This window comes from Quercus robur, chromosome 3, assembly GCF_932294415.1.
Source record: "Quercus robur chromosome 3, dhQueRobu3.1, whole genome shotgun sequence".
Taxonomy (NCBI): domain Eukaryota; kingdom Viridiplantae; phylum Streptophyta; class Magnoliopsida; order Fagales; family Fagaceae; genus Quercus; species Quercus robur.
Genome location: NC_065536.1, coordinates 56,713,842 through 56,778,868, shown reverse-complemented (window position 1 = coordinate 56,778,868; position 65,027 = coordinate 56,713,842). Strand labels below are relative to the sequence as shown.

The 65,027-nt window shown below is 35.7% G+C and overlaps 2 protein-coding genes and 1 long non-coding RNA gene across 7 annotated transcripts; 1 reads left to right on the top strand and 2 right to left on the bottom strand.

The window, feature by feature from the left end:
* Positions 1-11,984: 11,984 nt before the first annotated feature.
* LOC126718502 (uncharacterized) lies at positions 11,985-13,316 on the bottom strand. The gene has a single exon (XM_050420728.1). It carries the CDS (start codon positions 13,137-13,139, stop codon positions 12,168-12,170), a length of 972 nt encoding a protein of 323 aa, XP_050276685.1. The 5' UTR covers positions 13,140-13,316; the 3' UTR covers positions 11,985-12,167.
* A 30,963-nt stretch (positions 13,317-44,279) lies between these two features.
* On the top strand, positions 44,280-61,212 carry LOC126718500 (uncharacterized). 4 transcript variants are annotated; one of them, XR_007652940.1, is made up of 5 exons: positions 44,281-47,522; positions 52,830-55,054; positions 58,518-58,689; positions 59,038-59,207; positions 59,314-61,212. It is a non-coding gene; the product is annotated as an uncharacterized LOC126718500 (long non-coding RNA). The 4 variants fall into 4 exon arrangements; XR_007652941.1 differs by having other exon boundaries at positions 59,296-61,212; XR_007652938.1 differs by having other exon boundaries at positions 44,280-47,522; positions 59,038-61,212.
* Positions 61,213-61,545: 333 nt separating this feature from the next.
* LOC126718499 (probable inactive poly [ADP-ribose] polymerase SRO2) lies at positions 61,546-64,599 on the bottom strand. Of its 2 annotated transcripts, XM_050420727.1 has the most exons (6): positions 64,429-64,599; positions 63,859-64,333; positions 63,164-63,402; positions 62,890-63,044; positions 62,680-62,790; positions 61,546-61,762 (listed from the first exon to the last, which is right to left on the bottom strand). In XM_050420727.1, the coding sequence occupies exons 2-5, from the start codon at positions 64,329-64,331 to the stop codon at positions 62,686-62,688; spliced, it is 972 nt and encodes a 323-aa protein (XP_050276684.1). In that variant the 5' UTR covers positions 64,332-64,333; positions 64,429-64,599; the 3' UTR covers positions 61,546-61,762; positions 62,680-62,685. The 2 variants fall into 2 exon arrangements, with proteins under 2 accessions (XP_050276684.1, XP_050276683.1); XM_050420726.1 differs by lacking the exon at positions 61,546-61,762 and having other exon boundaries at positions 62,373-62,790; positions 64,429-64,597.
* Positions 64,600-65,027: the final 428 nt, after the last annotated feature.

The window sequence follows — 65,027 nt, the reverse complement described above, 5'->3', positions numbered from 1 at the left end:
AGGCCCATGATTTAATTTTAGGCTTGTGTTTGGCTATTGGACCATGTACACTAACCTATCCATCTCAACAGGTTTTTTTTTTTTGAAGCTCAACTAACCCTGATATTTTCAATCAAAACCTTTGATATTCAAATCTTTTATTCACTATCCAATTAATATTTTTTTTAAAAAATTTTCAATCTTTTTTATATATGCGGATAGGTCCCAACACATGATATCATTATTAAGTTTGTCATTTAAGAAATCAGAATATTTGTAAAATCTCAGATTTCTTGTTTAAACAAATATCCAATCAAAAGGATGACTAAATTTTGCTCCTCTCCAACGACAATACCTTTTGCTAATGAGAGGTGCTACGTCCACAATATTTTCACCAACAAATTATAGGTGGTTAGTTGTTATTGGTTTTAATTTGAACCTACCACTAAAATTACTTTTCTACCCTATCAATAACAACCTATAACAATCTGTCACATAGAATTTGTTATGAAAATGTTGTGAACATAACATTTCTTTTTGCTAATAATAATATATTAATATTGTGCTAGCACACCGAATTTATTAGTTTTAAACAAGAATAATATTATTTTTGTCTATCAAAAATTATATATATATATATATATATATTAATTTTCTCATTTTTCTTCCATAATTCATCCACAATGTGTCATCTCCATCTTTTTGTTGCATCACTGTTATTAAATTAGTAATTGATTTTAAAAATCAACAACGAAAGCGAATGAATTAGGAATACAATAAAAATTACAACAAAAATAATATTATTATTTACACAAAGTCACAAATCATGTACTACATAATAATTTTTTTTTTTTTTTTTTTTTGGTAAACTGGGAAAGTAACATTAATTAGGAATAACTATTACAAGAAACAAAAGGGACCACCCTAGTCCGAGCTATCCCTAGTGAATCAGCTAACAAAAAGGGGGTTAAAACAAGGGGAGGGGAATCAAAACGATTACAAACAGAAGATAAACTAGCTCCCAACTTTGCTAAGGCATCAGCATAACAATTTGCCTCTCTATAGCGGTGAATCATCCTAGCTTGAGGCAGCTGCAGCAGAAACTCCTTGCAATCATCAACAAGAACCGAAAGATCCCCATTAGTAGTGATATTGCTAGAAATTAAGGAGATTGCTGCAGATGCATCAAGCTCCACTTCTACAACTTGAGCCTACAATTCAACACAGAGAGCTAGCCCTTCCCTAAGAGCAAACAACTCAGCAGCTAAACTGGAAAAGGCAATAGTTGGTTTGGCAAACCCCATGATCCATAGTCCGTTGCTGTCTCTTATCAACCCTCCACACCCGGCTACACCACTGTCACCCACCATAGACCCATCCGTGTTTAGTTTAAGCTACCCTACGGCTGGTTTCATCCATCTAACCTCCTTAGACATGCTACTCCTAAAAATTGTGATTGGATCAAGTGTCCATCATTATGTATGACAAGTAGTTGTACTTTTTGTACATCTAATTACTATCCTTTTATTAAAGATTTAAAAAATTACACTGTTTCCCTATAATTTAGAATAATTTTATATTAAACCGTAAATTTTAAAAGTTTTTAATTAAATCACTAGCCTTTTACATTGATTCACACATTCAATAAGTCTATTAATTAAAGTAACAAATTCACAAAAGTTGTGACTATAATATATCAAAATATAAAAACTCATTTCTTGTGATCATAAGACGTCTAGTACACCATATGGGGTGTTGTGGAATTATATAATAATTGATCATCTATATATATATATATATATATATATATAAAACCGAAGCTTTTGAAGCTCCCACAATTTTCCACGTTAGCATAATATTTAAATTAAATTTAAATTTAATTAAATTTTCCACCTCATCACTGTTTTCTTTTTCCAATGCAAATTAGATTTCTAGCCAAATAAGGACACTCTCCCACCGCCTCTACTCTCTCCTATTTAAGAATTGCTTGCATAGAAAACCTAAGCCCCAAAAACTATTCGCGGAGAAGATGATGTTTGAGGACCCTTACCACAAAGTGAATATTGAAACTGACATCTTTTTATAAAGGTTGGTCAATATCTTATATTTATATGTATGGTCGTTGGTCACCACCATTTTTTTATTATTTTTATTTTAAATTCTTTTTATTGTAGATTTTATGATTAGATCTGCTATTATCTTCTTTTGCCGCAACACAATTTTCTCCTTAAAACTTATTTTTCTTCAAGATTTTTTTTGAGGGCGGCTCATGCTTCACAATTCACATATTCCACTTATGTATTGGACTCCTCTCCTTCTTCGGTCAATGCATCAAGGTTAGGGTTATTTGATTTGTTCAATAAAAATTATAGATTTGTTGTTTTTTCTTATAAGTTTGTCAATTGTTGTTTTGTTTATTTAATTGCAGGGCCTGAATCATTTAATTAAATCTTCAAAATTTTTTTAACCTTTTAAAAGTTTTAATATTTTGAATTTTAACATTTAAAAGGTAACTCATATTTCTCGAATATTTCTATGTTGTGTAGAAATATTTTTTTTGTTTATTATATTTCTCCATTGTGTAGTCACATAATTTTTGTTTTGTTTTAATAAATTCTTGGCTCAAAATCTTCTAATTGTTTGGTTTGCATATGAATTTTTAAGTTCATTTTTTGCAATACATTTAATTGTCTGGCCAATTTCAATAGTAGAAAAGCTATAATCATGGATTCTCTTCTTCCTATTGTATTTCTCTATTGCGTATTATATATATATATATATATATATTTTTTTTTTTTTCAATACTTTTGAAGCTTTGAATCTTCTGATTTTTTTTTTTTTTTAAATTTTTTGGCCTTTTGGAAGTTTTAATATCATAACTTTTGGGTTTTATTTTTTCTATTATCAGAAATTATCTAGAAGATTTTAATGAATATCCATGGATTATTCTTTTTGAGGGCAACCCATCTTTATCTTATATTTCTGTTCCTAACTTTTTTTTCCTATATTTTTTCTTTAATTGTCCGTGTTTACGTCTCTTTTGTTTTTCTTATTTTTACTTTCATAGCGTATGTACATGTTGTGTATGTTCTTTGATTCTTTCTTTAATGATTTTTGTGTGGGTATGTGTCATCGTATCTGGGTACTTAGGCAAAATCTATAAAGACTAAAGATGTTTTTTTTTTTTTTTTTTTTTTTTTTTTTTTTTTTTTTTTTGTAATGAATCCTATGTTTTTCATGACTTTAGTGAGTCATATTCTTAATGATCAAAATGGTTTTGTTTGACGTGGATTTTGTTCATATTGGTTTCAAAGTTTATTTCTTGGCTTATATTATAGATTGTAATATATTTATTCATCAAACTGTTTAGTTGAGTTTGTTTTCGAAATTGTTTTTAGTGTTGGACATTTTCTTGAAGCATGTTGGTATCATATATTAAAATATTGTTAAGTTGATAATAATAATAATAATAATAATAATAATAATAATAATAATATAGTTTAATAAATGTCTGAAATGTATAGCTGTTAACAAATGTTTTAGCTATATGATTTTATTTTACAAATTCAATTTTGGTGTTGTAGTAAAATAAACAAATTGTACTCAATACATTTCCCATGCATCGCACGAGTTAGCGACTAGTTTACTATTATTACCAAATATTCACAATGAAATTACATGTTAAATAAATTCAAGTTGAGGTTGCACCAAGAAGTTGGTCTCGTTTTTTTATTAGTTTTTCCAATTTCCTTCTTTTATGTTTGACAAATTATAAGCATATTGCAAGAAATAGTTAATATATTTTCTTTAAGTGAAAACCTATTTGCCAAATTTTCATAAAGTCAAAAAAAAAAAAAAAAACTACAATAAAAATTATACTGATGAAAGGTTATAGAAATTTAAAAGAAGCTTCATCAATTCATTTTTTTTATATTATTTTAATATTGACCAAAATTTATTCAGTTACAAAAATTGGGATATATAAATCATACTATATAAGTCAATGTAAATATTAAAATTTGTATGACTTTTTTTTTTTAAGAATGCAAATTTGTATGACATAATTTCATCATTGACATAAAATATAACTTTAATTAAAAGTCAATTATTTAAAGTTTAGAAGAAGTCTCATTATTTATATAATCTATAATAATATTTGGGAATCGATAAAACTTAGGCCTACTTGATTTGCATATATAATAAAATTTAAAAATAATTCTTGTAGGGGTATTGGGCCCGGGAGCTCATTATCCATGTAAGTATTGGGCTTGAGGCCCAAGCCAAGGACGAGGGGTCGTTCGAGGAGGAGTAAACGTTGTTAAGGGATTCCGTGTTAGTAAATGAAGAAGTTAGTTTTGATCATAATAGCCTAGGAAGTTTGGCTGAGAATGAATGCCTCCTCGGCTAACCAAAGTCGAGGTCCATAAAGGCGGTCTGCCGTCCAGGGAAACGTTCCAGGAAGTTTTGTTGGTACAGGTAAGTATTGCAGAAACATAGGACAGGGGGGAGTCCTAAAATATCTAAGGAGAAAGCTACTACCACTGCATTAAATACTCTGCAGCTAACTCTCTAATCACATTAATGTGGAGGTGATACTTGAACAGTGGTTTTCAGTTTTACAGCTACTACTTAAAAACTTTGGAAAGATGTTGATGGGACAAGTATCAAACACCAACCATCTGGTCTGCACATGGAGGGTAAAGATGAAAGGGGAAGAGAGTATAAAAGGAGAAAGAAGCAATGAGAGAGGGGGATCGAGAAATCAAGAGAGAAACACTGTAGCAACCAAGAATCAAATTTGTAATCAAACTTGTGAGAAATATATAAGAACTAATCTCTTCGGATTGTGCCGATGACGATTTTCTTTAATTTAAATCATTCTAGCTTTCTGTTATTGTCATTTGAATCCACTTTATTTGTTGTCTAATTCATTTTAGCCCAATTTTCCAACTCACACTCTACAAATTTATTGTTTCGGGCTTTTTAGGCCTAAGTCCATCCATCTTTTGGGCTAGGGACTCAAATTTGGTCCTTACAATTCTTATTCTTTTATTATTACTATAGATTTAATTATTAAATTTAATTATACATTCTATAATAATAGTTGGTTTTAATAAAATCTTTGACCTATCTAATGTGCATTTTTCATGTAACTTAATGGGAGGAAGATAACATCTCGGGAGCCTCCAATTGATAGTTAATATAAATCATACTATATGAGTCAATGTAAATATTAAAATTTGTATGACATAATATCATCATGTGACATAAAATATTTAGAAGAAGTCTCATTATTTTATAATCTATGATAATATTTGGGTATCGATAAAACATAGGCCTATTCGATTCGCATTTATAATATAATTTAAAAATAATTCTTATTCTTTTATTTTTACTATAGATTTTATTATTAAATTTAATTATATATTCTATAATAATATTTGATTTTAATAAAAGCTTTGACTTATCTAATGTGCATTTTTCATGTAACTTAACAGGAAGGAGACTTGGAGGGCAATATTTAATTCAAAAGACTTAAAATCTATGAATTTGTCAATTTTTTTTTTCTTTTTCATAATGGCATTTTTTATGAACGGCACTAAAAAAAAAAAAAAAAAAACGCCACAAAAAAAAAAAAAAAAATGCCGCTATAAGCAGCATTTTTTTTGTAGTGTTTGGAGGCCCATCCAGGCGTAGCTTTTTGAGGAAGAAAATGACTTCAAAATGATGTCATATTTTGCAACATTTTCCTTCCATTTTCTTAATTTGGTAATAAATTCCAATCTATATATCTATAATAATAATAATAGTAAGTGAAACTGAGAGAAATTCAAATTAAAATTTAAAATTAGAGTTCTAATTGGAAATTTGAACTCTAATTTAAAATTTAAAATTAGAGTTCTAATTGTTTCCTTAAAAAAAAAAAAAATTAGAGTTCTAATTTTGCGCTATGTGTCCTAAATTATTTATCCTTAAAGAGTTTTATTTATTAATTTTAGAATCAAATATGGGAACACATCATATATATTCATCCAAATGAGTTATTAAGTACAAAAACCAAAATCTCAAAAAAAAAAAAAAAAAGTATAAAAACCAAAAGAGTCTAGAATAAATGAATCGTAAAAAAAAAAAAAAAAAGTGTTTCACAATAATTTTTTTTTTTTTTTTTTAAACATGGACAACTTACATTTTATAACTAATAATATCCTTACAAAATTTATTAAAGAGTTAACAAAATATAAAAATGACTATCAATAGTATTTAAATTATATAAAAATTATATTAGACATTTTATTGTATATCTTTAATACTAAGTGTGGGGACATAAGGCCTAGTGACGTACATCCACCTTTCGTACTGGGCTTGAGGCCTACGCCAAGACCTAGAATCGTATATGAGGAACACAGTGATAAATCATTTCGACCCAGAAAACTGTGTCGAGGACAACGCTGTCCTCGGCTAGCAAAGGCCAAAGTAGAAGAAAATTGATTTACCGACAAAGACAATCTTCCAAAGCATCCCAAGGAAAAGATAGGTACAGAAAGTAAGCACACTGGAGTATGACGGTAAAGCAATTCTAGGAAAAGCTGCTGCCTCCACATTAAATGCTCCACAACTAACACTCTGACCGCATTAATGTGGAAATGATACATGAGCAGTGGCTTTTCAGACTCATAGCTACCACCTAAGAGCTTTGGGAGGAGATTGATGTGAAAGGGCCAACAACATCAGATCCGACCTGCACATGTACGGTGAAGATGAAGAGGGAAAGTAGTATATAAAGAAGAAGAAGCTCTGAGGAAAAGGATTGGAAAATCGAACTAGAAGATACACTGTAGCGATCTGAGCCAACTTTGTAACCATTACCATTGTCACAGAAGAAATATATAAGTAAAAGCTCCTCAGACCAGTGTCGAGGACTGAATTGTTTGCTCAAGTCCACATTTGTTTTACTTGTTCATTCTTCAAATCATTCCTAACTGTTGTTACCTTCATTAAAACCCAGTTCTTCTATCAACTCTCTACAAATTTATTGTATTGGACTTGTTGGGTTTGAATTCACTTATCCCTTAGGAATAGTACTCAAACCCGATCCTACACTAGGATTACAAGCTAGTTTTTTTAATGCATTAAATCTTTGATGTACCATTACTGCGTTCTATCATGCTTCATGCGTTGGCTCCATCATGTGCTGTTATTAAATGCAGGGCGTAAAAGTTGCAAAGGACCATAAAAAAAATATTGTAAGGAGGGAAATAAATACGATTTGAATCCTTTTTTTTTGACAGTGAAATATGATTTGAATCCTAAAAGAATGAAAAAAAAAAAAAAAAAAAATTATTGTGAGGAGTGAAATAAAGATGGCCTACGGCATGCCGACATTGCATTAATGGCTAAATTAAATGTGTACAATAGATAGTAACTAGATTCTGACCGAGTGATATGAAATAAAAATAAATTGTTTTCCCAAAGAAGATTTGGAGAAAAAACCTTTGCCATGATCTCCGAATCATTACAAGCTCAAAATATGAAATTATAATGAAGATGAGGTTATAGGTTAAAACATATCATGTTTATCCAAAATAAAAATATAAAGGGGGTAATACAAAGGTTGGAAGAAATTAACACCCTCTATTTTATATTAATAATGAAATATTCTAAATTTTTATAAAAATCTCTTTATAAAAACTTAATAATGGTTAGCGAAAAAAATAATTGATAAATTTAGAATAAAAATGCAAAATTTAGCAAGCACTAAAACACTTGTAATGACAAATCTTTCCATAACCCGTTGGAAAAAAAAAAAATACTAAGCAAAATTCACACTTAATATTTTAGAATGCATCCCCCTCAAAAAAAAAAAAAAAAAAATTAAATGCACTTTAATTAAATTTTAAAACAATGAATTTTAATTATGAAATAAAATAATATTGGAAACATGCCCTTAAGGCTTAACCAAATGGCGGGTTAATACACAATATTTTTAGTATTAATTTAAGGGTAAAATACTATTTTAGTCCCTAAATTTTATCATAAGTTTGATTTTCATCTTTAAACTTTAAGAAGTTCATTTTTCATCCCTAAACTATTAAAAAGTTCATCTTTTGTTTCTATACTATTAAAAATGTTTTATTTATATCCTTAAACTTTACGAAAATTTTATTTTTCATCCTTAAACTATTGAAAAAAATTTCTTTTTTCATTCATATTTTTGTCTCTAAACTATTAAAAAAATTCTTTACAAAGTTTAGGAATGAAAAAAATAAATTTTTAATGTTTAGGGATAAAAACAAATTTTTGACAAAGTTTAAGGACCAAAATAGTATTTTATCCTTAATTTAATAAAGTTTGATCAATCAGATGTTGAGGGGGGAAAATATTTTTTCCCTTCAAATTTGAGGTGAAGGGTCATTTCCTTAAATCTCATGGAAGATGAGTATAATTACCACAAAAAATAAATAAATAAATAAAACTAATGGTAGCTTTGGACATCCAAGTGCTTCAAGGGCTAGATTTTTTATACGTGCTCATTTGGATAACTGTAACCTCAACTATTTTAAATGCTGAATTATAGGCAGTAAAAGAAGCTTTATTACTATTCTAATTCTTGAAATTGATTCTATCCAAGTGTTAAGGTTTATGAGTATACGGCAAGACTTAGGTACAGTACTTAGGTGTTGTTCTTTAGGTTCCATTCTTAAAATTTTGTCATGTGGATTTTTTCTCATAGGTTGGAAATGTATTTTTTAGTTAAGTAGCTACATGGCTGAATCTGAAGAGAAGAACTTAAAAAACAGTACTGTACGGCACTGGGATATCCAGGCCCATTTGGGCCTTGAGCCCTAACCTAATGGTATGGCCCATACTGCCTCTAGGCCCAGGCCTCGGGCCACCTTAAGTCCTATTGGGCAAATGATCTTCATCAGTACATACCACGCTACGTCACCTAGATCACGCCCGGTGAACCACTTCCCGAGCAAAAAGACAACTGCCCGAGGGTACATCTCTCGGCTGCCCGACAGTGCCTCATGGCATACCGCTACCAAGCAACTCTATTAAGGGGGGAACCAATTCCAAGGTCACTCGTACCACACCCCACTCCCACCTAAACACCCACTTAGGGTTAACGACATTGGACCTCCCTTGCCACTAACCATGAAAGTAATCATAACTCCCCACTAATTACTAGGCTATAAATAGGAGAAGCTAAAGATGATAGAGGGGGAGAGAGAAAAAAGGAGGCTCACAAGGAAACCGAGAACAGAGAGAGCAAGGAAGAATAAAGCTAGCATAGTAGTAGGATAGAGAGAGGAAAACAGTTCAAAGGGAAAGGTAGCTCTGTTGGGTCTCTGTATTGAGAACAACCCAAAGTAGGAAATCCTAAGCCCACTTCACAAATAAGTTGTGAGCCCAAGTGAGGTCCAGCATATTAGCCTCATTCTTGGCGCGCACAAGTACCAAAGGTATTGTACCTAGGTTTTGCCCATGAGTATATATGCTTCTATTTCTTGGTGTATGACTGTAAGAATATCCTCCCTAAACAATATGAGACCAATAAATGTGTTGATAAAGTAACCGTTATGCTTTGGACAGATGTGGAAGACTAAAGGCAATCATTAACAAGAAATGGTTATTAAGTTGGAGAAGTGATAACTTGTCTCACATTCCTTTAAAAGTTACCATGACATTTGAGTGGAGTTTGTGGTGTGCTTTTATGTTAAAACTCCTTTCCATCTCCTTTGTATGTGTGTGTGTATGTTTCTAAAAAAGGGTAATTGTTTCATATTACTTAAGAAATTTTGTTATGTATTGTATAACTTGCCCTATACTCCCATAAAAGTTATTATGGTTTTTGAGTGGAGTTTATGGTATACTTTTGTGTTAGAATTTCTTTCTCTCTTCCTTGTGTGAGTTTGTTTGTTTCTCCACCAAAAAAAAAATGGAGAATCGATGGAAGTAGGTTAACCTTCTTAGTGATAAGAACTATGAATAAATAATCCTAGTTTTTAGGAAGTGATTATTGATAAGACTTGTCAATAAATAATCCTATGGTTCGTTTGGATTAAGGGGGAGGGAGGGGGAGTAGAGTAGAGTAGAGTAGAGTGGATTTAGCTCAAAATTAGCATATTTTCAGCCAATTCCCCTCCACTCCCCCTCCTTCCCCTCTCCATCCAAACAGGCCCCAAGTCTTTAGGAAGTGATATGTGAAAGGATTAGATTGTTGCTTAATCAGTTTGTTACTCCTACAAATTCCCTTTTGCTTGTGGTTATGATGTTACGCAAAAGAAAATAATGAATAAAGGAAATTGAACAAAATTAAACCAACCACTTTCTTTTTATATTCATCTTAAACTCAATGAAACTATTGTCCTGTCTCATTGCTTAAAGGAAAAAGTTTTGACCCAAATATGTTTGAAACTATTTTACTTGAACGTGCTATATGACAATTGAAGGCACTATCCATGCATAGTTTTAGTTACACTACTTTTGTAATGAGTTATGTGATTTGTTTAAATAATACAATTCTATAATTTTATAATTTACCACATAATTGGTTGAAAATGATAGCTCCAAATAATTTTGGAGTCAAACTTTGTATTTTCAAAAAAGCTATTTAGGTTTCATACTAAGTTGCACGACTAATTCAAAAAATTATATGACTAAAAATACATATAAATGATCTCTTTAATCGTTACACATATTACAGATAGCTCCAAACCAATTTGAGCTAAACTTTTTTTCTAGAGAAAAGATAATGATTTTTTCAATAATTTTGGGATGCTCATCAACTATCTATGAGTAGAAATTTTTTATTTTTATTTTTTCCAGAAAAGTCTAAAAAAAATTATCAAAGTTTGGGCACTTTGGATTATGTAATTTAACCTTTAATGCATATTTATAATGCTTATTTGTGTGACAAAAAAAAACTAAAAACTAGTTTATTTTCAAAGTTGTAGGGACATAATTATTTAACGACCCAAGAATGACATTGGATTCGTAAGTAAAGGGCCCTAACAATATGATTTGTAGAGAGTGGGCTTGAAAGGCAGGACCTTGGTCACAGGTGAGCGGTTTGGTCGTGGTTTTTATGGAAGCTTTTACATGGGTGGACTTGGCTTGACTAGCTAAGTCTTCCATTGGTGCGGGTAGTAAGATTTAAGTCCTCAGGCAGCATCCGAGGAGCATAGTATTTTTCCCCTTCTCCCTTTTGTAGGATTTTTCCTTCTTTCCGGGGTTCCCTTACCCCTTCGCTCTCTCTCCCTTTTATACTAGTGTTCACTTTCATTTTTAGTGTCCATGTGTAAGTTTTACTTTTTAGGGTGCAGAACTGTCCTATCAATCCATACCTGGAATGGTTGTGGGTGGTTGGAAAAGTTAAATAGCATGATTTGGAGTATGGGCCTATCAGATGCAGGATTCTGTACTATGATGTTGGCAGCTTTCTCCCTTGTCCTGCCCCTGTACTGAGTTTGTCATTTTCTTCATGCGTTTTGTGAGGTGTTGAGCATAAGATCGTCCTCGGCCATATCCTTGGGCCTTTTTTTGGGCTTTCATTATGCGTTCTCGGCAATAACTCTCCTCGGCTTAGACCTTGGACCCTAATGTAGAGTGGGCCTGGGCCACGAGTTCTTCGGCCCCACAGAAGTTATTATTGCAAAAAAAATGAAATAGAATCAAAAAGCAATGTACTCCTATGGGCTATTACTAATATATGTAGTAGACTAGTAGTAGCAAGGGAAAAAAATTACATACTGGCAGTCTGGCATTGAATAAAATATTCAAAATCTAGAGGTAAATGAAATTGTGTTCTACTTTAACAGTTAAAACTACAAATAGTTTGAATTGTATTCATTTGGTCATTATTTGATACTGCAAAAATAATTGTACTTTCTCAATAAGACTTTGTCAATCAGAGACTTCTCAAGTGGCTGACACTGAGAAATGAGCCGACATATGAATTACATTTCTGGCATCCACAACAATGACAAAAATCTAAAATACAATTAAAAAGAACACCAAGCTATTATTATTGATGTTTATACACAAAATATTCTAAGTTAATAAGTAATAACCACACTTCTATTCTCTGCTAATAACATTTACATTAATTAATTAATAAATAAATAAATAATTAACCCAAAATAAGTAAAATCCCCAAACCCCAAAAGAAAAAAACTTAGTACTTCTTAGAAAGGATGAACATTCCTGCTTAACCCATTGACATTAGTGAAAAACCCAACCAAGTCTTGCCTATACGGCAAATAAGATTTTCTCTTATCTCCTTCTCTCTTGGCTCTACTTGACACGTAATGTTTTTCATGTGCTGACAACGACGCCGTTTTCACTTTCCCCTTTGCTTTTTCTTTTGTTTTTTCTTCCTTCACCGCCACCACCACGGGCGGCTTCTTGTCGTTTTGCTCGACTTTCTTGTCGTTTTTCTTAGCCGTTTCGTTACGCGACTTGTCGTTCGCAGCCGACGAAGAAGAAGAAGGAGAAGAATGGTTGAGAAAAACGAACGCGTCTTTGCCATCGCTGTTGCTTCGATGAACCAAATCTCTGAACCTCCATAGCTTAGAGAACCCAGTAGAGTTACTCTTCTTGCAAAGCTCCGGCGAAGCCTCCACCGCCTTTCCTCCGCCGGAGGCGGCGCCGGACCACTCACAGTACGTGTCGGCTGGGACACTTTCAAGCTCGTCGGATTCCGAAGCCGATTCCGACCCATCTCGCTCCTCCACAAACAGCTTCCTCAACGGTGGCCGGAGACTCAAAGAATCGACCTTAGACTTCAAATCTCCGTCGTAACCGCCACCGAACAAAAGATCTCGGTTAAATATCGGAAATATCGGCCGGATCTGACCGTTAACGAAAACATCGTCCGCCGATATCGGCGACCCATCAGGATTCGTACAAGAAAACGAGAACTCTTCCTCTTCTTCATTTTCTTCTTCTTCTTCTTCTACGTGTTCTTTCTCTTCTTCATCTTCAAGTTTCGGCTGCTTCTTCTCATTCTCATCCGAAATATCGGGTATGAAGCTTACTTCATTTTCCGGCACCTCAAAAACGCCGAGCTTGTTAAAATCTCCGCCACCCTTAGCGGCGGCGACATCAGAGTACAATTGAAAACTAGGAGACAACGATAAAACCGAACCCTCAACCATTTTTTTTTCTTCCTTTTGTATTTTGAAATCAATGAGGTAAAAATGAAAGACGAGGATGTTATTTATAAGAGCTGTTAAGGAATTGGTTGGGAGGGTTTTAATAAAAGAGATGGTTGGTGAAGGTTGGAAATGGAAGACAAGTACGAAGTCTTTTTATGTGTGAACTGGGGATTTTATATTATTATTGTTATTACTTTTTTTTGTTTGCTGAGGAAGTATCTGAGGAAAGTTAATAAAGCGAAGCGAAGAGAAGAGAGAGAGACGCGTTAGTTGCTTTTTTGACGAGCTTAACGAAACATCGAGGACATGCGTTACTTTTTTGACGGTCGTTTTTATTGCTGTTTGTTGTTTTGGAGCTTTTATGGCTCGGTGCCTAGGAGACACGTGTTCACACTACACACTCGCACGGTGATATTTTTTTTTTAAATGCATCGACACGTGTTAGATATTCGTTTGGATTTTAGAAAATTTAAAAATAAAATAAAATTAGAAATTTTGTTCGCAATATGATTTAGCTACGTGTGCGATGATGAGTTTGGATTTAGATTTTTTTAATAATAAAAAAATATAAATTATTTGTTTGGGGGTTACTCATTATTACTGCATTATGTATTTGGTGACGTCGAAGGGCTTAAAAGTTGGGGCTGATAGATCACTATTTGAAGGAAGAAGGGTGGGTGGGTTTGACTTGGGCTTGGGGGTCAAGTTCAATGAGGTTTTTTTTATTTTATTTTATTTTTTAATTTAATTAAGTTCAATGAATGTTTCAAGGGTCAGAAAAAGTATTTTGTTTTTCATGTTAGCCAATCGGATTTCAGATTCAAACATTGAGATGGATATAGCTCATGGGTGATGTAAGGATTTTTTGTTTGTGTCATAGAACGTGAGAATTGTCAGTGTGAGTGTGAATGTAATTTTCTTTTCCAACAAGTTTAGAAAAACAATTTTTCTTTATTATAATCTTACTTATAATTCTTGAGGATATAGATATGTTGTGATTCTTGTCAATGTGATTATACTAATAGAAACAACGTGAGTAACAAGAATCATTCTAGTACCACAAATTATTTTCACAACTTTTTGTAAAAAAATTGATATGATAGACTGTGAGTAATTGTTTATCACTTATACATAAATTCATCATTTTTTACATTCTGCTTCATCAAATTTGTGGTTAAGAAATTGTGAAATAAATTGTGATAATGTATTTTTTCGAATAACAGAGATGACCTACTTTACACTACAATTTGCCGCATCATCAATAATTATTGAAATAATTACAAAAAGTTATTGGGTCACTAAGCTAAGCTAATGGAACTCGTGAGTTGTGACTTGGATGACAAGCTTGATGACTAGTGGGGTGATGTAAGGGCTAACTATTATATGCAAGTAATGGAGTTTGTGACTTGCATGGAAAGATACATTTTGTTTTGGATTAGGAGAACATGTAGGAAGTTCATAGGAATGTCATTGTTCACTGACTCATAATCATAGACTGTTAAGAGGTAGAAGGAGATAAGGGGGGCATTTGTGTCAAAATACAATTAGAAACTACTCGGAGGTTGGTTAGGGATTAGACATAAAACGAACCAAGAGGAAAAAAAAAACATGTGCGTAAAAGCTCATTATCATCTATTGTCAATTTGTCACATGACTCACATCTACAAATATCAAATATGGAAGGCGGCCTTGCCTAATTTTTTGGTCACAATTTGGAACAGAGACCTTTTTACAAATTCAATGTTCAATCCCTCTCGATGAAGATACTATTTGGTTGATTGGTTTGAAAGATTGGATCAACACACATGATTCAAGTGAGAAAATGAGTGGTTTTAGATTTTGTGATTTGACCACTGTACAATAGTTCATGTATTGAATAATTATTTAATAGCTCAAATAAATTTTTAATGACAAAATCTTCAAAATTTTTATATAATTTTTAAATAGGCAAAACTTAGGTACAGTACTTAAGTGTTGTTATTTAGATTTTCTTCTTAAAATTCAACTATATGATTGTACTTAATTAGAAATACACTTTCATCCCATGAAAAACAAAAAATCACATGGCTGAATCTTAAGTGGAGAACTTAAGATATAGCACCTAAATACTTGTGGGTACCTAAGGCATGCTTGGCAACGTCCTAGGCATTCAAGCAACGTCCTTGGCCGTCCTTGGCATGTTTTGCAACGTTCTTGGCATGCTTTGCAACGTCCTTGGCCGACCTCGGCATGCTTTGCAACCTAGGCATCCCACATCGAAGGAAACCCCTCCTCCCCACTTTATGCCTTATAAGCTGTGAAGCAAAGGGAGTAGTGTACCACCAAGCTTCTTATGATCACAGAGATGTTTGGTGGTACACTACTCCCTTTACTTCACAGCTTATAAGGCAGAAAGTGGGGGGGGGGGGGGTTTCCTTCGATGTGGGACGTCTAGGTTGCAAAGCATGCCGAGGTCGGCCAAGGACGTTGCAAGCATGCCGAGGACAGCCAAGAACGTTGCTTGAATGCCTAGGACGTTGCCAAGCATGCCTTAGGTACCCACAGTACTGTATTTAAGTTTTTTATTTTTCAAATCATATATAATTTATTGAATTTAAAAATAAATTCAAGTATGAAAATGGTAGTGGATAATGCATAAGAAAAATATATATGCTATTGATTGATTGAATTTTTTTTTTTTCATGCTAGATTTATATATTAGTATAAAATCTCACATACTGAATTAAATTTTAATCTATTTTTTTCTCATTTAAAATTGTGCCTATATCAAACATGGAGACCTTAGATTATAGAAGTCTTAGAATCATAATGTTATAAAAGAAAGACTTATGTTAAGGGGTGCCCTAAGACTAGGGTTGTCCAGCAGTTCAATGACCCACCAAAACCGACCGGGTTCGACTGACTCGAAGCCTAGTGGTTGGACTGGGTCTTTCTCTAACAAAAACCGATTATTCAGTTCGGGTAACGGGTTAAGGTATTAAAAACCCGTATGAATCAACCTGATTGCCTAGATTTTTTTTTTTTTTTTTTTAAATCACATGGGTTCTTTTAGTTTCAGAAAATTCTCTCTCTCTCTCTCTCTCTCAAATCCCTAACCCTAACCCTAGCCTCCTTCCTGTCACCGCTGCCAAGTTGGGGGCTATTGTCGCCCGTAACCCTCCCTAACCCTAGCGTTCTTAGTCCTTACTACCAAAATCGCCTAGATGGCCCGATTGCCGCTGTTGCACCCTTCATCCTAAGTTGACTGACTTGATTCTCAAACTTCACAAGTCTTTGATCTACTTGAAATCTTTTCTTGAGACTCTGATCCTGTGCAATCTGCTGTGGGTTAGTAAAAAAGTGTTTAAAAAAAAATATTTGTACTGATCTTTTGGTGGTGGTGAGGGAGGGAGTGGTGGTGGTGGTGGTGGTGTCAATTTAGTCTTCTCTGTCCTTTTCATTTTAATCTCATAGATCTGGGTTTTTGGTTTTGTTTTGGTCTCATTTTTGGTTTCGTTTGTCTCATAGATCTGGGTTTTTTTGTTTGGGTTTTGATTTGTTTTTTGGTTTCATTTTAGTCTCTTAGATTTAGGGTTTTGGTTTGGTTATGATTTCTACATTATTGAGCTTTAGACCCAAAATCACCTGACAAGTCCAACCCGCTCAACCGATGACCTATGCCAACGAGTTCAACCCAAACATTCGATTGGCCGTGGGTCAAATTTCCATTCACCTGATTCAATTAGGTCAAGTGTGGGTCAGTCCCAAACCTGATCTGACCTAATCCGTGGACAGCCCTACTTGAGACATTTGTTAAGGAAACATTGATTATGTTTCACTTTCACCTGTATTGGAAACTAGCATAAAGATAAGAAAATTGACTAAAATCTAGATTTTTGACTGAAATTGATTCAACTACCTATAAAGACTAACTTGATTACATTGGATTTATTAGAGCATTTGTTAATCAGACTCTAAAATAAATAGCATCTCTAATTGATCATTTGTTACTATATCCCAAAACTTCCACACACATCAAAATGCACATATCTCCATGAAATCATGCCAAAAATGACTTCAACTACCACCACAATTAAGGTTGTTGGCTTGTCATCATTGAGAACAATGTCACCGTTTCAACCGATAAGTTAAACTAGGTTAAGAATCCTCTTTGTTACAAGATTTCTTCTTCATACTATCTTATAGAATAGGATCCTATGATCATGAACAAATTTTACCTTGGATCGCAACTCTCTAATTCTAATTGTTATGTTCCGAAGCAAAAATATCCACAAGGAAGTTTGTACTCATGTAATAATTCCAATTATTCATATGATTGGATCACTGGCAAAAGCGAAAATTTGTAACAAATTAGGGCATCCCATTAGTAAGAAGCAAAAATGATTACAAAAGTGGAAATTAGCCATGTTAAAATTACTTTATTGGGAGGTTTGTTTGATATCCAAAGACTGCTCAAAACAATAATTGGACTAGTGGTTAATGTTGAGGTGAACTGAAAAAGTTTGGATAGTGTCGAGCTCAAATGTTGGCTAGTTAAGCGTCTTATAGTAAGAGAAATAATTTTGAAGTGCAATAATACTTGTTATTGCGAACTACTACAATAAATGGGAATGAGATCAAGTGCAATACCTTATTCCTGATGCAATTCACCCACTTTCACTCACAAATTTTTTTACATTTTTTACTTTTTTAACTTTAACTTTTTAAATTTCTTTTAATACCCTAGGTATGGCAACTGATCTGAATCTCAGTAAATGATGCCATTGGTAATATTGAAGTACGGGTGGCAGTGGATGGAGTCGCTGGACAAATCACAGGAGCATCGCAAAATAATTGCAGAGATATATTTTTCGTGTTGACATTTTGGCAAGTTGGCACGGACGGATATGGTATTGAATATGTATCTGTAAATATGTTCCCTCTGTAGCTCGACCATCAACCAGTATTGAATAATTTGAATCCATGGTCTATTCCGACTGCTTGATAAATATAATGGGATGGTCATTCATTGTTGTCTAGATTCTAATTCTGACTCAAAATTCATATTATTTTTGAAGGAAGGTGTCTTTAGACCAATTATTCATTGACAGATTTATTATATATATATATATATATATATATTTATTTATTTATTTACACCTCATGTTTACAGATTATTTTATATCTTCCCATTTCAATTTAATTTCAAAATGCATTACAGTTTTCTAGAAGCTTGATTATCAAACTCTCTAGCCTGTTTTTTTTCAAAGAAAAAAAAAAGTAGCCGGCTCAAATGATGAGAATTTTAAATCTTGAAATTTATAGATTCTTGGAAGTTTAAATTTATAAGAATTAAACAAGTTAATAATTTTTGGCCATTATTGATAATATTTTATGTGTTTAAAAAAACCTTGGATATTGATAAAATAACCTTTATTTTCTAAACCTAATTCCAATTAATAGTTGGTCTCATGTCTTATAAAAAAATAAAAATAAAAAGAAGTGCAAAGTTGAATTTAAATTTAACATCAATTGATGATGTAGTTGGACCCCATACTTGTGGGACATTCATTTAACCTCATGTAAGAGGGTGAATACATGTAGCTAAAACATGATAGATTTCTCTTTGTGATAGTTGAGTTCAGTGCCAAGTTAACTTGTTGAGTATACTATATACCAATTAGTTAGTAATTTTTTGTTTGAGTATGATATAATTTTTTTTTTCCTTTTTTTGATGATGTGAAACCAAGGCAAGCTCTTCTTGGAGAGTAAATCATAGATATACCCCGGTTTTAAGTAATCTGGGAAAACTCTAAGTAGGAAGCAAATCTAGGAATGACCAGGTTACAACACATTCCAAGTCTCCAATCACTAGGCTACGCCTAATAACTTTTTGTTTTTTGTTTTTGATAGATAAAATAGAATTATCATTTCATATTTGATTAACTAATTATCCTAAGATTTATAACATATAACATAATCTATGTGAGAATTATAATTCCCGCTATTCATGTGAAATTTTTTAAGAATTCTTGAAAGTTATGAACAAACACTATTGTTAATTGTGCTACTCAAATCCCTTAGGACTTAAGGATGTAAAATACTTGCTGATTAAGCCAAAATAACCTAACACTTTCCAACCAAATCACCAAGCACAGAACGAGTCAATATTTTTAAGGCTAATCGTTGACAAATCTATCACTTTTTGGTGACAGAGGCAATGATTTTTTTGGAGTTTTGGTACACTTCAAATTGCTACCTTGTAGCCAAAGCCTAATTAATCCACACCGAGCCACTTAAAAAGAATTCCAGCTCACGCTTTCGTTCTACGACCAAATTCGGCTTAGCAGATCATTGACCAAGAACAACCTTCAAAACCGCATTGATGACCAGGAAGAACCTTCCAAATCTTTGGAAATGGATCAAATTCGTGCAATGGAGTCAATATCATACAAACAAATTCAAAATAATATCGTTGATTACAAATTAATGATTTTATTATCCAGTAAAATAAGATATATTTATTATTTTTTACCTCTTTCAAAAATAAAGTCAAATTATATGCAAATATCAAAAGAAAGACACACATAATCATTTTGGATTTATATGTGCAAGATGCACGCAACCAATAAAGAATCGATGCGTGTGTTCTCTTTTATGAAAACATTTAATAATTATAATATGGGAAAAGAAAAAGGATGTCTTAAGATATAAGGATATTAGTTTGGGAAATATTTTTAGAAAAATTTTATAAAAAAATAAAAAAATTAAAATTTTTTTTTTCTGACAACTTTATATATTTTCCACAAAAGATATATCAAAATATTTCTAAAATGGTTTATTATAAAATGCCTTAAGAGAACCTTGCGGATCTTATAATATTCATTAGATATCTATTACCTTAGTGTAAACAAAACTCAAAGTAAATCAATGAAAGTAAAGTCAAGGTTGGAAAAGAAGGTTCTTCTCTAAACTTGTTGCAAATGAGTTGTTCTGGTTACAAGTTGTGTTCTTCAATTATTCATGCTTGCAGATCTTATAATATTCTAGATATCTATTAATTCATTGCATTTTTCACTGAGTTAAGAGTATTAGTTTAGGAAATATTTTTAAAAACTTTTTATGAAAAAAAAAAAACTGATTTTTTTTTACAACTTTTTTTTTTTTTTCATGAAAAAGGCATCAAAATTTTTCTAAAATGGTTTATCTAAAAATTCCCTAAGAGCTATAATCATCAAAATTATTCATGCTTGTGGATCTTATAATATTCTAGATATCCATTAACTCATTGTATTTTTCAATCAGTTAAAAGTATTAGTTTAGAAAGTCAAAAAAAAAAAAAGTTTAAGAAATATGTTAAAATTTTTTTATAATAAATTAAAATTAAATTAAAAAAATTAAATTATTTGATGACTTTCTATATTTTTTATAAAAGAAATATCAAAATATTTCTAAAATGATTTATTAAAAAAGCATTTTATATTATATCTGTTACCTTAGTGTAAACTAAACTCAAATTAAGTAAATCAATGAAAGTAAAGTCAAAGTTGGAGAAGAAGGTTCTCTTCTAAACTGGCTGCAAATGAGTTGTTTTGATTACAAGTTGTGTTTTTCAATTATCAATGCTTAGTGTCGGTGAGACCGGATTGTCCTAATATCATTGTCAATGTTTGGGTTTGTATCTTAATAATTTGAGGCATTTATTAGAATTCGTGTGACTTGGACTTTTGCTTCAAGATTAATTGGTTCCTTCATTTTCATTAATTATTGTTAGTGTCGAGGTCTTTGGGATCATTAATTTGAGACTTGTTAAAATCAAGCACCGCCTCTCTCTCATTCTCTAGAAAATTCTCTTGCATTCCGGAAATTTTTCCGTGATGCTCTTTCCGGATTTCTCTATGAGATATCTCTAGAAACTTCTAGAACTTCTCACACAGTCTCTCTCTCTTTCTAGAAATTTTTCTCTAATGCCGGACATTTCTCTCTTGCTCTCTTCCGGAATTATCTCTAAAATAGTTTTCATATTTTCTTTAGAAGCTTCCCTACACTAGTGAATTTCAACCACAAATTTATAAGGTGTCTAGAAGGTTAGAGAAATGCATTAATTTAATGTCGATAAAAAGGAAAAAGCTAGAAGCTTCAAGTTGGTTTCCTAACCAACATACATCTGGTATAAATAGATGTAATGAGGTGAGTGAGAGACTTGTGAAGTTAAGTGTGTCATAAAGCACCAAATGAGAGATGTGTGAAGTTGTATGAGGTGGTGAAGTGTGTGCCATAGGTAGCAAGTGTGTAGAGTGAAATAGAGTCAAGAGCTAGTGTGTGTAGGTGTCTAGAAGTGAGGTGTGTGCAAGTGCATTTGGTGAGTAAGTGCCATGTTTGTAGTGCACTAGTGTCAGTGTATAGGAGTCAAGCATTAGTACTTGTAAAGTGTTGTAATTTAAAGAGTCAAGTTTTAAATAAAAGCTCTCTTGTTTAGTCTTTATTCAACAATTTAGTGTTAGAGTTTCTACTAACTCAACAAGATTTTAGTTTATACTAATATTTAGTTATCTACCAACTTGGGGAGCTAGGATGCCCTACCCTTATTTACTTGTTTGTTGTTTTCCAAAGTGGACGTTACTTTATCTTATCATTCAAATAAAAAATGGTTGTTATAAGAATTACTAGTGACATGTATATCTTCACCTAGTGCATTCAATCAAGGGCCCCTTGTTTATTGAAATTTGATGAGTGTTTACTACAAGCAAATTATTTTCTACAATTTGACAAACATTTTTAAAAGCAAATGAAATCGTGATTCATGACTTGAAATCATAATCCTAGTTTCTATTTGAAGTGTGTATAAAACTATGTAAAATTATTTGCGTGCAACAAATTTGGTCACTGTTTATTTTTTTATATTGGTCTAGTTAATGTTTGCCCTTAAGAAATACATTAACTATCGATTTTAGAAAAAAAATTTATATTAAGAATTGAAAAAAACTGTTAAAAAGTTAGTCACTTTTTCATTTTTTTCATAAAAGATGTTCTAAAATGATTTATTAATGTACATACATTAGTAAAACCCTTCATATATAGGTTATGAAGGGTTTTGATTTAGGTTATGACCTAAATAGGTGATGAAAAAACCTATGATCGATGTAGGTTATGACCTATCAAGTATGAACTATGGAAACGAGGATTTTGATTTTATTATTAATATATATCAGGCAGCCGGTGTAGAATATAAACAGTTGAGAGTGGATAAACTCAAATGTGTCACTCTCAGTTGAGCTGGGATCCAAATATAGACTATAAGTGCCCAGTAGGATCGCTCTAGCTATTAAGCATTTTCTTATGCCGAATATGTGCCCCAACAAATATATATTCCATCAATGGCTCGAGGCCTTTTTGTCTCACTTTAATTCTTGATTGGTTTTATTCTTGTTTCCTTTTGATTTTTGATTGGATCACTTTAAGATGATTTTCTATTGGGACGTGTTCGTGTTATTGTTGTTGCTTGCTAATAGAATACAATTGTGCTTTCTTTTTTTTTTGGTCTTTTTGAAAAAAAAAAAAAAAAAAAAAATCCTTATTTCCCCAGTTTGTTACAGTATTTTTTGTTATATATAGTAGGTGGCATGGTGTCGCCCCATCACCAACAAAAAGGTATCTTAGGCAACACTCGTCTTTGTTGGACCAAAACAAAAATTTCAAAACAGTTATATTTGCAAGTTTTTAATTCTTCTTATTTGGATCCATCATTGAAGTTGTTTTTCATATCTTTCTTAGGGTGCATTTGTTTCCAATAGTTTCGTTTGCATTTGTTTCTTTGCGTTTTTTTTTTTTTTTGGCTAGTCCATGGCACTGTTCATGGACCAGCCAAGTGTTAAAAATGGGTGAACAGTAATTTGTAGCAATAAAAAAAATTTGCTACAGTGTTTTCAGTAATAAATTTTCAGTTTTCAGCAAAATAAGTGGTATTCAAACACACATTTAGGTGTGGTTTGGATAGTTGAAACATAGAGCGTTTTGTGTCTGCGTTTCAGCCTTCTTCATTTTTTATTTTTATTTTAGCACATGAACAGTAACCCACACTGTTCATGCATGTGGATTACACTGTGCATGAGACATTGTGCACTATTCATGCATTGTTCACGGACCCACAACCACTTTATTAAAAAATATATATTAAAAATGGGTCTCATGGTACTATTTACACATTTAAAAATTATTTTGCTATAATATTTTCAATTTTTAGTTTTCAATTTTCAGCTATATTCAAATAGACCCTTAATATTTGAAGGAAGGGTTTTAAAGTTAATAGTTCCTGGGGTGACGAACACTTTTCCATGAGAACGTGATAGTTCTTACAACTTAATGTTATCTTTAATTAGGTGAGATGAAGTGAGCTAAAGATGCGTTTTTTGAGGTGTGGCAAACTAAGGTATCTCTTGTCTCATAACATTAAATGTTAATTTAATAGTTAATATATATTCTGATATTTATTATTTTATACTCTACTAATAATAGGATTTTATTGAGTTTTATCATTTTGCGTATCAAAATATTTTCACACAAAATCTAAAATCACATATCTTTAGTTTAATTTTATTCCCTACAAAAGATGAATAAATGTAAAAGAAGTCATTTAGCATTCATCAAACTTACCGAAATTGACTTATTAATTTTAATTCTAATTGTTATGTTCCGAAGCAAAAATATCCAGAAGGAAGTTTGTACTCAATGTAATAATTCCAATTATTCATATGATTGGATCACTGGCGAAAGCGAAATTTTGTAACAAATTAGGGCATCCCATTAGTAAGAAGCAAAAATGATTACAAAAGTGGAAATTAGCCATGTTAAAATTACTTTATAGGGAGGTTTGTTTGATATCCAAAGACTGCTCAAAACAATAACTGAACTAGTGGGTAATGTCGAGGTGAATCGAAAAAGTTTAGATAGTGTCGAGCTCAAATGTGGGCTAGTTAAGCGTCTTATAGTAAGAGAAATAATTTTGAAGTGTAATAATAGTTGTTACTGCAAATTACTACAGTAAATGATGCCATTGGTAACATTGAAGTAGGGGTGGCAGTGGATGGAGTCGCTGGACAAATCACAAGAGCATCGCAAAATAATTGCAGAGATATTTTTCGTGTTGACATTTTGGCAAGTTGGCACGGACGGATATGGTATTGAATATGTATCTGTAAATATGTTCCCTTTGAATCCATGGTCTATTCAGACTGCTTGATAAATATAATCATGGGATGGTCATTCATTGTTGTCTAGATTCAAATTCTGGCTCAAAATTCAAATTATTTTTGACAAGGAAGGTGTCTTTAGACCAATTGATTCGTTGACAGATTTATTATATATATTTACACCTCGTGTTTATAGATTATTTTATATCTTCCCATTCCAATCTAATTTCAAAATGCATTATAGTTTTCTAGAAGCTTGATTATCATACCCTCTACCCTGTTTTCTTTTAAAATAATATATTAAAAAAAAAACCGTTTAAACAACAGTTTTTAGTTTTATTGGAAATACGTGTAGGTGAAAAAATATGTAAAAATATGTATAATGTTGTTTAAAAACTGAAAACATATGTTTAAACACATGTACTAAATGGACTCTTAAATCTTGAAATTCATAAATTCTTGGAAGTTTAAAATTATAAGAATTAAACAAGTTAATAATTTTTGGCCATTATTGATAATATTTTATGTGTTTTAAATAGCCTTGGGTATTGATAAAATAACCTTTATTTTCTAAACCTAATTCCAATAGGCAATGGTTGGTCTCATGTCTTATAAAAAATAAAAATAAAAAGAATGCAAAATTGAATTTAAATTTAACATCAACTAATGATGTAGTTGGACCCCATACTTGTGGGACGCTCATCTAACCCCATGTGACAGGGTGGATACATGTAGCTAAAACATGAGAGATTTTCTTCTTGTGATAGTTGAGTTCAATGCCAAGTTAACTTGTTGAGTATACTATATACCATTTAGTTAGTAATTTTTTGTTCGAGTGCGATATATATATATATATATATATTTTTTTTTTTCATTATTTTGATGATGTGAAACCAAGGCAAGCTCTTCTTGGGGAGTAAATCATGGATATACCCTACTTACTATTGTTAAAACCGTGTATCATGTAATTCGAGGAAACTCTAAATAGGAATCGTATCTAGGAATGACTAGGCTACAACACATTCCAAGTTTCCAATCACTAGGCTACGCCTAATAATATATATATATATATATATATATGTTGGATTGATAAAATAGAATTATCGTTTCATTTTTAATTAACTAATTATCCTAAGATTTATAACCTATGACATAATCTATGTGAGAATTATAATTCCCGCTATTCATGTGAAATTTTTTAAGAATTCTTGAAAGTTATGGACAAACACTTGTGCTACTCAAATCCCTTAAGACTTAAGGATGTAAAATACTTGCTGATTAAGCCAAAATAACCTAACACTTTCCAACCAAATCACCAAGCACAGAACGAGTCAATATTTTTAAGGCTAATCGTTGACAAATCTATCACTTTTTGGTGATAGAAGCAATGACTCTTTTGGAGTTTTGGTACACTTCAAATTACTACCTTGTAGCCAAAGCCTAAGTAATGCACACCGAGCCACTTAAAAAGAATTCCAGCCCACGCTTTCGTTCTACGACCAAATTCGGCTTAGCAGATCATTGACCAACAACAACCTTCAAAACCTCATTGATGACCAAGAAGAACCTTCCAAATCTTTGGAAATGGATCAAACTCGTGCAATGGAGTCAATATCATACAAACAAATTCAAAATAATATCGTTGACTACAAATTAATGATTTTATTATCCAGTGAAATAATATTTATTTATTATTTTTTACCTCTTTCAAAAATAAAGTCAAATTATATGCAAATATCAAAAGAAAGACACACATAATCATTTTGGATTTATATGTGCAACACGCACGCAACCAATAAAGAATAGATGTGTGTGTTCTCTTTTATGAAAACATTTAATCTATATATATAATAATAAGTGAAGTTAAGAGAAACTCAAATTAAAATTTCAATTTAGAGTTTTAATTTTGCGCTATGTATCCTAAATTATTTATTTTGAAAGAATTTTATTTCTTAATTTCAGAATTAAATGTGAGACCACATCATAAATATTCATACAAATGAGTTATTAAGTACAAAAATCAAAGAGTTTAAAATAAATAAATCGTAAAAAAAAAAAAAAAAGGTGCTTCACAATAATGAATAAATAAATAAACATGGACAATTTACATTTTATACCTAATAATATATGTAGTTGCACGATTTTCCTAGCCCAAATCCTATTGATCAGGCCTTGGCCCAAGGCGCAACCCACAATAAGTATTTGTAGAGGATGGGTCAAAGAACTTAGCCTCAGTTAGCTTAGTCGGTCTGATGCATGGAAAATATTGTTGCAGGAATACAAAACACAAGAATGGATATCTAATAGAAGATTCTATTTTCTGAGTGCCGAATACATTTTTCGTCCCCCTCTTTGAGGGACTCCACTACAATATATAGCTCTCTCATTCTTATCTGAACCTTACACTTGTTGATCATCTAAGCCCCCACTTGAGCACCTGTCTTATCAGACACCCTTATCACTCCCTTGTGAGTTGCAGTGGCTAAGGTAGTACTGTTCAGGGGTCTTTTCCTCATTAATGCGGCCAAGAGGGTGGTTGTGACACATTTAATGTGGTGGTGGCAGCTTTCCATGAGATATTTTGGGTTTTATTCTTTTTTATATGCTTGGAGGATGAACTGCAATGGTTGGGGCGAGCTCTTCGTCCGAACTTCATAATGTCCGAGGAAGAGTTACTCCTCAGACAGGTTTCTTTTACTGCAATTGGGTTTGAATAAGGTTTTGGCTGTGACTTCTCCTCGGACAGGATGCTTCTCGAACGGGCCCGTGGTTTGACTAGCCCATTATTTTGGGCCGGGCCCCACAATAGTCCCTTAAAACTTCGGTTTTTATCTCCTTCCGAGGAGAAAAGCGGGGTTTTGATGTTAATGAGAGGATAGAGGTAAGGAGGGCTTGGGGCGCGCGTGCGGGCAGTTACTTTGGACGCGCTACAATTTACGAGGCGCGGCCATTTACTTTCGGAGGCTTTCTGTCCCCTTCATCCAACGGTGAGATGTGGATCGAACGGCCATAATTTTTTCTCGACTTTTTAGGCAGGAGCGATCTTTTCTCTCTCCTCTCGGCTATATAAGATGTCAGAGGGGTTCAGTTTTTCTTTTTATCTGCATCTCATAAACCCCAGAGGATTCCAGAGAACTCCATCGAACTCCAGAGATCTACAAATACTTGCATCCGCTAAGCCTCCATAGCCGTTTTTCGTGAAGCGTCTCCTCCAAGAGAGATTTCCAGGCATCCCATTGAGCGTTTTGTGAAGGTATCAGTAATTCTCTCCTCGGACTTTACTTTTCTCCTCGGTCTTTATTTTCATTCCTCCAGTTCAGCTCAGATGGGTAGATTCGAAAAACTAGTAAAAACTCTGGCCACTATGGAGGCCTTTAGGGCAAAATACCACATTCCCCCGGGGGTGGGGCTGCAGTACTGTCCTCTTGAAGGAGTATTGACAGATAAAGGCGAGGGAGAAGTTGTTATCCCCATGATTGCTTTCATAGAGGGAGGGATGACACTTCCCATGCGTAGGATTACAAGGGAATACCTGTTCAACCATAGGTTGACGCCGCATCAGTGTGCTCCAAACATGTTCAAGATACTAGGCTGTGTAGATGTCCTAGATGAGCGGATGAATCTAGGCCTTTCTTGGCACGATGTGGTTTATCTGTACGAGTGTCACCACATCGAGAACGGAGGGTATTATCTTAAATCCCGATCCGAGGTCGTTAGATTGATCTCTTGTCTCCCAATATCCAATAAGACCGTGAATAACGATTTCCTTATTGCTTCGGGGGAGTGGTTCGATGGTATTCATTGTCCAACTCGGGCAGGAATCCCAGGTGCGGCGTCTTTAGGGCCAATCCTTTTCGGGAAAGGGTTTAGTATTGGGGGGTTATTTTTCTCGCTTTCTTTACAATTGGAAAATTTCATGAACTAATCCCACTTTTCTTGGACGTTTGCAGATAAAGCTCATGTCGGTCCTCGGCTAAGCCTCGTGAATGTGCCGGCGTTGAACTACCTTCTAAGGTCGGAAATTTACGTTACCGAGGATGGACAGTTACGTGCGGCTCATCTGGTTCTGGGCTATCAACCTCTATGCCGCTCTTTCCAAGCTATTAGTCACGCCATAAGGGCTGGCAGTCCGAGGTTGGCTAGGATTGACGTGTCTAAGACCGGGTTCCTAGCTCGACGTGATCTTCCACTAGTCGTACTACCCGGTGTTCGAGATCCCTATCTAGCAGAGCAACTACCTCCGCCAGACGAACCTGGCGTTGCTGTCCCGGTTGAGGGGGAAACCGAATCATCTCGTCTTTCCCTTGAGGAAGAGATAGGCGAGTTTTATTTTGGGGAGGAGGTTCAGCAAGACTCCGTGGTTGAGCTTTTTGATCCTGAAAGAGAGCAGGACCGCAACTCCGTGGCTGGCGGTCCAATCATAATAACTTGCTTGGACGACTCCTCGGACGGGGAAGTAGGTGATATGGGAAAGTTTTTGCGAGAATTGATGTCCAGCCGAGGAAAGGGCCAGTCCTTAAAGGCGCCTGCCAAGGCACAAACCCAGGATCCTCCTCCAATCGCCCCTCAGATCCCTTCTGACCCTGGCCTCAAGGTTAACCCTGACCTAAAAAAGAAGAGGCAGGCTGACATTCCTGAGGAGGGTGAAGTGGCTCTTCGACCGGCCAAGCAGCAAAAGGCTACTAAGGGACAGAGGAGTAAGAGGGCAAACTCCACGGAGAGTCGGGACGAGGAAAATCGTACTGAGGTGCGCGCTACCCCGCGTACATGGAGCCCCAAGTTGGAGCTAGATGGGGTTGCCATCCCCTACAATTCGTCAATCCGAGAGTACAACCGGGGGTGAGCAGGGTACGTGGCTGATGCCTTGGAGCAACCCCTACTCCTTCCTCGGGATATGGAGGCATATAGGCGGTTCTCTCAGCCCGAGATTTTCCTATCCCTCAAAAGGGATCTCGCGATGGTAAGTAATCCTTTCACTGTTTTATTAATTTATTTTACCCTGCTAAGTTTTAAACCAATCTTGTTTCGTTCGCAGATTACTCAGCAGGTATTTGTGGCTGAGGAATTTTGTCGTGATAATCGCAGTCGGGCTGAGGCTGAAACCCAGTCTCGGACGGAGACGGAGAAAGCCTTGGGGTCCCTCAAGCACGATCACCTTGAACTCACAGAGAAGTTCAAGGAGTCAGAGAAACAGCGCAAGAGTGTAGAGGCCGGTTTGAAAAGTGCTGAGACCCAGGCGGAGGATCAGCGCAAAGAGCTGTACTCGACCCAGATCAACCTTACCACCGAGAAGCAGGCAGTGCTGGATCTTAAGGTTGCCCTACAAAAAGTCGAGGATGAGCTGCGGCGGGTCAAAGAGGAGGCCCAGCTGATCCGAGAAGCTGCAGAGGCTGAAAAAAGTGCTTCTTGTCAGCTCGGGGTCCAAGAAACGGAGGCCAGGCTATCCGAGGAGATCCCCGAGGTGTGCAGGGAGTACTGTAGCATCTCATGGGCTCACACCCTTAATGCTACAGGAATTCCTGCGGATTCAGCGCTGAGACTGCCCGAGAACATCTTCTATCCTCAGGAGATCCGAGAGAATCCTGATGGCGTCCAAGTGGCTTCGGAGCAGGATCTGGCGGTGCTTGATGCCGTCCCTGTGCCTGATAAATCGAAGGATCCTGCTACGGACCCTACCATCGAGGCTCCTCCTCCTCAGCCAGAGTAGAAAGAAGATCCTCCTGCCAAGGCTTAGCTTTTAGGCTTTTTAATTTTTATATTCCCTTCCTCTCTTTATTATTATTTTTTTTTGAATGAGAGTCGTCCTGTTTTTGCGCTCTTTTGTAAGGACCTCTCTTTGTATTAACCTCGGAATATTAATATAGAACGTTTGCTTTGCTTTCTATGGATGTATGCTAGTACCGCTCCTTTTTTTTTTTTTTTTCTTTAACGTTTGCAATGACATAAATAAATGTAAATGGTCGAGATAAAAAGGATGCTGGGCGGCGAATTTGAATGAGGGTTGCAATGGTGCTAGACTACGCGCACGCCTTAAAATGATTTCCCTCAAGTAATAATTTCCCAACCTGCCATAAGTAATAATTTCCCCTAAGTCTGTGGTCTAAGGAGCCATGTAGGACTTAGGTTCTGTTTAAAAATATGAATAGTTGCCATAAGTAATAATTTCCCCTAAGTCTGTGGTCCGAGGAGCCATGCAGGACTTAGGTTCTATTTAAAACTTGTATAAATTGTCATGAGTAATAATTTCCCCTAAGTCTGTGGTCCGAGGAGCCATGCAGGACTTAGATTCTGTTTAAAACTATGAATAGTTGCCATAAGTAATAATTTCCCCTAAGTCTGTGGTCGGAGGAGCCATGCAGGACTTGGGTTCTGTTTAAAACTTGTATAAATTGTCATGAGTAGTAATAATTTCCCCTAAGTCTGTGGTCCGAGGAGCCATGCAGGACTTAGGTTCTGTTTAAAACTATGAATAGTCATGAATAGACCAGTAGACAGAGGATAATCACGAAACAAAACATGGGCTAAGCCATTTTCATTAATAACAATATCTTCTGAGGTTATTTACATTCCATGGTCGAGGTACGGTTTTTTCATACAAATCTTCTAGGTAGTAAGCGCCTATCCCGGCCACGGATGTGACACGGTATGGTCCTTCCCAATTGGGCCCCAACTTGCCCCAAGAGAGGTTTTTTGCACTGCCGAGAATCTTCCTCATCACGAGATCATCTGGACCTAGAGGTCGCAGCTTAACATTGGCATCATACCCTTGTCTCAGCTTCTGGTGATAATAGGCCATATGAATCGTTGCTTTTTTCCTTCTTTCCTCGGCTAGGTCTAGACTTCTTCCCAATAACTCGTCGTTACCGTTTGGGGTAAATGAGTTAGACCTCAGTGTGGGAAAGTTGTTCTCGATTGGGAGCACGGCCTCAGCCCCATAAGTCATCGAAAAGGGGGTCTCATCGGTTGAACATCGCGGCGTTGTCCGATAGGTCCATAAGACGTGCGGGAGCTCTTCTACCCATCTCCTCTTCGCCTCATCCAGACTTTTCTTCAGTCTGTTCACTATGACCTTGTTCACGGCCTCGACTTGCCCATTTCCTTGGGGGTAAGCGGGGGTGGAATATTGGTTAATGATCCCAAACTCGCGGCAATACTCCCTAAAGCTCTTACTGTCGAATTGAAGACCATTGTCGGAAATGAGTGTACGTGGAGTTCCGAAGCGGGTGATGATGTTCTTCCAGATGAATTTCTGGGCATCCACGTCCCTAATGTTGGCCAAAGGTTCAGCCTCCACCCATTTAGTGAAGTAATCGGTCCCGACTATTATGTATCGCTTGTTCCCCGCGGCTTTGGGGAAAGGTCCGACAATATCAAGACCCCATTGTGCGAACGGCCATAGGCTAGAGAGTGGGTTGAGAACCCCTCCGGGTTGGTGGATATTCGGGGCAAATCTTTGGCACTGATCGCACTTTTTAGCGTATTCTTAGGCCTCTCTTTGCATGTTCGGCCACCAGTATCCTTGGGTGAGTGCCCTGTGCGCCAGCGACCTTCCTCCGGTGTGACTTCCACAAATTCCCTCGTGTAACTCTTCAAGTAGAGACTCGGATTCTTCTGGATGTACGCAGAGTAGGTACGGTCCAGAGTAGGAGCGCCGATATAGTTTGTGGTCCTCTAATAGCCAGAACCGAGGAGCATTCCTACGTATCTTCTCGGCCTTTAGTTTTTCCTCCGGTAAGATGTCGTTTTGGAGGAAGTTCTTTATGGGGTCCATCCAGTTGGGACTCTGTCTGATCTGATGGACTTGGGCCGGGTTTCTGCTGATGGGACTTGCCTGGACTAGATCTTCAACAAGGATCATTCGTGGCAGATTATGCGCCGAGGACATGGCAAGAGTGGCCAGCGAGTCTGCATGGGTGTTTACACTCCTGGAAATGTGCGTCAGATTGAATGACGCAAAACTCGTCTGTAGGCGTTTGACTTGTCCTAGATACTCTTACATCCTAGCATCTCTGGCTTCCAGCTCACCCATCACTTGTCCGACGACCAACCTGGAGTCCGAGAATGCTTCTATTACTCTTCCGCCCAATCTTTGAACCATTGTCATCCCTTGAAGTAAGGCCTCGTATTCGGCTTCATTGTTCGTAGCCGAAAATCCGAGCCTTAGTGATTTTTCAATGGCGGCACCGTCCGGTGATATTAAAACTATCCCAACTCCAGATCCTCTCTGGTTGGCCGTGCCATCCACGTAGACCTTCCAATGCAAGGTCCCCCCTGTCGAAATTACACCAACCGATTTTCCATCCATGTCTTTCTTCTCGATTATTATTTCTATAGAGGGTTTAGCAAACTCCGCTACCAAGTCTGCGAGTACCTGACCTTTGATGGAGGATCTGGGCATATATTTAATATCAAAGGCCCCCAAAAGCGCACTCCACATGGCGATCCTTCCTGTGTAGTCAGCGCTTCGAAGCACTGCTCGAAGGGGAAGCTGAGTTAGAACGATGACCGTATGCGCCTGAAAGTAATGAGGGAGCTTCCGGGTGGCATGTACTACTGCCAGAATTGCCTTTTCTAGAGGTAGGTATCGCACCTCGGCCTCATGTAATGATTTGCTCAAATAGTAAACCGGTCGCTGCACCTCATTATCATCCCGTATCAGTACCAGACTTACAGCATGGGGAGCTACAGCGATGTACGCAAACAACACCTCGTCTGCCTCAGAGCTGGACATGATGGGTGGTCGTGACAGGTATTCCTTATGCTGCTGCAAAGACAGAACACAATCCTCCGACTATTCAAACCCTTTCCACTTATTTATCAGGAGGTAAAAAGGTCGACATCGATCCGATGACCGCGATATGAACCGGTTTAATGCTGTAATCATACCAGTGAGCTTCTGCACTTCCTTCGGGTTCCGAGGAGCCTATAGGCTGTTTATTGCTTTGATTTGATCGGAGCTCACTTCTATTCCCCTGTGGGTTACCATGTACCCTAAAAATCTCCCCGACCCGACCCCGAATGAACATTTGGAAGCATTCAACCGCAACCGGTGTTCCCTTAAGATAGTGAAGATTTTTTCGAGGTCTTTCACTTGCTCGGAAACCCTTTTACTCTTTACAACCATATCGTCTATGTAAAGTTCAATGATCTTGCCCAGCTGTGGCTCGAACATCCGGGTCATCATCCTTTGGTAGGTTGAGCCTGCGTTCTTCAGCCCAAACGGCATCACCTTATAGTGATAATTTTCGATGGGCGTCATGAAAGCCGTCTTCTCTTGGTCCTCTAGCGCAAGGGGTATCTGATGATAGCCCTGGAAGGCGTCCAGGAAACTCATTCGAGGGTGACCCACAGTTGCATCCACCAATCTGTCGATTCGGGGCAGGGGGAATGGGTCCTTTGGGCACGCCTTGTTCAGGTCCGTGAAGTCCACGCAGACCCTCCACTTCCCTGTCTTCTTCCTTACCACCACCGTGTTTGCCAACCATTTGGGGTAAAAGACCTCTTTAATAGCCCCTGCTCTTTTCAGTTTTGCCACTTCGTCTCTTACAGCGCTAGCATGTTCCTTTAAAGGGCGTTGGGGTGGTTGCTTCTTCGGAGTGGAAGAGGGGTTGACGTTCAGGTGGTGACAAATAAGGCTAGGATTAACTCCCGGGGCGTCGTAGGCGTCCCATGCAAACACGTCGACATTTCCTCTGAGAAATCTGACAAGTTCCTCTTTTTCTTGAGAAGGCAACTCAGAGCCGACCTGAAAAAACTTCTCCGGGTCGTTGTTGACAGCGATCTTATCTAAACTTTCACACCTTATCTCCTCGGCTAGCCCGTCCCCTTGCCTGGCCGAGGAGGCTGGTTGCTATAAGCTCTGTGGGGCCGAGGACTCGGCATCGGGCCGATATAAGATGACGGCCACCATACACTTCCTGGCTACGGCCTGATCTCCTCGGATCTCTTCTACTTGTCCCCTGGATGGGTATTTTACTTTTTGGTGAAGTGTGGAGGATACGGCTTCTAGGGCGTGGATCCATGGCCTGGCAACTATTGCGGTGTAGGGTGAGTAAGCGTCGACCACGATAAAATTTACCTCTACCACCTCCGACCCAGTCTGTATGGGTAGTCGGATCTGCCCCTTTGGTGTAACAATCCTCCCTTCGAAGCTGAGAAGGGGGGAGTCATAGGCTGTCAAATCTTCCGGCTTCAGGTTCAGCCCCTTGTATAGATCAGGGTACATTATCTCTACCGCACTTCCCGAGTCTACTAACACCCTTTTAACATCGAAGCCTCCAATTCTTAACGTAACCACCAAGGCATCGTCGTGAGGTCGAATAGTTCCTCTCTTATCCTCGTCCGAGAATCCCAGTATCAAAGAGCTTTGCTTTTTTGACCTTTTGGGTTCTCTTTGGCTGTCCTCGGAAGGAAGCCGATCAACAGCCAGTATCCTGGGGATGGGTGGCCCAGTTCTTCCTGGTGCGGCGAGGATGACATGTATCGTTCCGGCGGGGGGTTTTAAGGACACATCCTTTCGGGATTCTTGTATTGCTTGACCGGTGTGGCCGCTCGAGGGGTGCAAAAGGTGACGTAATTTCCCTTCTCGGACCAACTGATCTAGGTGATTCCATAGATTCCTGCAATCCTCGGTGGTATGCCTATGGTCCTGATGATAGTGGCAGTACAGGTTCTGGTTACGTTTGGAAGGGTCTCCAGCCATATTTCCTGGCCATCTAAAATAGGGCTCGTTCCTTACTTTCTCCAGCACCTGTTATACTGACTCCCTGAACACGGCATTCACTATTTGTGGGTGGCTCTGTCCAGCCTGTCGCGAAAAATCTCTCCTCGGCTGGTTAGGGTTATACCGTTCCGACCTAAAGTCATTTGCTTTGGGGGGGATGATCTTCTCCTTTCCCCTTCCTTGCAGCTGATCTTCCTCCACCCTTTTGTACTTGTCGATCCTATCCATCAACTGATGAACGTCGGCAACTGGTTTACCAGTGAGGGATTTCCTTAAGCCATGCTCGGTGGGGAGGCCACTTTTGAATGTGCTGATAGCAACATCATCATAGTTGTCATCTAAGTCGTTATACACCTCCCAATATCTATCCGAGTATGCTTTCAGGGTTTCTCCTTCGTGCATGGATAAGGACAATAGTGAACTAAGGGGTCGAGGGACTCTGGTGTTTGTGATAAAACGGGAGCAGAAAGCCTGAGTAAGCTGCTTGTAGGAGCCTATGGAATTTGTCTTCAGGCTGTTAAACCACCTCATCGCCATTGATCCCAAGCTGGATGGGAAGATTTTGCACATTAGGGCTTCATTTTGCGAGTAGATTGCCATTTTCTGGTTAAACTGGCTCACATGCTCTACCGGGTCTGCTCGGCCGTTATAGATGGCGAACGCCGATTGGTTGAAGCGTCAATGCAGCTTAGCCCCTTCAATTCTATACGTGAAGGGTGACCTTGAAACTGGTCCAGCGCCTTCTTCATAACATCGTTCCCCGAACCCTTGCTGGATGGGTTCTCATACTTTCGTACAGGGCGTGGTTCCCTTTCGTAGGAAAAGGTTTCACTTGGGGGGGTCCTTGACCTCCGTCGGTAACTCGCATCCTCCGCATTAGAAGACTCGTCTGAGTAAGAGGGAGATCGTTTTCGCCGCACACGTCGTAACTTCCTTTTCAGGTCATCTATCTCTCGCTGCATGGCCTGATGACTATTTCGCCTCTAGGACACGTGACTACCTATCTGAGTGTGGCTCTGGCTCGTCCGGATAGTATGCACACTTCCCTCACGATTCCCCCTGCCGCCTGGGTTGGTGGGGTTATTTTGCCTTTGGGACTCGGCGGGTTGTGTCTGTTGGGAGTTAGCCTGGTGAGGATTCTCCTGGTGTAAGCCTAGTTCTGCCATACTCGACCGTTGTGCTAGCTGATGCCCTAGTTCTTCTCACAGACGGCGCCAATTGTAGTTGTACGAGTTTCCTGGCCCAAACCCTATTGATCAGGCCTTGGCTCAAGGCGCAACCCATAATAAGTATTTGTAGAGGATGGGTCAAAGAACTTAGCCTCAGTTAGCTTAGTCGGTCTGATGCATGGAAAATATTGTTGCAGGAATAAAAACACAAGAATGGATATCTAACAGAAGATTCTATTTTCTGAGTGCCGAATACATTTTTCGTCCCCCTTTTTGAGGGACTCCACTACAATATATAACTCTCTCATTCTTATCTGAACCTTACACTTGTTGATCATCTAAGCCCCCACTTGAGCACCTGTCCTATCAGACACCCTTATCACTCCCTTGTGAGTTGCAGTGGCCAAGGTAGTACTGTTCAGGGGTCTTTTCCTCATTAATGCGGCCAAGAGGGTGGTTGTGACACATTTAATGTGGTGGTGGCAGCTTTCCATGAGATATTTTGGGTTTTATTCTTTTTTATATGCTTGGAGGATGAACTGCAATGGTTGGGGCGAGCTCTTCGTTCGAACTTCGTAATGTCCGAGGAAGAGTTACTCCTCGGACAGGTTTCTTTTACCGCAATTGGGTTTGAATAAGGTTTTGGCTGTGACTTCTCCTCGGACAGGATGCTTCTCGGACGGGCCCGTGGTTTGACTAGCCCATTATTTTGGGTCGGGCCCCACAATATCCTTACAAAATTTTTTAAAGAGTTAAAAAAAATATAAAAATGACTATCAATTGTATTTAAATTATATATATAGGAATTATATTATGCATCTTATTGTATATCTTTAAGTGTATCCATGCATATGCATGGGGTTACATGCTAGTAATTATAATATGAGAAAAGTAAAAAGATGCCCTAAGAGATAAGGATATTAGTTTAGGAAATATTTTTAGTTTAGGAAATATTACTTGCATGGAGTATTTTTTTTTTTTTGACAACTTTGTATATTTTCCACGAAAGATATATCAAAATATTTCTAAAATGGTTTATTAAAAAATGCCTTAAGAGAACCTTGTGGATCTTATAATATTCATTAGATATCTATTACCTTAGTTTAAACAAAACTCAAAGTAAATCAATGAAAGTAAAGTCAAAGTTGGAAAAGAAGGTCCTCCTCTAAACTTGTTGCAAATGAGTTGTTCTGGTTACAAGTTGTGCTCTTCAATTATTCATACTTGCGGATCTTATAATATTCCAAATATCTATTGTAAGGACTCGATTTGTAACGAACCGTAACAGTGTTGGGTTCGCACGTAAAAAGGCCCAAACAATATCATTTGTAGAGCGTGGGTTTGAAAGGCTAGGCCTTAGTCACCAGACGACGGGTCTTTCGTGGTGTTCATACATGGTTTAAATCGTGTTCGCCCTGGGAGTCTTTCTCCTGGAGGCGGGCTGGGAGGCTCTGGTTTCTGGCCATTTCCCCCCCCCCCTCCTTTGGATTGCTTATTTTTCTTTTTATACTAACCTGTGTTCCTTATCCTTCGTCCACGTGTAGGATCGACATTCCAAGACTGATACTTGTCCCATCAGCCCATACCCAGAGTGGTTGGGGGTGGTTGTAAAAGCTGGAGAGTATGGCTCTGTCAGGTGCAGAGTATTAAATGGCAGTAAGGGCAGCTTTCTATGGTCGTTAAGCGATTCAGGGTGTCCTTCCCTATTGACATAGATATTTTTAGATTTTTTCCAGACTATTTCTGTTCCGTTTTTGTCCTTCCTTCTAGGGGGACCTCGGACATGCCGAGGACTGATTCGTCCTCGGCTGTGTCCCAGGACTATGTTGTGCTTGTATTACCTATCCTGGGTTATAACCCTCCTCGACTCGGGCCTTGGGCCCCAATGTATAAATGGGCCAGGGCCTCAAATCATTGAACCCCACAATAGCCCCTCAAAACCCTGCTGTCCAACCTCTTGGTTGGAGAGGAGGGTTTTGGTGATGCCAAGCCTTTATCACGGCTCGTTTAACTCTATCCTTCATTAATGTTGGTGTCTCTTCATCTACCCAGGAAGCATTCTGACCTACGAGACATTCCTTTTGAATTCATTCATGATGCGTTCCTGCCGTTTGATTATCCAAAACGCGCCTTTAATGACTTCCCTTTACGAGGCCATTTAAATTCGACGGTTATTGTCGGTATGGGGAAGTGGAACGGGTATTTTCTCGTTTACAGATTTTCTTGGAAATCTAGACGGATTAAATACCTTCCGTTCTACCCTTCATATAAGAAGGAAGGCAAGATGTTATTTGTCTTGTACAGAGACCCTTTTAATCCTTCTGAAATCTGAAACCCTTAACTTCCTCCAGAGTTTACTTTATCCGCTAGTTGCATCTTAACTTGTGATACATTCGAAATAGGAGTAAGTAATGAAGGAACCATACCCTTCCCAGAAATACCATGTTCTTGTGAAGCTCAAAATGGCTCGGTCAGGACAGGGATGACAGAGACTCAAGATCCTTCTTACCTTCCTTTCAGCCAAAATCTGAAGCAGGGGCTCGTCGCGTCAAACTTTTGGCGCGACTGAGCTGGGATCACCCATTATCAGTACCAGCCGCTCTTTTACGAGCATATCTAATATGACACCAGCGTGTTAGGAGTCAGGACTGACGCAGGGACAAAGTATCCCTGCTTCTTCTTCTCTTCCTTCTCTGGTGCCTCTCTTTCTTCTTCTTTCCACTGCCAGATCCATACTGGCGCTTTTCCTTCTTCCTCTTCTTCTCCTCCTTCTTTCTCTTCATCTCCTCCTTCTTCTTCTAAAGAAGGTCCTCCTCTCAATATGGACGCTATTGGGGCAGAGTTTGGAAGGACTTCGGAGACGAGTTTAAAAAAGACATCTGACTGTTTATTTGTCTTTTTTTTTTTTTTTTTTTTTTTTTTTTGTAGTTCGTTTTCTATGTAGGCTTGTTTAAGCCCTTCATTGTACACTGTAATACATCTTCATATTAATAAAAGACGTCTTTGCTTTATTTCATATATCCTATCTCTTTTTTTTTTTTTTTTGAAATGGTTGTGCCGTGAATAGATGTACTATCCTGGGACTTCTTTTTTGTTTTTATACTATAACTGATGCTTAGGGCCAAAATCCTAGTTAGTAAAAGGATCTTGCTCTGTGCTTATTGGAATTATCTGGCATAATAGTGCCGACTTGAACAAATGGTACTTAGGGCAGAAACCTTTACTGAGATAATAATATTTATAATGAACTTAATAAAATTGTTCGGCATAGTAATGCCGACCTGGAAAAGCGATACTTAGGACCAAAATCCCTTACCAAGATAAAAGATACTATCATGAACTTATAAGAGACGTTCAGCATAATAATGCCAACTTGAACAAATGACACTTAGGGTCGAAACCCTTGCTAAGGAAAACATATTATTATGAACTTAATAGAGTTGTTCGGCACAATAATGCTGACCTGAGAAAACAATATTTCCCCCAAAATGGCCGAGATGACAGCCGAATGCTCGGGGAGGTGTAGGAGGTAGTCATCTGAGGACATATAACCCAAAATTGAACAGCCTCTACAGGTTGCCGAGTAGGAAGGCGTTTCACCATCTTCCTAATAACCTTCATAGCTTTAACCTTCTCTGGTACTTGATTCGAGGATTGAGCAATTTAGAATTCTTATTAAGTAGCTGACCTTTCCATAGGTTTGAGTCCGAGGATCATGCAATACCCTGGTTCTGTCCAAAACTTGATAAATATTGATAAGTAGTTGGTTTCCCTATAGGTTTGAGTCCGAGGACCATGCAATACCCTGGTTCTGTCCAAAACTTGATAAATATTGATAATTAGTTGGTTTCCCTATAGGTTTGAGTCCGAGGACCATGCAATACCTTGGTTCTGTCCAAAACTCAGTTTTTCTTCCAAGTAGTTGGTTTTCCCATAGGTTTGAGTCCGAGGACCATACAATACCCTGGTTCTGTCCAAAACTCAGTTTTTCTTCCAAGTAGTTGGTTTCCCCATAGGTTTGAGTCTGAGGACCATACAATACCCTGGTTCTGTCCAAAACTCAGTTTTTCTTCCAAGTAGTTGGTTTCCCCATAGGTTTGAGTCCGAGGACCATACAATACCTCGGTTCTGTCCAAAACTCAGTTTTTCTTCCAAGTAGTTGGTTTCCCCATAGGTTTGAGTCCGAGTACCATACAATACCCTGGTTCTGTCCAAAACTCAGTTTTTCTTCCAAGTAGTTGGTTTTCCCATAAGTTTGAGTCCGAGGACCATACATACCCTGGTTCTGTCCAAAACTCAGTTTTTCTTCCAAGTAGTTGGTTTCCCCATAGGTTTGAGTCCGAGGACCATACAATACCCTGGTTCTGTCCAAAACTCAGTTTTTCTTCCAAGTAGTTGGTTTCTCCATAGGTTTGAGTCCGAGGACCATACAATACCCTGGTTCTGTCCAAAACTCAGTTTTTCTTCCAAGTAGTTGGTTTCTCCATAGGTTTGAGTCCGAGGACCATACAATACCTTGGTTCTGTCCAAAACTCAGTTTTTCTTCCAAGTAGTTGGTTTCCCAATAGGTTTGAGTCCGAGGACCATACAATACCCTGATTCTGTCCAAAACTCAGTTTTTCTTCCAAGTAGTTGGTTTCCCCATAGGTTTGAGTCCGAGGACCATACAATACCCTGGTTCTATCCAAAACTCAGTTTTTCTTCCAAGTAGTTAGTTTCCCCATAGGTTTGAGTCCGAGGACCATACAATACCCTGGTTCTGTCCAAAACTCAGTTTTTCTTCCAAGTAGTTGGTTTCCCCATAGGTTTGAGTCCGAGGGCCATACAATACCCTGGTTCTGTCCAAAACTCAGTTTTTGGCATGAGGCCTTGGCTTTAGGGGAATTAGCTCCTCGGCCAAGCCCCTAGAACCATCCATGCGATTGACGCTACAAAGCATAGCCCCTAGTCAAGAAGCATAGCCCCTAGTGGAACTTTACGCTAGAACTCTATAATCGGCTGTTAGAAATGACAAGGGAACTCTCTCGACCTACCGCCTATGCCAACACACAAGCCTTCCCCACAGACGGCGCCAATTGTAAGGACTCGATTTGTAACGAACCGTAACAGTGTTGGGTTCGCACGTAAAAAGGCCCAAACAATATCATTTGTAGAGCGTGGGTTTGAAAGGCTAGGCCTTAGTCACCAGACGGCGGGTCTTTCGTGGTGTTCATACATGGTTTAAATTGTGTTCGCCCTGGGAGTCTTTCTCCTGGAGGCGGGCTGGGAGGCTCTGGTTTCTGGCCATTTTTCCCCCCCTCCTTTGGATTGCTTAGTTTTCCTTTTATACTAACCTGTGTTCCTTATCCTTCGTCCACGTGTAGAATCGACATTCCAAGATTGATACTTGCCCCATCAGCCCATACCCAGAGTGGTTGGGGGTGGTTGTAAAAGCTGGAGAGTATGGCTCTGTCAGGTGCAGAGTATTAAATGGCAATAATGGCAACTTTCCCTGGTCGTTAAGCGATCCGGGGTGTCCTTCCCTATTGACATAGATATTTTTAGATTTTTTCCAGACTGTTTCTGTTCCGTTTTTGTCCTTCCTTCCAAGGAGACCTCGGACATGCCGAGGACTGATTCGTCCTCGGCTGTGTCCTAGGACTATTTTGTGCTTGTATTCGTCCTCGGCTGTGTTTTTCAATGAGTTAAGAGTATTAGTTTAGGAAATATTTTTAAAAACTTTTTATGAAAAAAAAAAAAAAACTGATTTTTTGGACAACTTTTTTTATATTTTTCATGAAAGAGATATGAAAATATTTCTAAAATGGTTTATTTAAAAATTCCCTAAGTGAACCTTGCGGATCTTATAATATTTATTAGATATCTGTTACCTTAGTGTAAACAGAACTCAATAAATCAATGAAAGTAAAGTCAAAGTTGGAAAAGAAGTTTCTCCTCTAAACTTGCTGCAAATGAGTTGTTCTAGTTACAAGTTGTGTTTTTCAATTATTCATGCTTGCGGATCTTATAATATTCTAGATATCTATTAACTCATTGTATTTTTCAATGAGTCAAAAGTATTAGTTTAGAAAGTAAAAATATATATATATATATATATATATATATTAGTTTAAGAAATATTTTTAAAAACTTCTTATAATAAATTAAAATAAAATAAAAAATTTTAATTTATTTGACAACTTTTTTATATTTTTGATGAAAGAGATATCAAAATATTTCTAAAATGGTTTATTTAAAAATTCCCTATGTTAACCTTGCGGATCTTATAATATTTATTAGATATCTATTACCTTAGTGTAAACAGAACTCAAAATAAATCAATGAAAGTAAAGTCAAAGTTGGAAAAGAAGGCTCTCCTCTAAACTTGTTGCAAATGAGTTGTTCTGGTTACAAGTTGTGTTCTTCAATTATTCATGCTTGCAGATCTTATAATATTCTAGATATCTATTAACTCATTGTGTTTCTCAATGAGTTAGGAGTATTAGTTTAGGAAATATTTTAAAAAAATTTTTATGAAAGAAAACTGATTTTTTTGACTATTTTTTTTATATATATTTTTCATGAAAAAGACATCAAAATATTTCTAAAATGGTTTATTTAAAAATTGCCTTAGAGAACCTTGCGGATCTTATAATATTCATTAGATATCTATTACCTTAGTGTAAACAAAACTCAAAATAAATCAATGAAAGTAAAGTCAAAGTTGGAAAAGAAGGTTCTCCTCTAAACTTGCTGCAAATGAGTTGTTCTAGTTACAAGTTGTGTTTTTCAATTATTCATGCTTGTGGATCTTATATATAATATTCTAGATATCTATTAACTCATTGTATTTTTTAATGAGTTAAAAGTTTAAGAAATATTTTTAAAAACTTTTTATAATAAATTAAAATAAAATAAAAAATTAATTTATTTGATGACTTTTTATATTTTTTTATAAAAGAAATATTAAAATATTTCTAAAATGGTTTATTAAAAAATTCCCTAAGAGCATTTTATACTATATCTGTTACCTTAGTGTAAACTAAACTCAAATTAAGTAAATCAATGAAAGTAAAGTCAAAGTTGGAAAAGAAGGTTCTCTTCTAAACTTGCTGCAAATGATCAGTTGTTTTGATTACAAGCTGTGTTTTTCAATTATCCATGCTTAGTGTGGGTGAGACCGGGTTGTCCTAATATCATTGTTAATGTTGAGTTTGTATCTAAATAATTTGGGGCATTTATTAGAATTCGTGTGACTTGGACTTTTGCTTCAAGCAGATTGGTTCCTTCATTTTCATTAATTATTGTTAGTGTCAAGGTCTGGGGATCATTAATTTGAGACTTTAGTTTATACTAATATTTAGTTATCTGCCAACTTGGGGACCTAGGATGCCCTATCCTTATTTACTTGTTTGTTGTTTTCCAAAGTGGACGCTACTTTATCTTATCATTCAAATAAAAAATGGTTGTTATAAGAATTACTAGTGACATGTATATCTTCATCTAGTGCATCCGATCAAGGGCCCCTTGTTTATTGAAATTTGAAGAGTGTTTACTACAAACAAATTATTTTCTACAGTTTGACACACATTTTTAAAAGCAAATGAAATCGTGATTCATGACTTGAAATTACAATCCTAGTTGCTATTTGAGGTGTGTATAAAACTGTGTAAAATTATTTGCGTGCAACAAATTTGGTCATTGTTTATTTTTTTATATTGGTCTAGTTAATGTTTGCCCTTAAGAAATACATTAATTATCGATTTTAGGAAATTTTTTTATATAGAGAATTGAAAAAAACTATTAAAAAGTTAGTTACTATTTCATTTTTTCATAAAAAATTTTCTAAAATGATTTATTAATGCACATACATTAGTAAAACCCTTCGTATATATATATATATATATATATATAAAGATGATGAAAAAACCTATGATCGATGTAGGTTATGACCTATCAAGTATGAACTATGGAAACTAGGATTTTGATTTTATTATTAATATATAGCAGGCAGCCGGTGTAGAGTATAAACAGTTGGGAGTGGATAAACTCAAAGGTGTCACTCTCAGTTGAGCTGGGATCCATATATATATAGACTATAAGTGCCCAGTAGAATCGCTCTATAAGCATTTTTATGCCGAATATGTGCCCAACCAATATATATTCCATCAATGGTTCGAGGCCTTTTTGTCTCACTTTAATTCTTGATTGGTTTTATTCTTGTTTCCTTTTGATTTTTGATTGGATCACTTTAAGATGATTTTCTATTGGGACGTGTTCGTGTTATTGTTGTTGCTTGCTAATAGAATACAATTGTGCCTTTTTTTTTTTGGTCTTTTTGAAAAAAAAAATTTCTTATTTCCCCAGTTTGTTACAGTATTTTTTGTTATGTATAATAGGTGGCATGGTGTCGCCCCAGCACCAACAAAAGGTATCTTAGGCAACACTCGTCTTTATTGGACCGGAACAATGTTATATGCACCAAAACAAAAATTTCAAAACAGTTATATTTGCAAGTTTTTAATTCTTTTTATTTGGATTCATCACTGAAGTTGTTTTTCATATCTTTCTTAGTATTTGAAGAAAATGTTTTATAGTTAGTGGTTCATGGGTCGATGGACACTTTTCTATGAGAACGCGATAGTTCTTACAACTTAATATTCTCTTTGATTAGGTGAAAGGAAGTGAGCTTAAGATACGTTCTCTTAGGTGTGGCAAATTAAGGTTTCTCTTGTCTCGTAACATTAAATATTAATTTGATAATTAATAACATATTTTGATATTTATACTCTACTAACAACAGGATTTTCCTGAGTTTTATCATTTTGCGTATCAAAATATCTTCACACAAAATATAAAATCACATATCTTTAGTTTAATTTTATTTCCTGCAAAAGACGAAAAAGTGTAACAAAAGTCATTTAGCATTCTTCAAACTTACCGAAATTGACTCCACCGAAAACCCACTACCCACCTAATCTTCATCAATATTCTCCCTCCGAATTAAAAGAAAGAAAAACGATTATATATATTTGTATTCAAATGTCTGCTTTCTATTTGTTATTAGGTAATGATTTGATTGATTGGTTAAAGATTTCTTCGAAACACTAGTTGATGCGAGACAGAATGTGACCAAGTTAATTTTCGATCAAAACATCCACCAGAGTGGAGGTATAGGTGTGTGAGTGTGTCATTATTTGAACAATTTGGTTGTAATCGACCGAACACCAAACACTTTACTCGGATTGGCGTCTGCGTCTCGAGTCCCATTACAAGGGAAAATTGTAGCCACATCTCAATCATCAGATGGGTTTATTTGAAAGCTATGTCTATGGGTTTATTTTAAATGTGCACTCAAAAAATTAATTGAAGTGATCACGTTGTAACTTGTACGCCTGTATCTGAGGCCACGTTGTAACGGGCATGTGTTATTGTAAAAGGCCCGAATTTCTTCAGAGCTTGGACTAAGTCCATCCCAACATTTAAACCCAAAGTGCATGGCTGAAGCCTTTACGATCCTTTGTTCATTCACTCATTCTACTGGGCTAAAAAAATTGGGAATCCTATTGTAGAATTTTTTTTCTTATGCGCAATCAATTAAATAATTTTCGGATAAAGTTTTCATCTAACTATCTAAATGAGCATTAGCATCAGATTTCATTTTCTCAGAAAAAGTTTTTTAAAATGATTTATTAATGTACGTTAGTAAAATCCTGCATATATACGAAATGGATTCAGGTTACACCTAGTATAACTCTAAAGAGTTACATCTTTTCTAAATCATTGGATTTAAGTAGATTTAACAGTAAAAAAAAAAAAAAAAAAAAGCCTTATTAATGCTAATATTTTGATTGATCTCATTTATTATTCATTGTTTATGACATTCTATACTTATCTCTAAACTCAAAAAAAGTGTATACGCACTTTTCTATCTCTCCCTTTCTCTCTTTCTCCTTCACTGCTCTTCCACCTCCATGGCCGGGACAATGGTAGGAAAAAAAAAAAAAAAAAAAGCCACAACAGCCAAATATATTTGTAGCTACATGTTTAAATTAACCTTGATGAGAGGGAACTTTGATTTGCAACTAATCCTATAATCTTGACTGTGGTTACTTTTTTTTTTTTTTTTTTTTTTTTGAGTAATAGACACATATTCAGGTTATTTGTAGTAATGGTAGGTCCAGGTTGCTTGTAGCAACCTTTGATTTGCAACTAATCCTACCAATGACACATGTTTATGTCCAATGACCTTGCCGGAATCACTTTGACTGTCAGGCCATAACCTTATTGTTTGATCGTGATGGTATGTAAACCTTTATTGCTTATAGCTGAATGTGAAAGACTTAAAACAAACACTTCATGACGGCTGTGGCTTTTTTGTGGAGAGAGAAAGAAATGTGCACAAACACTTTTTTTTTTTTTTTTTTTTTTGTTGGTATAATATAGAAATTCTATTTTAGTCTAATCTAAGTGTATATGTGTGTGAAGCTCTCTCCTAGAGACTTGAACCTTAGTCTTTGCCTCCTCTCCCACACCCCACAAACACTTATACTTGTAAAGTGACCATCGCATCAAAGGTGTGCGGTGGTTTAAAGATAAGTATGGAATGTCATAAATAAAGAATAATAAATGATATCAATTAGAATATTAGCATTAATGAGTGTTTTTTTTAATCGTTGAATTCACTTAAATCTAATAGTTTAGAAAATATGTAACTTGAACTCATCTCGTGACATGTAAAATCTTCACCTAGTGCATCCGATGAAGGTCCATTGTTTATTGAACAGTGTTTATTACAAACAAATTATTTTCTACAGTTTTACACACATTTTAAAAAGCAAATGAAATCTTGATTCATGACTTGAAATCACGATCCTAGTTGCTATTTGGGGTGTGTATAAAACTGTGTAAAATAATTTGCGTACAACAAGTTTGGTCATTGTTTATTTTTTATATGGGTCCAGTTAATGTATGTCTTTAAGAAATACATTAACTATCGATTTAGGAAATTTTTATTTATTTATAGAGAATTGAAAAAAACTGTTAAAAAATTAGTCATCTTCTTGTTTCCCATAAAAAGTTTTATAAAATGGTTTATTAATGTACATACATGAGTAAAACCCTTCATATATATATATATATATATATATATATATATAAAGATGATGAAAGAACCTATGATCGAAGTAGGTTATGACTTATCAAGTATGAACTATGGAAACGAGGATTTTGTTTTTATTATTAATATATTGCAGGCAGCCGGTGTAGAGTCTATACAGTTGGGAGTGGATAAACTCAAAGAAGGTGTGTCACTCTCAGTTGAGCTGGGATCCATATATAGACTGTAAGTGCCCTGTAGAATCGCTCTATTAAGCATTTTCTTATGCCGAATATGTGCCCCAACAAATATATATTCCATCAATGGTTCGAGGCATTTTTGTCTCACTTTAATTCTTGATTGGTTTTATTCTTGTTTCCTTTTGATTTTTGATTGGATCACTTTAAGATGATTTTCTATTGGGACGTGTTTGTGTTATTGTTGTTGCTAATGCTAGCTAGCTAATAGAATACAATTGTGATTTTTTTTTTTTGGTCTTAAAAAAAAATTCTTATTTACCCAGTTTGTTACGGTATTTTTTGTTATATAGCAGGTGACATGGTGTCGCCCCATCACCAACAAAAGGTATCTTAGGCAACACTCGTCTTTATTGGACCTGAACAATGTTATATGCGCCAAAACAAAAATTTCAAAACAGTTAGAATTTGCAAGATTTTACTTGTTCTTATTTGGAGTCATCGTTGAAGTTGTTTTTCATATCTTTCTTAGTATTTGAAGAAAGGGTTTTATAGTTAGTGGTTCATGGGTCGATGGATACTTTTCTATGAGAATGCGATAGTTCTTACAACTTAATATTCTCTTTGATTAGGTGGAAGGAAGTAAGCTTAAGATACGTTCTCTCAGGTGTGGCAAACTAAGGTCTCTCTTGTCTTATAACATTAAATATTAATTTGATAGTTGATACATATTTTGATATTTATACTACTAATAATATGATTTTCCTGGGTTTTATCATTTTGCAAACCAAAATATTCCTACACAAAATCTAAAATCACATACCTTTAGTTTCATTTTATTTCCTACAAAAAAAAAAAAAAAAAGGGTTAAAAGAGCCCTTTAGCATTCTTCAAACTTACCGAAAACTCACTAACCACGTATGCTTCACCAATATTTGTATTCAAAATTTCAAATGTCTGCTTTCTATTTGTTATTAGGTAATGATTTGATTGATTGGTTAAAGATTTATTTGAAACACTAGTTGTTGCGAGACAGAATGTGACCAAGTTAATTTTCGATCAGGACATCCACCCGAGTGGACTTATAGATGTCATTATTTGAACAATTTGGTCGTAATCGACCGAACACTGGGAAAATTGTAGCCACATCTCAATCATGAAGTGGGTTTATAATTTATTTGAAAGCTAATAGCTTTTAAATGTACACTCAAAAGTTTAGCCCTATGTCTATGAAGTGATCGCGTTGTAATTTGTAGGCCTGCGGCTGATGCCACGGTTGTTTTCCCCTAAATTTGGGCCTAAACTTTGTTTAAGTTTTTTGGGGATAGCTACCGGTACACTTTCTTAAAATTAAGCCCATCCCAAGATTTAAACCGAAAGTGCATGGCTGAAGCCTTATACGATCCTTTGGTCATTCACTCATTCTAGTGGGCTAAAAGAATTGGGAATCCGTAAACTTTGCATGCAGAGATTTTTTTTTATGGGCCTTTAATTAATAATTTTGGGATAAAGTTTTCATCTATCTATCTAACTCATATAGAGCATTAGCACAATTTTTTTCTATAAAAAAAAAAAAATGTAATTTTTTTGTAAGGAAAAAAAATATTATTTTGATACATCAAAAAGTTATTTTATTTATTTTAACACACCATTTTATAATACACTCTGATGATGGACTCAGGGGCGGAGCCATGTTGCTCCTTGATTTTAAATTTTATCAACAACATATATAGCAAAAATATATAGCCCCCCTCAAAAAATTATAACCAGCCCCCCCATTTGTTCAGAAGACTTAAACTTTGTCTAATAGGTAAAACTTCTCCTCAAATAAAAGAATAGTTGAGCTCCCCAATTATCCGAAGACTAGTAATTAATCTAGTGGACAATGAACTGCTCTCTACAAACCAATTATCCAAAGACTTGTAATTAATCTAGTGGACAACGAACTACTCTCTACAAATAGAATAGATGTTAGCCCATTTCAAAACAAAGCTTTTACATTTTCCTCTTCATTCTCATTCTCAAGCTACGTGCCTTTTACCTTTTTCTCCTCAATATTGCTGCCAGCCTCATTGTTTAGTTAACATTAACAAAACAAAACTCATCTCAACATAGTCACACAAAACTGAAAACCCTCACAGCTAGTAAAAACAAATCTATCCCTTTTTTTTCCATCTCATTACTGCTATAATAGAGTAGTGAACTTTGAAGTGTGTGAGGATGTGGGTTTGTGTTGGGGGATAATTCATTAAAATATTTTAAAAATAAATAATATGAATGATAAAGTGGATGTTGCTTAAAATAATAGTGGAATTTGTTTTTCTTTAATGTGAGTAACATCTATATAATTGAGAAAAAAAATTAAGGTTCTTTTTAGGTTAATTCTTGAGTTATATTAAAGATATTAGTAATTTAAAATTTAGGACACTTGTAGCAACAAATGTTTTTTTTTTTTAATGCAAAATGTTCTTCTTTAATGATTTGATGATGGTAGCTGAATTTAAGATGCCAGTAGCAACATTTAGAATTCATAATTTGATGATAATAGATTAATTTTATTCTATGAAAGATTATCATCATGCAATTTTTTTTTTTTTTGGGATATTATGTATGTTTATAGTGAATTAGACAATCTATGGATATATTAGAGTTGATAACTTTGTATTCAATATATTTATGAATTATGATTATTGTATAAATACTATAACTTGGCCCCCCTAAGTTAAAAATCCTGGCTACGCCCCTGGATGGACTGAATCAAACTCCATTCGTCCATAGTAATCGTCCATGACCAAACCAAGTCCAAATCAATTCACGAGAAAGAGAGTCGAATAAAAGGTATCAGAGGTAATGAATAGGCTTTGTCTAGAAACTTTATGATCGTCCAAAGTAGTTTTGTCGTCCATGTCACAAGAGGGTATAGACGACCATATGACACTTAGTAAATTTCAGAGGATTTTCTACAAACACCAAATAATCGAACCACGTTCTACTATTCCGAGACGTGGGGAGGATTCCTCGAAATCTGCTCCATCTTCTCCATTAACCCCACACATCTCCCATGATGGTAGTGGATCCAAACAAGTAGACCCACTAAAAGCTCTCTATAAAAGGGACCTAACCCCATTAGCCCAAGATACGTTTTCACTATTGATTCACTTAGAATACTTGAGATATAGAGAGAAAACTGACTTAATCGTCAAAGGGTCCTTGGCTCGTTCATCCCGATCACCTTCGATAGTTTCTTTCTTTCTTTTCAAGTCATCCAACTGCCGTTGAAACTTGAAGCACTTAACCTACTAATTTTCGAACGTTATCAATTGGCGCCATCTGTGAGAAGTAGTGTGTTTCAATCACCTTGCTTATTAAGACAAAAAAGATTGCATGGTCTAGCTAGGTTAATGGTTACGAGTCCATAGCACCAGGAGAGTGGAAATGCTTCCAGTCATCCCAATCGTGCACCACCACTAGCGTCTACTCCGCTACCAGCGTCCATCCAACAATAGTTGTAGTCTACGGCGGTTGTCATGGCAAACTTAACACACCAAAACCAAGAGTTAACTCGAGAAGTTAACAAACACAAGCAATAGTGTCAACATCATACTGAAAGGCCTAGGTAGAATTCAAAGGCTGGAGAAGTGGAGAATAATGCTAAAGGTGAAGATTAGTCAAGAGGCATCATCACATGTAGGGTGCCATGTTTGGAGAAGGAGATGGATCAGATGAAGAAAGCCATGGAAGAGATGAGGGACTCCATAAGAAGAACGAACCATATGGATCATCTCATCTACAGAATTGACTCTCCCTTCACCACGTCCATTACCAATCACCCCCTGCCATCCAAGTTCATAATGCCTACCTTGGACTCATATAATGGAACGCGGGATCCATGTAATCACATTGCCACATTCAAAACAACTATGCATCTCCAAGGAGTTCCAGATGAAATAATGTGTAGAGTCTCTTTTAAGGCTGAGCAGGGACCCGACCCACCCAACTGACCTGACCCAACTCGATGAGTTTTGGGCGGGTCTGAGAATATTCGGGGCGGGTTTTGGGTCTAAATATTGGGTTATTTTTGGGTTCGGGTTGGTTTTGGATTCCTATTAATATATCTCTAGACCCAAAATTTTTTTAGAAAAAAACCCTACATGTTTCTCAGCTTTCTCTTTGCCTCTCTTAGCACTATGAATCTTACTCAATCTCACAGAGTTCTCTCTTTACGTGTGTAAGTCATCCTTCTCTTTGTTGGGTTTGTTTTCAACATAAACATATCTCATTGGTTTATTTATCTCAAAGAGGAAAGCCATATGGTTTAAGCAAGATCTTTAATAGATTGGATTCTAAGGTACAATTGTTTTTACTCAAATGGGGTTTCTTTTGATTTTTTCCTGAGTTTGATTTTTATTTATTTATTTATTATGTATATATCCTGTTTGGGTTTAATTTTTTTGCATTTTGTGATCTGGGTTTGCTGTGAATCTTAGTCAAATGGGGTTGCTTTTGCATTTTTCTGTATTGCTTGGGTATTGTACTTTCTTTCTTCAAGTTGTGTGAGTGATAAAGTATAATGCAAGTAAAATAGCCCCAGAATGTATTGTTAGGTTTAGCTATTATATTATTGTAAGTAAAACAGCCCCGGGTTTTGCATATCTGCTTCCTTCAAATTAAGTGTGGACTAGTATAATGGTCGCTTTGGTTTGTCTTAAATTTTCTATACTAGTGTGCCATTGCTACTTTATTATGGTATAATTGGTATTGGAGTTAAATATAAGCTTGATTATCAAAAGGAAATGTCGATTTGTGTGGAGCGAAACTTTAATACTAATTTAAATTATGGTTTTTAAATTATAGTGTATTATTTTCTCTTTAGCATAATATGGTTGTAGTTTCGTAGTACTATGAAACATACCCCTTCCTTTAGGGACTAATTATGAAGGACCTCTTTTTTTGCAATCTGTTCTGTGTTTACTTAGGGAAAAAAAATTGCAATATGTTCTATTATTTATATTAGGAAGCAATTCATGATGTTGGATACATTGCTCTTTTGCTCAACACTTTAGCTTCAAGTTGTGATGTTTTGGTTGCGTAAGAGATGATGTGCTCATTTGCTAATGGTACATTGCTCTTTTGCTCAATACTTTAGCTTCAAATTTGATATTTTGGTTGCGTAAGAGATGATGTGCTCACTTGTTTTGTTGTTTTTATATAAATTACAAGTTAATATGACTAATCCTAATCAAACTTGTTTTAGTGGAAAAATTTTAATTTAAGAGATACTCTTAGTGTTCCATACTTGTGTGTTTCCTCTTGTGAATGCATTGTTTAATAATTGATTTGTTTTGTGTGGTACTAGGTCTTGGATTCATTAGAGCCTACACAACCTGATGCTGCAACTGCAAGACCAACTATGAAACCTCCTCGTCCACCGCACATGATATCTTTTTCTAATCCTAATAAGAGAAAATCATTGGCTTAGGACCACTTTGATAAGTTTATTGATGAGGAAGGTAAAACTAAGGTAAGATGTAGATATTGTAGCAAAGAGTACATGGCTGATAGCAAAGTTTATAGGACATCTAATTTAAAATCCCATACACCCATTTGTCATGATTATCTTTTTAATGAATTACATGATAGACAAAACCCATTGTCCAAGGATGTAGAGGAGGGAAATCTAGTGCCTAGGACTTTTACAAATGTTGTGGGTAGAAAAGCTCTTGCTGAGATGATAATATTGGATGAGCTTCCATTTAGGTTTGTAGAGAATCAAGGATTCAAAAGGTTTTGTAATGTCTTCTAAACTAATTTTAATATCCCATCTTGCTTCATGGTAGCTAATGATGTGAGTCGGATTTATTTTGAGGAAAATGAAAAGTTGAGAAATGCCTTGAGAGGCCATAGGCCTTGCCTTACCACTGACACATGGACTTAAATACAAAATTTTAATTACATATATCTTACTTGTCATTTCATAGATGATGATTGGAAGCTGCATAAAAGAATTTTGAATTTTTGTATTGTTGATAACCGTAAGGGGAAAATCATTGGCAGAATTGTTGAATCTTGTTTAGAAGAGTGGAATATTGAGGGGATTTTCACCTTGACAGTGGATAATGCTTCCTCAAATAATGTAGCCATTAGTTACTTGAAAGATACTACAAACATGTGGTAAGGTATTGTTTTGGGGAATAAATTTGTTCACGTAAGGTATTGTGCTCACATCTTGAATCTTATTGTGATTGATGGCTTAAAACATCATAATAAGTTAATTGATAAGGTGTGTTATGCGGTTAGATATGTGAAAACTTTTCCAAATAGGTTACAAACCTTCAAGAAATGCGTGGAGAAAGTGAACATAGAGTCAAAGGCTATCTATGTTTGGATGTGGCCAATAGATGAAACTCTACCTATAAAATGTTAGAAAATGCTGAAAAGTTTGAACATGCATCAAGCGGATAGAATATAAAGATCTTGATTATATTCCACACTTTCGAGATAGGGACTATGATAGAAGACCTCCAAATGAGGATGATTGGGAGACTTGTAGAAAATTTGTTAAGTTTTTGAAACTTTTTTTATAATACTACAAAAAGGTTTTCAAGTTCCTTGTATGTGACATCAAAAACTTTCTTTGATGAGATATATATGATTAAAAAATAGATAGATCTATTTTCTAGGAGTGAGCACCATTTTTTGTACTCAATGGCAAACAATGAAAGAGAAGTTTGACAAGTATTGGGGGACTGAGGAGGATTCATCAAAGAAGGGAAATGTCATTTTGTATGTTGTAGTGGTGCTTGATCCTTGAAAGAAGTTGGATTATTTGAATTGTTGTTTATCAAATTTGTATGGGGAGAATGTTGCAAAGTATATCACTGACCTTGTGAAAGGTGTATTGGAACGCTTGTATGAGTATTATAATTCTACTCATTCATCATTTGTGTCTATACAAAGTGCGAGTGAGACATCAAGAATGGAAGGTGATGATGATGATGATGATGATCCAGAGAGATTTATTGCCTCTCAATACAAGGCCTTTAGACAAGGAAAACAATCTGTTGGTTGTATAGATGAGGTTGAAAAATACTTGATAGAGAATTGTGAAGGTGAAAATGAAAAAACCTTTAATATACTAGCTTGGTGGAAGTATAATACTGGTAAGTATAGTATAATATAGTATAGTATTCTAGTAAGTATAGTATACTATACTAGTAAGTATAGTATACTATCTCGTATACTAGATTCATTCCGTAGTTCACTTGCCCATGAGATGGTACAATCTCTTATATGTACTCAAAATTGACTTCAATCTTCAGTGCAAATTTCGCTTTGACAAGCCATAGATGATGTTAAGCTATTTGAGGATTATGGAGAAGATAATGTTCTTAAAATTTATTAACTTGTGCTTTAACTGAAATTTGATATATATTGTTAGTGCATTAAATGAAATTTAATATATCTTGTTGTTCTAAAATGTTTTGAAGCTTTTTTGGAAGTGAAGTTAGCTTCACCTTTGACAGCATCACTTTCACCATCAAGTATTGTTACTAATCTTGACTAATCAGCCAACATACATTGGTGAGTTTTGCTTTTGTGGTTTTTTTTTTTGTGTTGGGTGTCATTTGCTATGTGCTGCTATTGTTACTGATTGAAATTGCTTCACTTTTTGTTTCTTCCTTTTGATGTATGTGGTGCTTCATTTCTACATAGTTGAAGATGGTCTAAACTTTAAAATGCAAGCATAAACATTATGCAGACTCCATATTTTTTCTCTTCCTAATGTTCTTTTCTCTTCATATATTTCGAAAATATCCATTAAAATAAGAACATTGATATTGGTTATCGTGCATTAGTAGTCGTTCATCATCAATCTATTTCCAAAAGCACTGTAAAAGTAATAGTTATGATTATTTATGCGCGTATGTAGTCTGGTACTGCAAAAAGCAATCAGCTAAAGAAGGAGAATGATGAATAGAGAGTAAAGAGGGTGGTAGTGTTTGAACTTTTTCCCAATAACTCTACTAACTTTCCTAGATTGTTACTATGCACAAGGCCAATTGTGCCTCCACAGAAATAAGCCAAATAGTATAACAAAATATCGAATCAACGTACAAGTACTCTAGTTAGGTGCTCTTGCCCAAGCATTGCCAACTGAGATGAGTGAGTGATCCATTTCCAATGGGGCCAATACTACTAGCATGGCGTGAAAGGAGCTTCTTATGCTTTCACATCATATGCTTATGCCTTTATTTTAAAGTCTGCATAGTTGTCTATATTTTAAGTTGTTGATCCTACATACATTTTCACTTTATGATGTGAAATTGCTTTTGTGTTTTTTTGATTGAAGTTGTAATGACCTGATCCATTCTATAGTTATGTTGTTGATGTTGTTGATCTTGAGAACATGAAGATCTCAAGTAGTGGGCTTTATGATTTGCTGAACAAATCCTCTCTTAATAGTATCCCATTGCTAGTGCCAGGGAACAAGATTGACAAACTAGGAGTTCTGTCTAAACAGGCTTTGGTTAATCAATAGAAACTAACAAATTCTCAATTATGGTGGATGTTAAGATGATATAAGTACCATCTATTTTTCATTCAAGGAATATTAATTCAGTTTTTTTTTTTTTTTGTTCTTTCTTTTGAGATGGTATGTACTATATATTTCTTCCTATTTAATTGATGAATTCAAGTTGTTTTGCTCTCTCTCTCTCTCTCTGTCTCTTTCTCATCCACACATTTCAAAAATATATATAAATTTCTCTCAAGACATGAAATGTGGATACCCACCCTTTTAAAAGAGAATTTAGATAAAATACAGGTTCTACAAAATACACAAAAAACAGAGACCCAAAACAACATGGGAGAAAAAATCCCAAGACCCAAAACAACATTATCATATAAAAAATAAAAAATAAAAAAACTTGTCCACCTCGAGACTCGATAAAACCAACCTGATAATAGACTCGAATTTTTGGGTTGGGTTAGGTTTCAACTAAGAAACCCGATTTCTATCGAGTCGGGTTGCAGGCCACAATGAACCCGACCCAACCCAATATCACTCCTAAACTCTTTTAAAAAAAATTTATAATTTGAACAATATAATTGTGATTGTTTTTAATTGTACTCGTGTATATGCACAGGGTTACACGCTAGTTAAAATAATCTAAAACCAACCTCATCAATATTAAAAAATTAACAAAACAAATATATTTATCATGTGAGGATGAGAGAGAGAGAGAGAGAGGATGTGTGTGTGAGGAGAGAAAATTGAATAAAAAATATGAGAGGGAGAGAGAGAGAGAACTGGGGATATGATGTAGGAGAGAGAAAACTAAATAAAAAATACCAAAATATGCTTAGCATATATAACAAAAACATTTTATTAGCAAAATAGTAGCAAATGGAATTTAACACATCTCATCAAAGTGATTTTGTGTTTGGAAAATACTAAAAATTTAGGGGATGTTTGGTACACCCACTTAAATACACATTTTTAGTTTTTAACAACATTACATATATTTTCATACATTTTTTTCACCTACATGTATTTTCACATATATTTTCAAACAATAAAACACAGGTATCAAACACCCTCTTAGCATTTAGCACACCTGATGTTAGTTAGAGTCAAAGAGTTATGAAGAGTTTGTAGCTTAATTATTGTAGTTGTTTCTTAAAAAAAAAAAAAATAATAATAATAATAACATAGTACATTGGTAAACGGCTATATGGGGAAGGCAAAACGACGATGGTTCTGAGAGTCCGTTTCACTTTCACATTGAGGGCAAGAGAGCTAGGCGAAAGAGATTCTTCACAGCTCACAGTTCTCAACAATTCTTCCCTTGGTCCGTTAATTCTGCTCTCAACAATCTTCCCTAATGTTTTTTTTTTTAATTTTTATATTTTTTTTTTGAGAAACTATTTATAGCTATTTTGATGCATCATTCTGTGATTTCTAATTATTTTATTTCACTTTTTATTTATATAATTTTCCAAATCGTTATAGAGTTCAGTTTTTGAACGTGCAAAATAGGTAACTGTTTATTGGTAATCGATTTAGTACTTAGTTTGTACCAACACGTGCTGTGTTATTCTTTTTGAAAAATTTCAAATTGGTTAGGGGTGATTATAAATTGACTTACTTCATGTATTTATTTTGGAAATTAAGAGTCACTATTACTGAGCCTCCTTGTGATTTAGAGTGAATGAAACACGATGTTATGCTCTCAGTTGGCCCTCAAAAATGGGTGGAAACAAAGTTGTTTTGTTTCCAAATCCAAAAATAGAGTTGTTTTACATTTGTACTACCTTTTTCCATGAAGTTTTTAGCCCCATTGAGGAACAAATAAAGGCTAGACATTGTATTTCAAGTTACACGAGTGCAACCTTGTTTACATCAAAAATCAATTGGTGTTTTGGTTTGATGAAAAAGAACTATTATCAGGAGCGGACGCTATAGGTTAAAACTCTCTTAAAAAAAAAAAAAATGACGTGAGTGCATCGTGTGGGAGAATTTATTAATTGGAAAATAAACTAGAAAAATTTCATCAAGTGCTGTGTAACTTTCCAATTAAAAAAGAAACAAGGAAAATGAAGATTTCACAGTAACTATTTTAGATGGAGATTCATGGTACTGAAATGTTGCATCTTTTGTTGCAAGAGGTTTTGTTTTTATTAGTTGTCATTTAGTTAATAAGCGCAAAATAGGGGCTCAATCCTAGTACACGGGGGTGTATACAAAGGATGATCTCAAAAGAAAAGAATAAGAAAACAAGAGATAGCATCCAAATTCTGCATATCGATAAATTCTAGAAGATCTGACATTGAAGAAATGTTTGCAGCATTCTTCCACTCAAGCAAATTTTGTAGTAGCAAAAACTTCATTTCTTTCCCTCCAAAAATAAAGTACATTAAACACAAAGAGATAGCCTTCCAAAATTCTGAACTATTATGCTTTCCAAAGTGGCCATTCCAGCAAGCTTATAATTCACTTACTTTTCTAGCATAAGTGATTTATGTTATATGTTGTGATTTGTAGGAGCAGTTGAATGTCTTGGTGATGTATATAGGAAGATACCGTGGATTATTTGTCAAAAAGGAATTTTCTAGTCAGTTCAAAGGATTATAAATTGTAAAGGATTGCCATGTTTTTGTATGAGGTTCTTAAAGCTCTTGTTTATCTTGATGGCCATGGACTCATTCATAGAGATGTAAGGAATCCTGTCCTTTTTTAAAAATTTTGTATGTTTACCTTGTTACTTACAATTCAAGCTAGATGCATCCTTGTGCTAAAAGTTATTGAAAAGTGTTTCTCAACTCTTAGTAGACTTTTGGCGTTAACCTAATCATACATACATATGCTTACTACATTTGGGGCATGTTTACATGCGTATAAGTTTTTATTCTTTTAAAAATGTAGAATATTATGATTCTTCTCATTTATCTTATTCAGCAAGGTGGTTCTTGTTGGTGATTCTTGTTTGCTTGCTTTATTTGGTATACACCAGTGCTCATATGCCTTTTGGTTATGCTGTTTTACTTTATCTTTTTATCTGCAGGCTGGGAATATATTGGTTGGTTAAAATGGTGAAGTTAAGTAAGCACGCTTTAGAGTGGCAGCACGCATATTTGATACCAGTGATAGACAATGTTCAATAAATGCATATGTTGAAACTCCATGTTGGTGCTGACTTGGACCCTGCCAATCTCATTATTTGATTGTTCAAAGGTCTACTTGTTGCATACTCTGTTCAAGTCTATTTTGGAGATCTTGTTGCTCAATATTAACTTCTTCATGCTTCTTATATTTGTAACAGTTTTCATCCTTTTCTCAGGAATTACATGGATATAACTTCAAGTGACTGGTGATTCATGTACAATAGCTCCCCCTTATGATCGACATCCATAGCTAGCCTCTAGTAGTTAATGGTCCTATGGTTTAGTGAGATTCTAATGTTTATCAATAAATGACAAGAAACATGCACTCTATATATAGTAGCACTGATTAACAATGTGTGGTTTTGGGCTTGAATATGAGCATGGTCAACACAAGTCTAGAAAAAGAAATTGATAGAGATACCTTTTCAAAATTTGAATAATGGCCTCATATTGAAGTTACATAGTGCAGATATCACTGAGGCCTTTTTTATTTATTTATACTATATGTAAAATTAAGCTATGTAGAATTTATGAGGCATGTGACTCCTTTTTTTTAGGTTTCATATTAACAGAGCATACATTTTTCATTTGGGATAACAACCCTTGCACTTAATCATGGTCTTGCCCCATATTCCTAGTATCAACCTTTGAATGAGCTTTTACATGCCATCCTGCCTAATTTCCATAAACAGGACAGACACATTGGAAGAATATATGTGAAACCAAATCTTCTACCACTCATCTTTCCTTCTATTCTTGAAGAGAGATTTTACAATGTTGATATGTGAGAATTCATTGACATAGGAGTTAGGACAGAAGCTTGAATGGGCTCTATTACCAGGAACTTTAGGAATTCAGAACCAAATTAGATTTGTTGATGAGAGCTTGAAGGATTCTTGAATAAGGTTTGATGTTTAAGGGTTTAGGTGGGGAAAAGATTGGATCTTGAATATGTTTGATGGCTGTTTAGTATTAAAATAGTGAATAGAATGAGAAATAAAGAAAGATAACCACTTGGCTATCATACCTACGTTATCCTAAGCAATCACATTTATGTAAGAAGGCAATCTCACCCTTAAAACTTAGAATACCCTACTGAAAATTTTTATAATCAAAGACTAGGATTACTAATAACAAAGAAAATGTACTAAAGAAATTCTGAACCAAATAAGAAAAAGACTCCTCTTAACACATACACAAAAGGAGACTCATGGGCCTCTATTAAAAGCCAATGACAGGCCATTCCAGAATTCTGGAAATTACCAAATTGCTCTTATTCTAGTAAAACTTAATAAAATGAAACTAACAACTTTCCAACCTAAAAACTTAATATACTAAGACTCAATAATAACAAAAATAGCCTATCAAGTCTTTTACTGATGTCTTGTATGCTTAGCTACTTGATCAACGCAGGTAATGTTGATGACCTTACAAAATGCACTGCCTGGTCCTGAGTATGAAAGGGACAGGAGGTTGTCAAAGCTGTGTGCCATCTAATTGTAACTTGCTTGAAGCTCTGCATATCATTTCAGATTTAAAGTTGTATATGTAGCCACTGCAAGGGAGAGAGTCTTACAAGGCTACAAGCTCAGGTGATCTAGATGCAACAACAGTGTGAGAAACACCAGTGTCTTGCTATATATGTTCCATAATGGTAATTCTTGTTCGAACTGTCACTTCTCTCCGTGTCGGCCTTGATAAACTTGTTGAAGAGTTGCAGAGACAGAAGATAAACAATGCCGTGGTATGTAGCCATCATTGAAAGATTATCCCTGGTAAAATTCATAGATTATTAGTAGTAACTATGCTTACCTACATTAAGAGCTTGTTATATGAATATTTCAACTTTTTCATTGGTTGAGATTTAGATGGCATTACGTATTAGGGAACAGGTTTTCACTAGGGACAGCATTAGAACAGATTTTATATCTATAGGAGCCTTTGGGTCACTTGTGTATAAGGGATTATATTTTGATTTTGATTTTTTTAATGTTTATACATGAAAAAATCTCCTGTGTGTTCTCAAATTCAAATGCATAAATACATATTGTAAACTAAAATATTCAATGGATAATGCAAAAGTTTCTCATTATTTACAACCACCTATTTCAATGGTCATCTCAGAAGCTATCCTGGGGTGTGAAAGTTCTCTTTTCTCATTTTCTTTTGAAACCCTTCTCTTTATGGTTTATGCTTAGCCCAGGTTACGGTAATAAATCACACAAGGGTACCTTAATTTAAATAAGGTTCTCCCATGTGAGAGTACCCATTGATGAGTAATCCTCAGTCCTTCCCCCCCCCCCCCCCCCCCCCCCCCCCCCCCAAAAAAAAAAAAACAAAAACAAAAAAAGAGAGAAGAAAAAAGAAAACTGGAAGAGATTAAAAAAGAAAAGAAAAAAAGAAGCAAATAAGTACTAAAGTCATATATCTCCCATTACAACAACCATGGTAAACAAAACCAATCATCTTTAAGAACAACTTGAAACAAAAAATCCAAACTAACAAACTTATTTTCTAATGAGGACTCAAATCTTCACTATCACCATTATCGCCGCAAACATTGATCTTGTACCCTTAGCATCGGTAGATTCTGTACTGCAACTATTTGTATTTTGCTTCATTATACTGCAGAACAAGGGAGCAAATTTCAGTATAACGTACATCATGCAGCTAGTGACTTTTGAAAAAACAAGTAAATAATAAATGACATTAAAAGCGGACGGTGCTTGCAAAGTTGCAATTGATTTAGACACCCATCTGTTTTCTAGTAAATTAGCCAAAGTCTCGTATTTTCCCTCAATAGTGGGCTAACGCAGGTGACGATTGTCAAAGAAAAAAGAAAAGCTTTTCATATACATCCATAGCTGTTGGATGCTCTATTCCGCGTGATGCATCAGGTCGGTATAAAACTTTAGACTTGGGTGCCTCGTGAATCATGGCTTGCGTTAAGAAAGGAACCTTAGAACAATAGTATCTTTATGAAATAGTAAATCCCAAAGCATTTGCTAAAACACGATGATACAGCCACCACCACATACAATACAAAGTACTTTCCAACAAATAATTAAATCTTTTGAAAAAGGCCATTGACATCTTTCCATAGAAAAGTACTTTCTCTTGTACCACAAACATTAAAAGAAACAAAGACTTTTGAAGCACTTCACTCCCACGTGGCCATCTCTTTGCCGAAAGATACAACCTAACCAAGCACATATTACTGGAGTGATACATTCAGTTTCTATGGAGTATATCATTGCCACACCAACATTACTCGCAACAAAAAGTACCGTATACATGAAACTTTTTTTGCGTTCTTATATCATTTACACTTTCTAGGCTATTACAAATCAGAGTATTTGGTATTGTTGTACAGAAATTGTGAAAGCCCATCTGGCCTGTTAGCGAACTATAACAAATCTAAAAATGATACAACACCAAACATCCTATACTATCAGTCATTTCCAAATCAAAAGTAAAATGGCATCGCTAAAGAAAATACTCTATTATAGAGGCAGCTCAGGCTAGTTAAGAGACCAACATACTCAGCATCAAACGCCTCCTTGTCTGTGACGTTTAACTATTGTAGCTAACAACTTGTCTCCGGTGGCTATCCTCAACTTTCGTATAAATTCTTGTCGCCTGATCTTTCTCTCCTGTGATCAAAAGACAAGCGACAATCAAATAAGCCCAAAATTATATAAGTAAAAACAAAGTTACACATATAATCCACATAAAGATTATGTTAAACTTACCCTGAAATCCTTATAGCATTTGTTGATCAATGCCATTTTAGAAAGATCTAAGAACCTTGAAAGTATGGTTATCAGAGCAGGAAAACTCATCCACGGCGTTGTGGGTTTTGGAACATTTGCTCTAGGAACATTTGCTTGCAGCAAACCTTGAAAGTCTGCGCATTTTAACAAAACCAATAAGAACAAGTTCAATTTAACACCAAATTACATTAGTAAAATCCATAAAGTTTACAATACAAAGAATGCAATGTTAGAAGAGCATTGAATTGCTTACCTTTCAAGGATGGGGCCTTGAAACTTATCATGAAAGTAGGAAAAATGTGAGAGTTCATATAAGCACTCCACACAATATATCTTCTAGGATCTGATAGATTGTCGACACCAGAGTCGAATTTCTGAGAACTTGGATGAAATTGGTTGGAACCAGGAGAAACCACTTCCATGTTCCCCAGTATGACCCGGCATAGTAAAACATGCCTCAACCCATACTCATCAACTTCAGAGGATAAAGCACTGTGAAATATTAAAAATATTATTAGAAAGCAAAACAAATCTACTTTTACTTTAAGAAAGGAATTAGCAAATACAAATCTAATCTTCAAAAAACATTAATTAATCTGCCTTTTTTGACTTTTGGTGGGAGGTGGGGATGAAGGGAAATTTGACTTATTACACACTGGAAGCACACGTTTGTTCAACACAGTTGACATTATACAACTACATATACAACACGCAAAATTTATGTTGCTTCCTCACCAAGAAAGGGACATTAAACTAATTAATTAATTAATGGAGGATTTTGTTTTCTCTATTCCCAAACACGTAAACCGACTAATTGAATTGACCACTACAACTACAAGATTATATTCAATTAGACTCTACAAGAAAGAAAAGAAAACAGTGGACATTGCACAATCTACGTGAAACAACAAATTTAACAAAGAAATTGAAACAAAATTAAAGACTTACTCTTCCATGGGATATTTGGCAGAAGCCAAATGAACACCAACACCATAAGACTGACCATGTACAGGCTTTCCACAGCGACTGAATCCATGTTTCACGATTTCAAGAAGTTCCTCCCTCGTACCACCATACCATGCATACCTCTCTTGAGCATTGCCGCCACACTTCTCCGCCACGGCCTCCATGAAAAGCCGAAAAGAATCGAACCTCGCTTTCCTCGTCAAACTAGAAGAAGAGTTCTTGTGTATTGCCACAACATTGGTTTGCTTAGCCACAGGCTTCATGCCCACGAGAAAACTACCCTTCAATATGTGATGCTCAGGATTCCCTTCTGAAACTTCAACCAATCCATCTCTTTTGAAACGGCAAAAGGGATCGCTAGGAGGGCTTGTTTCATCGGACACTGACCCACAATCTGAAATTTCGTCATCATCAATTGTCAAAGAGATTTGGCCTTCAACTTCAATTTGTGCCATCTCTGTTCAACCAAAATTTATACACACATACAATTAGAACGCATACATAAGATATATAACACACAAAAAAGTAAAAAGAAAAAAGAAAAAAGGTTACCTTGACACAAAAAAGAAAAGAAAAGATTGTTTACAAACAAAAAAGAAGGTACTAAAAGAGAGAGAAAAAGTCTAGAACTTGTTGAAGGAAAAGTGAGAAAATCTTTGAAAGAATGAGAAAGCAATTGATTTTCTTGAGAAAGAAGAACAAAAGAAAAGAAAGGCCTTGCGGTTATTTATATATATGCGTTTGTGTGGGCGCACTGAGAAAACCGCCATGAAATATTGATATAAAAATGTCTTTGTAAGGCGGTTGAAGCGAAGCTAAGCTAAACCAAGTAGGTTACGGATTTCGTGCCGTCGGTGCCAAGTAGAATCGGTTTTGTTCACGTTTTCTTTGACGTCGTGGGAGATTTGGACTCTTTGACCGAAGTTACTGGAATGCCCCTGAAACCACTTTGTCGGTTACTGTTCACTATGGGGGTGTTTTGGATATTTTCGTAAACGCCGACCTTTTTTTTTTTTTTTTTTGGGGGGGGGGGAGGCAAGTAAAAATTCAATGATGTGTAAATAAGTAAATTTGATTTTGGGATTCTTTGTTACGCTTACTTTCATCGTAAGTTTTAAGTTTAATGTATAATCATGCATATCTTTTTCTTT

Bases quoted from the DNA above. Each gene is read 5' to 3' on its own strand.
- LOC126718499 (XM_050420727.1), bottom strand. From the start codon at position 64,331: ATGGCACAAATTGAAGTTGAAGGCCAAATCTCTTTGACAATTGATGAT. The intron at 63,403-63,858 runs GTAAGTCTTTAA...AATATTTCACAG, and splicing joins GCCAAATATCCCATGGAAGA to TGCTTTATCCTCTGAAGTTG. The intron at 62,791-62,889 runs GTAAGTTTAACA...TTTTGATCACAG, and splicing joins AATGCTATAAGGATTTCAGG to GAGAGAAAGATCAGGCGACA.
- LOC126718502 (XM_050420728.1), bottom strand. From the start codon at position 13,139: ATGGTTGAGGGTTCGGTTTTATCGTTGTCTCCTAGTTTTCAATTGTAC.